At 40.4% G+C, this 72,089-nt stretch overlaps 3 long non-coding RNA genes across 3 annotated transcripts in view; 1 reads left to right on the forward strand and 2 right to left on the reverse strand.

Annotated features, from left to right (window-relative positions):
• LOC140705437 (uncharacterized) overlaps positions 1–1,020 on the reverse strand; it is a 10,537-nt gene extending 9,517 nt beyond the window's left edge. Inside the window, exon 1 of the long non-coding RNA XR_013543458.1 lies at positions 888–1,020. This is a non-coding gene — a long non-coding RNA (uncharacterized LOC140705437). The remainder of the gene's footprint in view (positions 1–887) is intronic.
• A 21,401-nt stretch (positions 1,021–22,421) lies between these two features.
• On the forward strand, positions 22,422–49,545 carry LOC144588110 (uncharacterized). Its single transcript, XR_013543459.1, has 2 exons — positions 22,422–30,876; positions 39,265–49,545. It is a non-coding gene; the product is annotated as an uncharacterized LOC144588110 (long non-coding RNA).
• Positions 49,546–60,435: 10,890 nt separating this feature from the next.
• On the reverse strand, positions 60,436–71,564 carry LOC144588111 (uncharacterized). The gene is made up of 2 exons (XR_013543460.1): positions 63,326–71,564; positions 60,436–62,642 (listed from the first exon to the last, which is right to left on the reverse strand). It is a non-coding gene; the product is annotated as an uncharacterized LOC144588111 (long non-coding RNA).
• Positions 71,565–72,089: the final 525 nt, after the last annotated feature.

A 72,089-nucleotide genomic window follows, 5' to 3' on the forward strand; every position in this document is an offset into this window, starting at 1 on the left:
TGGGTGCATTTTTGTCAGTCAATTTTTTATTTTCTTTAAAATGCAATGCAATTCCCCCTCCTCCTTCCCCCCCCCCAAAAAAAACAAATTCCAGCACTGCAAACCAGACTATAATTATATTTGGAAACCAAAGGACTACATTGAAGCCACAAAATGCCTTTAACAATCAAGCAGAAAGCCTAAAACAGGGTGTTGTCCTTTACTACTCTGTCTCAGGAGAAAGTCCCAAAACTGAGGGCACAGAAGTTGTAACTCAGTGCTTAGAAGCAATAAAGTGTGGGATTTCACCACTGTTCCTAAAACACAGAGAGAGGTTCAGAAAGGAAAAGATGCATCATATGTGCTTTGGACTGTTTTTAAAGCCTGCTCCACACAGTGTTTTTCTTTTTTGCCCACACATGCAGTCCCCATCATCTATGGATCCCAGCTCATGTAGATGAACATTACTATGTGAATCCTGATGATCGCAGTAGTATATGTTCCAGCTGGCACTGTGCTGGAAATTACATTTCACAAACTCCACGATCACCTGAGCCACATCTTCCTTTTTCCCAAAACAAAAGGATACAGGCTGATATATTATGTAAAGCAACTTCCAGATAAAAGAAGTACAATTTTGGGTAGTAGGGGACAGACTAAAACAAAACAAACCTAATGGTTTAGTTTGTTTCTCTCCCTATTCCTTCAGATACATATGAAAACAAGTGCAAAATACACAAAGCAGAAGAAATTTGTATTAGGGTTTCCATTGCTATTGAAATGGAACATAGAAACTATATTTTGCATAAAAATATAATGAAAAGCTGGATGAAGGGGCTAGAGAGGTGGGGAGAAACTGCTCTCTAAACTCTAAGGAGAGACTGTTCTCCAAATTAAATCTTACCTACCTCAAACCTGCCAGTTGCTGGCAGATTTCCACTGGCGATGCTTGAAACTTTAGTAAGGTCCCCCACCCCGTTTGCTTTTCACTGTCGATAGCATAGCACAAGCCAGCAACCCGCAGAAGAATAAAATGAAATTAAATCTGTGGGTACTTGAAGTATGCAATTTATAGCATTACTTTGTTACTCCCTAAGTCTTAAATATCAGAATGTGAATTTTTTAAAAAAAATAATTTGTTTGGACAAATGGATAACTGAGCATTTAGTTTTACTCTCCACATACTTTCTCCTGCTTCAAAGATGTGTTGGAATTTGTAACCAAGAAGATACATAATTTATTAGCTTTTGACATTATATATAGAGGGGGGGAGAGAGAGAGAGAGCACTTTTAAAGCAGCCTCTGGATGCTTCTTGATAAAGCTACAGCTCCATCTAGTGTCCCCACTAAAATGTTGAACATCTATCTGCAACTCTTATTTCAGCTCAAATTCTCCTCACACGCCTGTTTAAAAATATATCCTGCTACTTCTGGAAAATAAATTAGAATTTTTCTTTTTAAAAGTTGTTATTAAGAAAACTTCTCCAAACAATTAAAGGATATTTTGTTTCAGTTTTAATAAGAAGCATTTCCTTAAGCCTTTTGCAAACTGAGCATTTTTTCTGGCATGGTGGGTTTTGACATTCAATAATTTTATCAAAATTTTTCTAGCTTATCCTTTGTTTCTTTCTCTGTAGACCCATAAGTATCTCAGCAATTCAGTCTTGTACATTATATATTCCATATATGATTCTCTCAACAACTTTGTGAAATGAAAGTGCTGTTAATCACATTTTACTGTTGCATAAGTAAATCACTGCAAATCGTGCATTTGCTGAGGACAGAGGAAACTTCCTGTCTACCTTGAACTCTTTGTTCTCTACCATGAACCCATGTCTCTCTCTCCAAATCTCATCCAGGTATTTTCATCAGATGATAAGGACTAAACCTACAGTACATGTAACTCCCTAACTCACTTGTGCTACAGATTAATATAAAATCAAATGTTTCCGGTTCCATTAATTACAACTTCAACAGCAGCTCATGGATTTTTATAGAAATGTGGATATTCCTTCTTGTTGCTGTTGAGGTAAACACAGCAACAGAAGAAAGCAAAACATGCTGTGCCATCAAAATGCAAGGAAAGGCTTGGGACTTTCATTCCCTGAAGGAAAAGTTGGTTCTGGAATGAGCAGGAGCTCATTATATTGTTGTCTTCAGTCATCTAGAAATGGAGATAGGAAGTAACACCAGATGCTCCTCCCTCGGGGATATAGGAATTGGCTGTCTCTTGTGGTTCTTTTCCCATTGCCTGAAAGCCCCAAGGAGACTGGAGGTTGTTCCACCAATTCACCATTAGGCCTACGCCAAAGGTCTGGTTTGAAGCGGACTAACGGCTCCATTCCCTTACTTGAATATTCAGCTCATGACCAATCAAATCATGGCTGTCTTTAATACAAACAAAACCATGCATTTTTATAATATACAAGAGGAACCTGGCACAAATGTATTCTGTTCATAATGTATGTATTAATTCAAGCTATGGAATGTTTTGCACGTTGGAACTCAGTCCAGTGTCTCTGTAAGTGAAATATGGGAGCCAAGAGTTGTAGACCAAAAGTCCTTCACCTATTTTTGACTTTAAAAAAAAATAATAAGGGGACATCTCCTAACCTCTATAAATGAAATAAGTATGTGTTAATCTTTTCCATCATCAGAGAAGAAGGTTATCCAGTATATGTGTTGCTAATTAAATTAAATTTGTAAAAATAAAAATAAATTTAACTGATGGGAAACTATGGTAGTTGCAGAGGGCAAAAGAGTGTTCATGAATCTCATACTGTAATGTTGAATCCTTATGTGGAAAGCAGAGATCAGGAATATAATTAATTATTAACATAGAAACTCAGAGATAAAGGAGGTACATTGGGATCTGATTTTCTCTCTCTCTCTTTGCTTCAGACTTCAGCAAATCTAGATGCTCTCCCATTCAGTCATTTAAAGTACCGATTTATTATCATAAAATTGTCAGAAAAAATAGATATATGTGAATATTAATGAGAATGCCGTAATGAATGGTTGCCCTCAGCCGTCTTCCTTACATATCAGACTGGAGAATCCCAGACACACCTAGAATTTGTGGTGCCATTTATATTAATCATATATTCAGTTCAATCTGATGTCTATTCAGAACTTCTGGGACTTACTTTCAAGTGTGTATTAAATTGCAGCCTTAAAGTTAAAAAAAATACAGGCATGCATGGAGGAATATCATTTGAGTGAGTGTAAATATTAGACTATATCAGAGATCTATTCTTTAGTCAAGCTTCTGGGGTGCATTTCTCCATTTTAAGGCACCACATATCTTTGAAGGAGGAGGGCTGGAATCAACTCCCCCCCCCCACAACCCCAACTCCCATCAAACTGGCCTCCCAGGTTTTCAAAAGTGACCTTCCAGTCACTTCTGCAAAAGGGGCAAACATTGAGATTAGATTTCGGCACATCTTATTAAATATCAAATTTGGTTGTTGAGTGTGGAGCATCTCTCGCATTTTAGATAAGCATGAGGAGCAGGAAATCTAATGCTACTCTGCAGAAGATTACAGCTAGGCATGGGCAGGGGGAAAGCAACTTGCCCTCCAAAATGAATCAGATCTATTTCAGCATTCAGTGTAAATATTAAAATTCTTAGAAGGAACTGATATTGAAGTGAATGATAAATGGGACCCACCTTGCCTCCTGCTATCTTGTGGTGGTCAGTAAGATTAAAACCTGCTACCAGAACCCTAATATTTCTATATGTAGAGCCATAGTGTGAATTGCAGTAGCAAATTGCTGCTAGTGAAGGAGTCAATGCCTGTATTCATCGTCATGTGACAGTTGCATGATGTGGCCCCACAAGGAATGCAAGCATTGATCCTTAACTAGCAGCATTTGCCATTTCAATCTATAGTGTTGCAATTATGCCAGTGTACATAAGTAATAGGACCTCTACGGAAAATACCTGTAGTCCTAGTAGAAAAATGACATTGCACTAGATGGCCTGCTTAAAATGGTTTGTACATGCCTGTTCCAATTCTGCTCACAGATCTTGAGCAATGGGGTCAACTGCTCATGACCCTGCTAATTATTGGAGCCTCTACTGGCTCTGGCCCATTTGGCATCAGGCTTAAAAGCGAGACTGTACTGACATTGTAAATGCAAAGAGATGGCTGACAAACCATTCTTAATTGTTTTGCTAAATTTTATAAACCTAAATTATGGGTTTTCGTTGTTCCTATTTAAAATTAATTATTATTTTAATATATCACTGTCTCTACTTACTTGCTGTCACCTGTTTCGGAAAGGAAGGATTACTGTACTTCATTAAATGAGATGAGCACTGACGGCCTGATCTATATTGAATAGTTTACTCTGGAGATGCCTTCACATTTGCTACAGGTTCAATGCTTGGCTGAGATAATCTCGGAAGAAGTTCCACAGCAGAGGAAGGAATATGTAACTATACATAACGGTCAAGTGGACTATCAAAGAGAAGGCTACTGGTTCCTTTGCTGTCACTTTTCAAGCCACTTTGATAATGTCAAGGACTAAGATCTCAAGGTATAGGTTAATGGGGCTGAGGCAACTCTGAAATGGAATCAGAGCCTGGGGAAGTTATTTTTCACATCACAATTACCAGAATCCTGGCTATGCTGACTTGAGAGCACAGGAAGTTCAAAAAGTAGATCAAAAGAGTACTGTATTTTACCGTGTATATGGCCCCCCAATGTATAAAACGCCCCCCTAATTTTGACCCTTGATGGAGGCAGAGGAGCAGCTAATGGGCAACTGCTCCTCTACCTCCGTCTCTTGCTGTCTCCACTGCCCCCCCATTACCTCCTCTAGTGTGACTGCCTGGGCTCACCTCCAGCTCAAGTCGCTGCCTTGTCCCCTGCCCCAAGGAGATCATGGGAGGAGGTGATCTGGCAGCGGCGGCAGGAAGAGGCGCCCGAGTGGGCGTGAGTCCTTGTTTGCCTCCACCTCTGCCTCCTCCTGCCTCCACCACCGGAGGGCACAAGGCAGCGATGTGAGCTGAGCCCGTCAGTCCCAGTGGAGGGGAAGGCAGCAGGCAAGAGGCCCCCGTGTGCATGTGAATGCTCCTTCGCCTCCACTTCCTGCTGTTGCCGCCTTGGGGCCACCAGAGGGGACAAGCCGTGAGCTCTGGAAGAGGCAATTGGGCAGCGGCGGCGGCAGCAAGAGGCACCTGAGCACACACGCGACTGCTTCCTTCAGTGTATAAAACGACACTCAATTTTTCCTCTAATTATTTTAGGAAAAAACGTCACGGAAAAATACGGTAACTTGTTCAGGCTCTGAGTGGAATTTAGCTAGGAAGGTGCAAGGTTTCACACCTTCTGAGGCAGGAAGACATGTATCTCCCCAATCTGGTCTCTAGCACCTCAGTTCCTTAGAGTTCCTCACTGAAGTGACCAAAAAGATCTGACCTCCCCCTGCCCCTGCCTCTGGGTGCAATCAGACAGCAAGGTAACAGCAAAGGTAACTTAAAGCAGTCCTTCTGTCTATCCGGGAATCAATAAGGGCCAGCTTGGGCAGAGATTGGGGTTGGTGTGATCCCTAAACAGTACAAAATGTGAGCTATTGCCCATCTGATCACATCCTTCATCTGCCTCCTCAGTATCTTGCTTTGGAAGCGGGGAAGCAGAGATACAGTAGGTCCTTATAGTAAGCTAGACCTTTAATGTATCTGTCCCACTATTGCCAACTGTGACTTATAGCAGGAGTTCAGGGTTTCAGGCAGAACTCTTCTCTAGCTGTACCTGTAGAGCCCTGTCTGCCCTATATTGGTAGTCTCCCACACACATACTTGCTTGTTCTGACCCAACTTAGCTTCCATGATCAGAGATAACCAGGGGAGTTCAGGTGTCCTCAGGGAAGAATGCCCAAAGCATTGCAGCAGCTGGCCAGTCAATCCCGACAGCCTCACAGGCTGGTGTACGATTGTATCATTTACTACAGCATGGGAGAAGCCAGCAAAGCTTTCTGGAACCATTGCTCATTTGGTGCTTTGCTCTGAGCAAGAAGACCTCAGGCCAGCTGCTCCAGAAAGCATCAGGCAAGTTGCCCACCTTGATACCTTGTTTTATGGAGTTCTTATAGTAAGCCTAACTGATGATGGCTGAAGCTTGTTGACAAGGAACAGCTGGGGGGCTTTGCCAGTTGAGGGGTGCACAATGCATTGCATCTGTGAATCTGCCATCTGGGACCATCATTCTCACAGGAAGTTATACTTTCCAAAGTCTTAGGGAAGATGCATGTTGACACTCATGTTTAAGAAACACATTCTGAGCAGTATGTCCCAGGAAACACCAGGCTAACAGAACCCTTTGAGATGGTGTGGCCTAATTACAAACTCCTTTTTTCCACAATACATAAACCAGTTGCACCTATTTTCTGCTGCCAAATGTTGGAGGGTATGAATAATTAAGGTTCTCTGGAACGTGTGCTTGCAGATGCCACACAGCTTGAGCACAGCATGATGGGTCATGTGTATAACAAAGCCAGAAAGGGAAAGAGAGCATTAAATAGCTCTCCCACTCCTCTTCTCCAAAGGCAGCAAGAAAAAGAGCCAAAATAGTAAATGTTTGTTTACTTCCCAATAGATAAGCCATATATATTGGGAACCAGCTGAGATGAAAGATCATGTTTTTCAAATAGTACTTGGAATGTTTTAATTTTTTTTATTTGTTCCTCATTGTACATCTAGACTTCATGAACACTCACAGATTTGTTGGATCTGCTTTTCACTTGTTGAGTCATGTAGAAATCAACTTATAATTTGCTGCAGGAGCAGAACCCATCTTAATTTGATTAAGTATATTTATGGAGAATTTCTGCTATGCTACAGTCTGAAATAATTCATTTTGATTAGCGTCCTACCCCCACTGCCACCCGGTTCTTAGAACAATACTGACATTGCCTTGAAGTGAATGTGAAGCAGCTGATACAGTTAGATAAAAACTAAACACAGAGGGCAGGAGAAATCCAGAATCTAGCTATCTTTTTTCTGACCGTCACTAGACACACCTTTTTAATGGATAACTACACCGGGCCAATTTGGACCTACCCAGTTGTGGGCAAATTAAATATAAATCAGTCTGAATAATTTCCAGGTTGGAACCATCTGAGAACCCAGACAGTAGAAAGGAAAGGAAGGACAAACAGTGTATCTCCACAATGTTGCAAATCAGCACAATATAAGGAAAACACCATGGGAAGAAAGAGAAAGAAGCTAGACTGAATTTCAGCAGCACTGCTCAATCACAGTAATAGGAAGGAATGTATATATTCTTTTACTCTTCTGAGTGTACCTCCTGCTTTCCTTTTCTTCATCCTAGGTGGGCATGCGTGATGCTTCACTTGATTTTGATTTTACTCTGCTGAAAATGCAGAATACATGTTTGCAAAGTTATTTAAATATCCTGTATTAAAGGAAACCTTAAAGTGATAGCAGAATCTTCTGGAGACCTATCTATCTGAAATTTGGCAGGCTTAATACCCTCAGTAGGGAGTACTGCATCTCCAGAATTCATACACATACCTGAACAAAACACTTATGTATTTTTAATAATAATAAACTTGGAACTGCAGAGCTGGAAGGGACCCTATGGATCATCGAGTTCAGCCTCTGTCGAGAAGTCACAGTGGGGAATCGAATGCCCAATCCCTGGCAGCCAGAGACCTAAATCACTGAGCTGCAACAGCATATTTAAAAACTGGCTAGGAGAACTATCTTTCTATCAGAGATGTTGTAGATAGGATCCTCTCTGACTAGCATCTCCCAAGTTCAAACATGTATGTGAACAGATAGAAAAGTGATGGCCATTTTTTATTTCCCATTGCCAGTCAATGGGAGATAATAGACTTGGACTTCCAAGTTCTGATTTGGGTTCTAATTCGAATCAGGATGGGCCACATTCCAGATCCTCCCTTACTAAACTGTGGCTGAGCTGGAATCACCAAACCAGACCCCAAGCTACATTGGGGGTTCATTGGACAACCATCATGGAAACGAGTTCTCCATATCTTCATTGTGACACTTGCAACTATGTAAATGAGATGTCCAGGAAGTAGACTAAAACAGGCTGTGTGAATACTTTACTCCCTGTAGAGAATATGAATAATATGCCTCTCTTTAAAAAAAAAAAAGGCCAGATCTTCTTTGTGTTGTGCTTGTAGTCGATGTTGCATGGGAGGAATCCTTTCCCTTTTGTTTTTCCTAAATCTTTTGCAAACCTTTGTTCAAAGCACTGCATGTCTGACTCTGAAATCCTCCTGAAATTCGCAATTCTGCATTGGTGTACCTGGAAGAAATGTGCTTTGAGCTCAAGGGGAGTTGCCTCTCAGCTTTATTGATCTGCAGCAGTTGTTTTTCATTCTTCTACTTCCGACTAGACTTGTATTAGACTGTATTGTAAATTTAAATGGTGGCCACATATTTTTAATGTAGATTTATGCAGATTTATGATGTAGCAGCCATCTGGATAGCTCAGTGAGCTCAGTGGCCTTGGATAAATCGCACAGTCCCAGGGTGGGCCCAGAAAAAAGGATTAGTAAACAACTTCTGACTATTCTCTACAGTGGTACCTTGATTTACGAACTTAATCCGTCCCAGAAGATGTTTGCAAGTCGAAATGTTCATAAGTCGAATCAGCATTTCCCATTGAAATGCACTGAAACCTGATGAATCTGTTCCGGCTGTTTTTGTTGTACGTAGAGGCACCGGTTGTAAGTCAAAGCATTAGTTCCCATAGAAACTAATGCAAAATGAGTTAATCCATCCTCTACCACTAGGGGGAGAATATTTTTTAAAACCTAAGATGACTTAGGTGAAAAAAAGGTCAGGAAAGGAGGGAGGGAGGGAACAATGGGGAAAAGAGGAAAGAAAGAAGGTCATCACTGGTGCACACAGACCCCTCAGACAAAGGTTTGTGCTTTTAAGCACAAAAAGAGAGAAGACAGAGAGAGACAAGACAAGGGAGGGGAGTTTGGAGTCTAAAACACATTTTAAACCCGCACATGCTAAACCCACACATTTTATACCAACACATTTTAAACCAAACCAAACAACATTTTAGAGCCCACCAGCCAGCACAGACCTTTGCAAAAACATTTCTGATTTTAAAACGAAATGACTAAACTCCATTTTAGAGCAAAGCAGCCAGCACAGACACTTGCGGAAAGAGTTTGCAAGACCCATCAGAGCACAGAAACATAACCCCCCACTTAGTCCAAACCCAAACTGCAAAAACCCTGTACAGAAAACAAATGGAGCAGATCAGAAATGCACAGAGAACAAAGCAAAAGGCAAGGGAAGCATGCATGAACCATTGCAAAAGCATAGAAAACAAATGGAGCAGATCAGAAATGCAAAAAGAACAAAGCAAAAAGCAAGGGAAGCATGTAAGACATATCTAAAATGCGCAGAAAACTCAAATAGCAACCAACCCCCCCAAGACCCATCAGAAATAGGGGGGAATCAAGAAACCAACCCCCAAGACCCATCAGAAATGGGAAAAAACACTCCAAAAACCAACTAACCCACCATGATTGCTGTATTGATTGAATTTAACCACAGTCACTAAAAATTTGTCCTGCATCCAAATAGGCCCATTTTACTTGATCATTCTTTGATCTTCCAATTTTGCTTCTGACTAGACATTGCCAAGCCCTGACCCACAAAGTAAGCGAAAAAATAATAATAACTTCATGAGAAGGATTTTGACTGGAACAGTAGCGCAGAAGGATAGCTAAACAGCTTCATCCCAGTGACAATTCCTTAGATAACAAATCAATCACTTAGGAGTGCTAATTATTAAGTAACCCAGGAGATACCCCACATCTTCTCTAGCTTGGCCCTAAGATGTTCCTTTTTAACTTGTGGGTTCCATTATCTCTGGAAGACATTTGAATGTAGGAATATTCCCTTGTTGTGGCAACATAAGTCCAGATGCACATTTGATAAGTTTTGTCAGTAAGGAATCAGAGTAGAGTCAGAGTGTATATGATCCTGTCAATTAGGATTTAAAATACTTTTGAACATTACAAGGGCTCTTCTCCATACAAAATGAGTGGGAAGGACTTTTAAAAGTCTTGTTTTTCAGAGTTGTCAGAGCTTTAAGCAGCAATTTTGGCACCCTAGCAGCATTGCCTTCGACCCACTGCCCCTCCCAGGCTCCTCCTCCTTTGTTTGGAGGGAAGGGGGCGGGACTGACCCACCATGCTTGCTGGTGCATCATTCTTATCCCCTCCCCTTGGGTAAGAAGCGCAGGGTATGTACTCCATAGTCTTTATCATTGTGTCATAGCGGGAGAGATGGACATGGTGCCATGGTAGCCTCTTTCTACAAAAGTACAATATTTCTCTTTCTTTTGTGGCCTTGCCATAGTAGCATAATGTGATGGAGTGACACTGCTTCCTGCCTCAACCTGTGGAGAGCTCTCTTGTAAGTGATGTTGCTGTTTGTTTTCCTGTCATTCTTCAAGAAACTCACTTCAAATGGGGCACCTTCTAAATTTTGGTTCTCTGGAACAAAGTTGCAGTTGCCTTGTGCTAGTTACATTGCTGGTTGTTATTGAAGCGCTACAATTTATGCGACAAACGAATCAGCAAGAACACTAGAAAAAATACTGCAGGGAGTTGATAATTTATTTCCGTCCACAGTTTCAAGCCAACTGATGTAATTTCCACTCACCAGTCTAACCTGCATATCACAATTGTAGTTTGAAAGTGCTTTTGGCCTGTATTTCCCAGAATCCTCAGCTACTATGAACACTGTTCATGACAGCTGAGGGATTCTGGGATTTTTTCTGCAGTTCTGCAGTTTTTCCCAGCTTTGATTGGAAGGCATTTCTCCTCTGGACTGTAGGCATCTACAAGTTGTGCAATTCAGTTCTTGATTCAAGAACACTTCTCTTAGAGAAAATTGTATACCAAAAATGCATATATTAGGGGAAATGCATACAAAAGTGTATATTCAGAATAATGTGTTAATAAAATGAACATGTTTTCCTATTTGTTTTTAATTCACAGACTTAATAGTGAACAGTCAGAAGAAATATATGACTGGGTATATTCATTAATTAATTACTAATTAATTACATTTTTACTAATAAATTGCCCTCAAGGCAACTAACAAACATCATTAAGATAGGGAGAATAAAAACTAAATTAAAACCAATCAAAAATCAATTAAGAACAGGTTAAACAATAAAACAATTAAAATTACATAAGCAAAACAAATCTGCAGAACAACAAGCAAAATAAGTCCAGTTTGAAGAGACGTCTCTTCATACTTTTTCTAAAAGCAGTGAGAAAGCGAACGAATCACAACTCAGAAAAGTGCATTCCATGGTTTGGGAGCAACCCGGGAGAATGCAGTCGTCTGTGTGCTTTTTAAGCAGGAGAATACCTAAAGCTGCTGGTATTCTCAAGTGGGCCTTTTCTGAAGATCTTAACATCCATCCAGACATGTTCATAGTGAGATAGGCAATTCCCTTAGATAAACAACACTAAGCTGTTTAGGCTTTTAAAGGTTAAAACCAATACCTGGACCTGGACTGTGCAAGCAATTGACAACTGTTGCTGCACAAGTCAGTCAGCAGGATGGCTCACGCACCAGCTGAGCCTGGCCACTCCACCCTAGCAGCATACATTCAAAATCAAAACAATTGGCTGGAACATCTCAATAGTAAAACTGAAATATTAAAGATAGCAACCACTTCTCCTCTCCTGAGCCTTAAAGTGTGGTACAACTAGGTAATCTGGAGGAGAAAGTTGGTTGAGGCAATTTCCTCCCCACCACCTGATTAGTAGCTCTTCCAGATGGTCAAAAGCTCAACTCTCCAGTCTTGGTTGCAAATATCCGAACTACTCTTTTAAATTAAAGCTTCTTCTGTCCCCAGAAAATCTTGTGATACTTTAAAAATCATATTCAAGCTGGGGGAAAACCTTTTCTGCCTGAGCTTTGTGTGTATATGCTTTGTACCTGTTTGAAGCTTAACTGAAACTATCTAGAAGTTTCTGATGCGGGTCTCTTAGCACATAAATAAATTTTGCTGCTTCTCTGAAATACGTTTTGAAAAAACCCAATCCCCAGCTGGATCTTGTCTTTCAGAAGTTTTTTTTTAATAAAATATACTTTGAAATAATTGAAGGTTTATGACTGGGCTTTGACCTTGGAAATAAATTAGAAAGCACTAAACTCCACTCCTCAGATTCAACTGAGAAAAGAAATAAACCATTTGTTTCCAGAGGCGCAAAGAACATGGGAAATCTTGGTTTTTCTTACCGTTTATTACTGTACCTAAAAAGACAAGCCTTACGGTATGTGAAAGGTGAGAAAAGTACTGAGAGCTTTAGTGACTAATCAGGGATATTTAGAGAAATAAATATTTCATCTGAGAGATCACTAAGGTTTCACAATACAACTTGGAACGTAATCAATAATCAGATTCTGGATGACGATTGTTTTCCATTTGCAACCAATCTGGCATTAAAAGCCAAGTTTTCAGAGCTAAAAAGTCTGCCTTTATTGACTCTATAGCTTGATGAGACTGCAAGGAGGAAAGGGCAGAGGCTGCAAGCCCTCCATTTCCTATGTCTTGGTAACTGTCTCCCACCAAATCTCCCCCTCCAGAATTGCCTACATAATCTTGGCATGTCCAGTGGGAAAGAGTAAGAAAGCCCAATTCTTGATAGGGACCAGGGTGGGGCGAGCAGCGAAGCAGCAAGTCTCCTTGGGGTTCCGGGGAAGACTGGCTGTATACAGCGGATCAAGACCCCCTCGAAGGATTTTGAGGGCAGGGAGGTGTGGGAGAACATCTCCCTGTGTTATAGGGGATCGAGGGATCTCAAGAGGGGTGGGCTGTAACCCACTCCCTGGATGATTTCTCTTCCCCAGACAGAAGATCCAGCTCGGTGCTATGTTCTGGTGATTTAGCTGCGCCGCATGCCCGGATCAGGAGATTATGCCCTTGGAGGAAACATTGTTATCTCAAAGGAGGAAAGTGAGTAACTGAATTGAACCTTAGCCCCAGAGGACTATATACAGAGAGAAAACTCAATAACTTAGTAATTAAACAAACACGAAAGCCCAATTCTTTTCCTTGTCCTCCCCCCCTCCCCGCTGGAAGGCTTGGTTTATTTCTTTCCTCCAGTCATTCAAGGAAGAAGATTTTAGCTCTATGATGTCTTTCCAGTTCATTTCAAGGTCAAAGCCCAGTTCATGTCAAGGTCAAATTCCCCAAACATTTCCCCAAGTTTCCATTTTCTAGAGACATCTTCATGGATCACCAAAGAAACAAAAAAAATTACTCTCCAATATGGTACAGTTCAAATTCTCTGCCAAACGTCTACCAATAAAACAAAGAACAAGACAACAACAACAATAACGATGACACCAGAAAGTGATAAAGCATATAGCTGGCTCCAGCCAAAGCATCTAGCTTCTTTAGACATAAAGCCACTGTCCCACATGAACTTCCCTCTTGTTAAACCCTCCACTACTAGATACAGGAGAAATATGTTTCTGGCAAATATAGAAGTGCACCCCCCTCTGAACCATCAGAAAAGGTTGCCTCCTCCCAATATGCCTCCTCCCCAAACTCTTCTCCAGCACAGCATTCTCTTCAATTGAAATCTGGCTGAAGGGGAGGGAGGAAACTTTACTCTCCAACTACAGTGACATCCTTCTCAAGCCTCTGATGGCCCACCTCCAACAACTACCCACTCATCTTCTGTCTGAGAGATCTGCCTCACTGTAGTAGGACTAGCTCTTTTCTATGACACTTCTTATCTGTCTTACTGCATCTTATTTGAACTGAAATTCTGGATGCTGTGCTGAAAATTGATGTGGGGCCTGTAAGTGGCTTCTTATTGGAACGGGGGGGGGGGGGAGAGAGATTCTATCCCAGAATCATAGTGTGAGAACTTCCCCTTCCTAATTTGGATGAAGAACCTCGACCCATCAATCAGCTTATAAAAATATTAATGCCAAAGATTATATCTATCAATTCTGGAAGCTATATTTATGCTAGTGAAAACTGCAATTTTGAGTGATTTTTTTTTTGAAAATCATCTGATAGATATCTCTATTCAGCTATTTCAAAGGAAGGATGTGAAAGGATCAACAATCTGATGTGATGAGAGTTACATAACAGAACAGAAAATGAAGCAATAACATAGCTAGAACAAAATGGATACAGGTTATAATCTTTTCTTTCTTCATATCTTTGTTCCTCGATCTAATATTGGTTTGTTTTGTGCCATCAAGTCATTTTTTATTTATGGCAACCTATGGGTTAATTACTTCCAAAAGATTATGTCCTTAACAACCTTGATCAAGTCTTATAAACTCAAGGTCCTGGGTTTCTTTATTGAATGTGGCTTATTACAGAGCATTCTCTCAAGCGTGGCATTATAATTTTATTTTCTTATTCCTGGATGTTAAAAATCATATGATGAGAATCATCTATAAAGTCCTTATTGTTAAAATGATACTTTAAAATCTAAAACCAAATTGGTGCCAATTAGAGATGGTGATTTGTCATGATTCTTAATCCATCGAGATTGACAAATCATGAATTTACCATTTTTTTCCTGATAATTATTCACCAATTTATCTTGATCTTAAAACCCTATGAAATGAACCCCCAAGAACCTAGACCCCTATGAATTACAGAGAAGCTTCCCTTGACTCTCCTCTACAAGCCTGACAAGTTTGGTGAAGTTTGGGTTGTTGGACATCCGAGTTATCAATCCACAAAGCGGGCCCCACAGGAAAGTTTCCCCCAGGGACCTAGAGACACCAAACTGGCAGGGAAGCTTCCCCAGATTCTCCCTTACAATCCCCCCAAGTTTGGTGAAGATTGGGTTTTGGGCATTCAAGCTAGACACCCACAAATTGGGTCCCCCCAAGAAAGTGCCCTTTTAGCAGCTGGCTTACAGCAGTGCTGGAATTTCCCCAAGCCAGCTGTTAAAAGGGCACTTTCTCGGGAGAGACCCACTTTGTGGGTGTCTAACTCAAATGTCCAAAACCCAATCTTCACCAAACTTGCAGGGTTTGTAGAGGAGAGTTAGGGGAACCTTCTCTACAAATCTGGTTTCTCTAGGGGCCTGGGGTCAAGGCATTTTATAGCCTGATGAACTGATGGATCAAAAATCACTAAAAATTCATTGATTTGCATTCATTGGGGTGTCGCTTCTGATTAATATGAATGAACAAATTTGTGATTTTTGACAAATTTTGCAATTCTGTTTTCGATATGTGCCTATTTCTAGCACCAGTGTCCAGACAATTTGACATATACTAAGCATAACTTTGTATGGAACTGTTCCTGTCTATAGATTATTTCATAATGTGAATTCAGGATCTGATTGTTGTGGATTAATTGAATGAATGAATAAATAAAATATTAGCAAAAACAATACTTTCCAATGGAATCCATTCTCATAGTCAACTATTGGTCGGTCATCCTGTGATAATTCTGATTTTGTGTTTAACGTGTTTCCATATTTTTCTGAATTTGGTTGATCTTCAATGAACAACTTATGATTTGGGATTAATTTAGTACAGTTTGGCTTCTTTAAAAGTGACTTAAGTTACAAGTAAATCTAAAATTTTGTCCCTTGTTTCTGACAATGGCCCATTCTCAGTGTGCTAACACTGGCCTCTGGTGACCATATGTAGCACGTTCAGGCAGATGTGACACAAAAAGGATAAGTCAGAGCAAATTCTTGGAAGCTTAGAGTGTGATTGACACAGTGATGGAAATGTGAATTATATTACATCGTTTTGTTGTGAAGTCACACTGGGGCATTCATTTTCATCAGTATAAAAAGGCCCAACAAGCAAAGGACAAAAAGAAGCCTTCTAATTGCAGTTCCACGTGAAGTGTCTATAGGTGGTGCAGCTCAAGCAAGCTGCCTTAAGAAGGCTTTCCTTCCTCAAATACTCATTTCTGTGTCTTATCTTGCTGGCTTGAGAGGCAATAGGCAAGACAGAAGGTGCTCTCTCTGTGTGTGCGTGCATGCTCATATTTTCCTTTCTGTGTTGTTTCGAAGTGATCACAGACTTTGAACTGAAGCAATAAGATTCATTTAAAAAAAAAATCTAGAAGGGTCTCTACATACATAGGCATCCTTCAGTGTCAAGAGACTATGGTAACGTGCTCTGTATGGAGGACTTCAACGCTGTATGCGAAGCTGGAATGTCCTCTCCAGAGCACGAAGCCTGGGTAAAATAATATGGAGGATAGGCTGTTACCCAAGCAGCATATCCCCCCTCTCCATGTCACTGAAACAGTCCAATGGAAAGGCAAGAGCAATACAACTGGTTCCAGTGATGTCGCAGGAGTTGCCAGAACGACACAAACTGCCTCCGGGACTCCGGATCCGGATTTTGCCTCAAAGTTAACTCCTGAAGCCTTTTCCATCAGTGGATATAGCCACAAGGCAGTGGAGGTTTGGAATCTGAGTTTTCCTTCTCCTGCCTGGGCTGCCTTCCCAGGCTAACGAGCCCCACCTACCCGAGAAGGGTCTCTAGTAGGAGAAAAAAACTGCAGATTGATACTGTGGCACTCCAGGCTGATTCATATTTCTTGTTGCATATTCTGATAGAGGGAAAAATGTGAATCAGCCCACCCCAAACCCATAGTATTTATTCCCTGTGTAGTCAACTGCTTTCCAGGAGTAAATCTAATATTAGTCCTATATAGAATTACATCCATTGAAATCAATGAGAATTTAGTTGTTGTGAGTGCCAGGTTGCATTCATTCCAAAAAGCCCATTTTAAGCAGCACTAATATTGGATTTGGCTCATTAGAAAAAACATGAGTTGATTCCTTTTTATCCTCTGAAACTAAGAAGTATCACACGTATTCCAGGTGCACTTGTGCTTGTACAGGCTAAGATGTGTGTATGTGTGTACAGAATCCACAAGTTGGTGTGTACACCAACTTTAGGATTCTGTACAGACCATAATTAAACAATACAGAAAATAGCCTGATTCAGTTGGTCTCAAAATCTAAGTAGAAATCTTAATCTTTATGCCTCCCATAGATTACCTGAGAACATAAACCACCTTTAGAGGTTTCTAAACAAGGATGTTCTCACTCCCCATTTGTCTTCCTTTAAACTGTGACCAGCAACTATGAAAACAACAATTGGTATAGCAGTGTGACTCCAGTTAAGAAACTTGAAAGATATCAAAATAATAGTTTGGAAGAGGTTGTGGAAAACTCCTCAAATTTGAGGACAGAGGACAGATTAGCTTATCCTTACCCTCCTCCATGAATGTTTTTGCAATTGTTATCCCAATGGCATATATCAGAAAAGTGTCCATAGTCAGACATTTTTGTTTGTCTTTCGGGAGTCAGCTGGCCTAGAATTGATAAACAGCTTTTTTCATTCCAGCTAGAGAATAAAAAAAGTGGTGATGCATTTTGATCTGTTATTTGTCAATGTTAAAGAATCAGCGAATATGAATATACAAATATTCTTTGATGAATTGATCCACTGATTTGCCTGCACTTTAAATGGCTATAACACTGGTCCCTGATGACCTAGAGACACCAAATTTGCAGGGTAGTGGCCTCAGATGCATTTCTATAACTCTGGAAAGATTGGTAAACATTGGAACACAGACCCCCAAGTTATATAGTCACAGAGTGGAACCCCCCCAGGAAAGCTCCCCTTGGGTACTTATAGACTCCAGAATCACAACAGAGCTTCCTATGTCTTTCCCCAACATGTCTGCCAACTTTGGTGAAGACTGGATATCGGACCTCCAAGTTATTCACCCACAAATTGAATTCCCCCAGGAAAGTTTACCGCACAGCACAGAAACCCATGGCATTGAGGGAGTAATATTTAGCCCCAGCAGAATGAGAGGACCCTTTGGCAGAGGCATGCATGAGGCATCGAGTTTGTCTTCAGCTCAGCACAACATTACATTTGCCAGTGAAGTAGAGTTTGCCCTCAGGAGGACTGGAGGCAAGGGTGTATTTGGCAGCACAGCAGGCTTTTTGGCTCCGTTGCGCAATGAGGAACTTGGCAGCAGGAAAACAGGCTGTTTTGGCCCCATCGGGCACTGAGGAAAAAGGTCTCAGGAAAGCAGGCTTTTTTGGCTGCATCGGGCACTGAGGTAGTCGGCAGCAGCAAAGTGGTGTGTCTTGCCCCATTGGGGCACTGAGGCAAAAGGCAACAGAATAGACTGGTCTTCTCCAGCAATATCAGATTTACCTGCAAAGGAAAGGTTTTTGCCTCCAGGAGGTAACTGAGGTTGCTTGCAACTTCCCAAAGCATCAGCAGCACCATAAGATGAACAGGGTCAGTGCTACTAACTGTGGTTAATCCACAGGGCCATGGGGCTGTCAGAAACAGATCAGTTCTGCAATCTGAAGCTGGGCGATGGGGTGATGGAATGATAAATATGCTCATTTAGAACTGGAAAGCTGGGGATTGCTTGCAACTTGGCTGCTGAGACCACCCGGATATGATAAAGAGAGCCCTTGGAAGTTTGGTGGGGGGCTTAGACAGGCCGGCCCCCTTGGCACAGGTTGAAAACGAGATGAGCTCTGCCGTCTGAAGCCAGGTAATAGGGCGATAGGATGATGCCTGGACAGGTTTTGGATGGGGCTGAGCCCGGATTTGGATGTGCCAACATAGCCAGACAGCCCTCTGTCTTGGCACATTATGGGCGTCACCCAACACTTTGCCCTTGTACACTTTCGTTGTACAAGAGCAACTATTTATTCATTTTTTTTACTGCTCAGTCTGGGTCTGCCAAGAGAGCTGGACAGCCCACTTCGCTTGTTCGGGGGTACCGGGACCAGCTCTAGTTATGCCAGCCAAAAGGGTTAGATGGCCCTCTTGGCACGTTCGGGTAATGCACAGACAGGCTTTGGGTGGGTGGAGCAGAACCCGGCCACGCTGCTACTACAGTGGTTAATCCAAAGGGCCACTGGTGAGCTGAGCTAATTCGTTTGGGTAGTTTGTTCCATCTTCTGCCTACCTACTGAGTTGGCATGGGACTGAAAGCAGAGTGTGTTCCCCCACCAGGCACTGCGGTAGTGGGCAGCACCAAGATAGAGTGTGTTGCTGCATCAAACACTGAGGAAGCTGGCTCCAAAGTAGGCTGGTCTGACTTGTTCCAGCAGGCAGGCAGGAGTTAAACAGTTCTTGACCTGCTGGTCTGACTTAATGCAGCAAGCAGGCAGGCAGGCAGGCAGGCAGGTACGACTTGGTTGGAACTTGCCCAGAGGAGGCGACTGGAATTGGCAGCTGGAGTTCTGACTGAGGGGCAGGCTTACAGGCCGGCAGGCAAGTAGGTAGGTCTCTTTTTTTAGGAGGACTGGAGGGCAGACAGGTGGGCAGGCAGGCAGGCGGTGTGTTAAGGGAGAGACTGTCATTGGAACCCTACCTCTTTGGGTTCAGTGATGGGGAGCCCAACAAGAGAAGGTTCACCTTGATGAACAACAATCTCTTCACAGTAACGGGATCCAAACACAAGCAGCATGGTTGGAGTATTGTCTCCGAGATGGAAAAACATGCACTTGCTTTGGACGCTGGGGGGGGGGGAATGGAAAGGAGATCCATGGCCACATTGGACAACTCCGGCCATATGACTAGTTTTCTAGCCCAGTAATGAAAGAGATCAGACTGGTGGGGCTGAGGGGGCTTAGCCAGATATTCCCACACCATTGTCTCTGCCAAATCCTCCTCAGCCGGCTGTCTTTCCTCTAAGGCAAATGCCAGGGTCACCACAGAGCTCCAGTAATAATGTTGGTGAATGGAGCCTTCACCAAGTGAAGTCCTTCCCTGTGGTTCAGGCAAACCACCCAGGCCCCTCGTGGTCTGATGTTCCCATCACCCCATGCAAGTGTTGTGCCCCCAATGTCCTGTGGACCTCAATGGAGAGCTCCATTCTCTACTCCTCGAGGTCTGAGGTGCATGCTGCCAAGCCCCCCTTGATTTGAGGATCACACAGGCAGGCCATGTGGTAAGCTCTGTCGTTGTAGCCAGGATGGAGTTGCTTTTGCACGCCTGCCTGCAACCTCTTCACCAAAGCCCTAGTCCATGGAAGGAGCAAGGATCCTGGTGCCACAGCAGTCTCCAGGGACCGATCAAGGGCATGAATCAGGGGGATGACCTGCCCCAGGCTTGCTGTATAACCACACAAGAAGTCCACCAGCCAATCCATGTCACTGATGCTCACCTCCCCCCGGGCAGAATGGGCATGGAGGACATGATGTCCTCCAAAATGGCCTTCTGCTCCACCAGGCAGGACACCACTGTGTAGGTGGAGTTTCACCTGGTAAGCAGGTCTGTTAGGAGAACATGGGTCTCCTGAACCAACTCCTCCTGCCTCTCACACAGCCAGCAGGCAGCTTTCAGGCTGCGGGAGAAGTGCCCCACCAGTTGGCAGCATTGCTCCAGGAGTGCCTGTGCCTCCTGTGTGCCTGCGTCCCACTCAAGCTTGATGTGGCTGCCCAGGCCGAGGGCGTCACGCACCACAAGGTGTAATTTGTGTGCCATGTATATGATGTCCTCAAAGCCCACCACATTCAATGCTGCCAACATGTTCCGCCCAGCATCTGTGACCCTGTGGCCACAGGTCACCTCCCTCTCCGGTGCCCACTCCTGCAGTGCAGACAGGAACTCATCAGCAATATTCCTCCCCATCACCTGAGCTTCCATGTGCTGCACGTGCAGCAGAACGGACCTGTAGCCTGGGGGCAGGGCAAGGGCCTCCCCCTGTGGCCCTGTCGCCGATGCCCCGCCGCTACTCAAGTCCCCTGGCTGCCACCAGTGAGCTGTGAGTGAGAGGTAGCCCTGCTGACGTCCGCTCCAAAGGTCCGCTGTGAAGTGCACCTTGCATCCCTGTAGCCATGAAAAATGGTCACAGACCATCTCCCTCACAGAGTCATAGAGCGAGGGCAGCACTCTGGAACTGAGAGTTCTCCATGAGGGGGAGGTCGTACCAGGGGACAAAAAAAAAATGCAACAACCAGCGGAAGGCTTGGGATTCCATGATGGACAGTGGAAGTCCAAGCAGGCCAATCATCCTGGCGACAAGACAGGTGGCCACCTGCTGGGCCTTGCCCTTTGACTGCTGGCTGAGGGTCATGGTGGACCCAACGGTGCCACTTTGTGGAGCATGGCCTGCCTCATGCTCCCAGTCCCAGAAACCCCTGTGGCTGCCCTTTTGAAAGGTGGTGCCTCCTCCTGCTTCCCTTTTGCCTCCCCTGGAGCTGCTTTTTTCCCTCTCCCAGATGGTGCAGACAAAGTGCCTTCCCTGGACAGGAGCCTTGGGCAGTGCCTCTCCAGATGTTGGCGGAGGGCAGTGGAGGACAGATGCCTGGGGTCTGGCCCCCTCCAGACCACCACAAGGCAGGCATTGCAGCGTGCCAGCCATGGGTCATTGCTGAGCACCGTGAAATGATCCCACATGGCCCCTCTGCCATGTTTGCCCAAACAAGGACCCACTGCTTGCCCCTGACTGCTGGCCTGGGAAGAACTCTGTGTCTCAGGGGTGCTCCTGGTCTAGGAGGAGGGAACAGATGACTCTGGGGACGGGGGTGGGGGGGCTGTGAAGCCTGCCCTGTCATTACTGGTTCCAAATTAGACTGGGGAGCTTCAGAAACCAGTAACTCCTCAGATTCCTCTAGGAAAAGGAGCGGCAGTTCTTTCGGCACCTCTGGAAGCTTTGGTTTCTATGCCTGCCTGCAAGGCCACTGCAGGAGGGACAGTGGCACTGGTTATCGTAGACGTGGTTGTGCACGTGGTGGTCATGATGATGGTGCTGCTACCTAGCCTGTGTAGCTTCACAGCCTTCTTCCCCTTGGATTGCCCTGAAGAAATCCCGTCATTCTCTACTGCCTGCCTAACAAACCAACTAAACAAATAAAGCAATGGAGCTTGAGGAAGGAAACTAATCGAGGATCAGAGAGTGTGTATAAATTTTATTTTTAGAATTATGGTGGTATAATTATTTTATTAAAATATGACCTGCGTGCCTAAACAACCCCCCCCCCCCCAGTATAATGTAATTAGGAAAATCCCCCCCCCCAACTCACTGTGGCAGAGAAGCCAAAAAAAGTCCAAAAATTAAAGCCCTGCCAGCTAAGTCTTAGACAGACAGACATACAGACACAGACACAGACACACACACACACACACACACACACATGTTTTGGGAGGGAAAAGGAATGATGGATCCAGCCACCCACCCAATTCCCTGAGAGACACAAGCCTCCCTAAAATGAACTTTTGAAAACTGAATATAAAGGAAAAGAGATTCCACAGTCAAACAATGACAGTCCCCCCCGGACCACACACACACACACACACACACAGACACAGACACAGACACACACACACACACAGACACACACAGACACACACACACACACACACACACACACACACACACACACACACACACAAGCCTCCAGGAAAAAATTAGGTTTGATTGATTTGAATTTGAAATGAAATTAAGCCCTTCTGAAGAAGTAGCCTAAACTACCTCAAATCCCTCCCCAAATTCCCAGTAAAGTTGATGATGATTGGTAAATGATGATGAAAAAGAAAAATATAAGTCTTTGCTTTGCTGCCACAAAAGCGAATCCACAAGAGTACCAGCAAGCCAACGAGCAGCAACTGTTTTCACTCCGGTGAGCGTGAACAGAAGTGAGGAATGGCCAGATGGGAAAAGCTTAGGTGAAGTTTCTGTAAAAGTAGATACACCTTTCAGCAGTGCTATTGGCTGTCGAACATGCCAATCCAGGATCTCTGTCCAGATTTGCCAGAGCTTTGAATTGGCACCAGCAAGCTCAGAGAGGCCCCCAAAAGGGGTAATGAATATAGACGTATATGAACAGATCAACGAATAAAACCGAGGAAATATTTGTCAAGCCATATTCGTCCTGGTTTAAAATTTTACAAATACAGACCAATTACTATATGACAAACTGGCTATTTTCGTCAGAAAAACTGGTCTGGTTTTATATTCGTCCCCATCTCTAATTCCAGCCTATGTAAATAAGGACACAGTACTAACAAATGTACATAAGCAAAGAAATAAAATAAAAGCAGAATTTTAAAAAGTTTTGCCAATGAGGCAAAAAATAATTAATTGCTTTGACATTGTTGGTTCTTTATTGGTTCTTTATTGACTGACTAGAGGGGGCAACTGTCATTTTTCCAGAGGGTTTTGTGTTTGTTTTGGTTTTTTTGCCTACACCCCCATCAACCATATCCAGCATAGCTAATGGTGAGGAATCATGGATGTTGCAGAAAAATGAGCAAAATTGGGAGGGCCACATGAATGCTAATCTGGAGGGCTAGTCTTTGTTTTAAACTGCAGCTCCTATCTTCTGCATGATGGCAAACCAGGAATCCGCTACAGCCCAACTCATTTCTGGTTTATTTCTCCTCTCTGATGCCTCAAAGAGGAAAAGGAAAGAACAGGAGGCAAAGTTCTTGAGCTTAGTGCTCTGTGCTGGCTAACTCAGCTTGTGTAAGTAAGCCTGTTCTTCTACTGTGTGAAATACACTATGTAGTCATTCTACGAAAGATAGCAGATAAAGCCGCTAACGGTCTGAAAATATTATCATTGCAATGTTATTTTATTATTTTAGCAGAAGACTATTGAAATTCATTGGATTTACAGGATCGTGCACTTACATACATTGATTTCAACAGGTCTCTTGTAAAAATGATCAAGGCCTAGTTTTTTTTTTTAATTCTCTTATTTATAGGGCACCTTTCTCCCAATAAGGGGACTAAAATCCGTGTAGTAGATTTGAGTCACTGAATCAAGTGGTAAGTCGACAGTATAATATAAATCCCATTGCTTCAATTGGCCAGCTCTATTTAATATTAGAAATTGGATCCAGGTCTAAATACGGAACCAACCCATTGGCATTTAAGCAATCCCATGCATATCTACCACAGCCTAGAAATAATGCTGGCATTTAATGTATTAATATTAACATGATCACTTTCTTATTAAAGAGGAGGACAAGACAACTGAAAGCAATGTATTAGAAGCAGAGGTGGTACCAGCAGCATGGTACTTTCAAAATTCTAGTTTCTTGGCAACCCATTCCACCGGTTTAACACAAAGGTGATTTTTTAGATTGCTGTGTTAAATCTAACAGATACTTCCAGGCTCCAGTAAGCCCAACTACATCATCAAATACCTTGGGATTTGCCCCACTTATAAAACAGATGAATTTGAAGTATTTTTCCACAACCTAGGTGATGCAAAGGCTGAATCGAAACCATCTAGGGCATTTGGCTTTCAAAGTGGCTTTTTTCCTCTCCTGCCTTGAGCCTTCATCTTTTTTGTTGCCAGAAGGATTTGGAAGGTGTGTTGTTGTTTTTTTCCTGTGAGGACAGGGGTGGGGTTAGTGTCTGTAGAGGAGGAAGAGGGAGGAAGAGTGGAAGAAAACCCACCAGCAAGGAAAAAAGAAAAAAAAGAAAAGGAGTGAGAGAGCTGGGCAAGCAAAGAACGAGGGAAGAGTGGTATGTGTATGAACGGGGAGGGGAGTAGGGAGAAAGGAAAGAAACCACCACAGCAGTACCTGTGCCACCTGTTTGCATGGGGAGGGCCTGCAGGAAATCACCTGACTGACCTCTTGCTTGCTTGCACACACCTGTGTTATGAGTAGATAGTGTGTGCATGAGTGTTTCTGACTGAGGGGATGCATGTGAAAGGCAACAGAGCAGGGTTCATTAAGCACAGGAGTGAATTGGCAGAAGGAAGTCGGGGGGGGGGAGAGAGAGGGATGTGAAATGCTAAATTCGAAACAGTTTTTTTTCCCAGGGACTTCTCTCTTTTATCAGAGAAAAGGTGCTTCCATTCTAGACAGAGATCCGAGGTGAGAGGTGAGGGAGGGAATCCCAATAGTGTGTGTCCGTGCATCTCAAAGCCACGTCTGTTTTCTCTCTGCAAGAGCCAAGAAGGGAGAAGGGGGACTGGGGCTGAACCTTCCGTAGAAGTTGAGATGCAGAGAAAGAAAGGGAAGAGGAAGGGGATGGCATAGGATGTTGTACGTGTACACGCACATGCATTTTAATAAGATCACGGAGGGGGTCCCTTGTGCAGTTTTGATTGCCAGAAAAGGATTGGCAGGCAAGAAGGGGAGGTTGTGGGCTAGAATGCGAGTTGCATGGCATCCAGTGCAAACAGTGAACTCCCAAAACGTTCTACGGCCCCCGTGCGACCACTGACTGCGATTAAAAACATAACGCAAGCTTCAAATCAAATCGAACCCAAGCCAAATCATTCCAGTTCAGCTCTCCAATGTAGCCACGCCCAGTGTCCATCGCCAGAAAGTGCCTATATCCACTCAGTTTGGAGTACTTGCTTCTGGTACGTGAGTATAGAATTGCACCCTAATGGTACGGTCATTGTTTAACTTTATAAATGTGGGAATGCTTGTTTGCCCTGAGAAAATCTGTGGGAAACCTTCAATTACAAGTGGGCTGAATTTTCAAAGAATGTGTTTTCACTTTGCATACAGTTAATTGTCAATTAAGATAAAAGGTTAAAACAATAGCAGGCAGCAAGATTTATCTTTACTTAGTATGTCAGTTGTCTCTTAATTACAGGTTTTTCATAGGAGTTTCAGACATTTAGCAAGGTTGTTTAAAACATCCTCTGATACAAAATGAAAGGGAATATTAAGTGACACATAGAGTGTTCTTTTCGGAAGCGTTTCATTCCATCTTTGAGTCAAGGGCATGAGAGAGAAAGAGAGACCCAAGAGCTTTAAATAATTTGCCCCAAATTAATTATCAGTTATTGAATAATTAACGATCCTTGACAACTTTTTTAATGATTAACAAATCAATGGAACCAGTGGAGATTTCTTCACCCACCCACCCCCGATGTCGGTAATATAATTCTTCCTTGTAAAAATTGCAGATGAATTGACCAAGGGCAGTGGAGAGAAAAAAAATCTCTTCTTTATCAGCACTCAGTGAAAGATTTGTTGTAAAGTATTGTCAGCAGAAAATACTACAGTGTGTATTTATCTACACAATTCACATCTGAACATGTATTGCGTATTTTCCTATTAAAAGTACAGCTATAATTGTATTCTCCACATTTAAAGAAGAAAAACTAAGATTTTTTAAAAAGTCATTGTGTATATACCGAGTACTACCTTTCTAGGGCACAAGCAATAAAGACTTTAAAGACAGCCTGGTTTTATTTGGCACAAGTCTCTGTGGGCTGCAGTCCATGAAGTATCATCAAAATAGGCAGACATTTATACTCAAAGGTATGAATGGGTGGTTGCCTGGGCAGTAAAAATGCTAAAGATAACATGGGTGGTTGATGAGAGTCATTCAACAGTCTCTGATAGGTGGTAAATATATGCAAATATAGATTAGACTACATGTGGCATTCATTGCAGCCAGATTTACCTATAAGAGCTTTACTTACATTCCACCAGCAAAAACTGGTCCATGTATACAGAGGAGAAATTCAATTTATGCAGAGACCTTGGGAAAGTTAAGGTTTTTTGATTACAACAACAGGAATCCTCCAGCCAAAGTGGATCAGAGTAGCCAGGTCACTGCAGTAGCCTGGCTAGCTAGCCTCCAGGCAGGTGGGAGCACTCGTGTGTCATCACAAAACGGCATGGAATCAGAATACAACAGGCTATTCAATATATCATAGCACTTAGAAGGTTCAAGGGGAGGTGTTTTTAAAGCATTGCACTGTTATTTAGAGATAACATAGAATGCAGAAACAAATTATTTCTGGCACACACATTTTTTGTAAACATGAATCTAATGCTCAAGTACTTTTCTGAATGTCATTCTCTGGGGAGGCAGCAGTGTTAGTCTGTTACAACCATCACCACAAGAGTCTTGCAGCACTGCAGATACAAGCAAATTTATTATGGCATTAGCATTTGTGGAGTCTACAAAAAAAAATCCTCATACCACCATAAATTTGTTCACGTACTTGCCACCAGACTTGTGCTTTTCTACCTAATCACTATTTCAGTAATTGGAGAAAGACCTACTCTTAAAGCGTTCTTAATTCCCCAGTATCAAGCATCCTGCAATTAAATAACACTTTATTGGAAAGTAGCACACTTGTCACAGTTCTGTTCTACCATAAGTAACAATTCTAGCATGAAATCATGAACACATCCGATATTGTTTTTCTAGTAAACTAAGGCATCGGATAGAGTAAAATCATGGAACCATTAATAAAGCCTAAATCTCAGTGGAAAGCTCAAATGTTCAAATTTTATTTTATTTTTATTTCATTTTCATGCCCCATATGACATTTGAAGAGCTTTAGCAACAGTTCCCCACTTTTTTTTGGAAGAGTTTTCAGGTGTTGTCATTGGGCAGCTTGGTACCCTCGGTAATTTATCCTTGTGTCAGGAATGGAGAACCTTCAGGCAGAGAGGCACAGGTAGACTTCTAGCTCATCCCCACATTTCTTGTTTTCACTCACTAACCGTTAGAGGGAAAAAAGGATTTTTTAAGACTTTTAAATGATATGCACAGAACGGAGCTGTGCTTGCTAGCAGGAAAGTTGTTTCATGGAGCTGAACTGGACTTTGTCAGCAGGCAGGTTGTTGCATAGATGTGCTTTGCAGCCTGGTAACCTGTTGCATCAAATTCACCTGTGCTTTGTAGGCATAAAACTTGACATGATAAAGCTCACTGCTCTGTTGATGTGCGTAGAATTGAACAGTTTATCATGCCAATAGTTTAAAACCATATGCAACCAGAGATGAGGTCATTGCAGCACGTGAAGGTAAGGGAAAAGAGTAAAGGACAGGAAGGGTAGTGATCCCTGTTATGCAATCATTTTGACATGTGAATCATGATGTATTTTGCACAATAACTGTGCAAACTTTGATGTCCTGTGCTATTAAGTACCTTGCCATGTTGTCTATATAGAATATATTTTTTAGAAATGTAGTAGTCTGAAGCTTTAAATGAGAAAGTGGCATCACAGAAAACCATAAAAGGATCAGCAGAGGTGAGAGCAGAGGAAGGAAGGAAGGAAGGAAGGAAGGGAGAAAGGAAGGGGGCTATAAACTGGTATTAGACTTGTGTTGCATCCCAGTATAAATAGTGAATTCCCAAATCAATCCACAGCCCCTGTGTGAGCACTAACTGTGATTCAAATGTAATACAGGCTGAAAATCAAATCCAGTGTAGTCGCACTCTAGTTCCATTCATTCAAATGAACCCACTTTAGTAGTGACTTTCTTTAGTATAATCAATCATAACAAGAGTAGGCTTATTTGAACCAATGGAGGAGTTACCTCACCTTATCACCACCAATTCAATGAGCCTACTGTAGTACAATCTGCTAGGCTAAGCAACTAATTTCAGTGTGGTAGAAATCCTGTTGACTAGATACACCTGGATAATGCAAAGTTGTGCAAACCCTTGCAAAATTTGCACCAAAGCAGAAATCTTATAAAGGAAGCAGTTCTGCAGACACAGTTGCAGGTTATTTGTGTGGTTAGAAGCTTGGCCAATTGCACAGTCAGTTCTGCTATTAGTTGTGCAGTTAGTAGTGCAATCAGACTATGCCAAGTAAAATACTTTTCTAGCCAATGGTTAGAAGCGCATGTGCTTTGTGTGTGTATTTTGCTAACATACTACTATGCAGCTTTTCCCCTACTCTGAGACAAATTCTTGTGTATATCCATGGCTGCTGCTACATTTCTTTTCAATCTGTTTACAGTAATTTACAAGTTTAAAACATTTTTCTGTTGTTTTTTTTTGAGGGGGGTTATTTTTAATAGTGCCAGATATATAACCCAGAAAGTTTTGTTGTTTGCTTTCTTTGTTTTTATTAGGCATCTTTTTGATAAAGAGGTGGGTTAGACCTGGTTTTGCTACTTGAGAGTTTCAAAAATTACTTTTAAGACGTACTTCTTTACAGATACAGCTCCAAACGACAGAGTTGTTTTATTTGGTTCAAGTCTATGTGGGCTGCAGACCATTTCAGTTACATTTAAAAAACTAATTATTTTCTTTTTGTTCAAAGGGATCCAAAATTACTTCTAATTAAAATTTAAAAACGTCACATGATGCTGGCCTACGATGTAGAACATGTCTGTATGGTGAGGCCACACCACCCCCATAACTATAAAAATAAGTAAAACCAGAGAGTGAAGCTACAATGTAGCTGTTACATAACTGACTTAAATCTTAATTATTGAAAAAAAGAATGTGGCAAGTAACTCTGTACTTACTGTATACTGTAATGTGTTACTCACTGCATACTCTGTCATGAGTTACGTCCAAGCTCTGATTTTCAGGATAGCTACTTGCAAAGCTAGAAAATCACAGCATGTTTTATAGGGGATGTATAATAATTTGTAAGGCATACCACATGAGGAGAAAAAAAGGACGACAACAAATCTTCATTTTAAAATGTTATCTTTCACACACCCCAAATTCTGGAACATTATTCTATTACAAAAACAGGCCAAACTAAATTGGAGGGATTAGACAAAAGCAAACTCAGGCTGTGTTACCACAGGAGGCAATGTTTCATAATCATTGTTACACAGTGCAAGGATATTAAAACAAGACCAGGATGCAAATAGCACTGGGACAAATATCGCTGGCAAAGTCTATGCCAAATTACTCAGTTTTTCAAACAAAATAATCAGGAAAGACTAAGAGTACATTGAACCTTGTGCATGTCTACTGGGAGGGAAGCCTCATTGAGTTCAATTTAATTGCCAGGTAAATATGGATAGGATTACAACCAGTGACATTTTAAAAGTATAGCGTTCACTGCTTCTTCTTTGTAAACAGTGGGGCAGTTTTGATTTTATTTAGCAACGAAATACACTTAAAATAATAAGAGTAGTGATTTCAAATGGAAGAAGAGCTTCCCCGAATAATTGGGACAAGGGGCTGGAAACAGTTTCAATCCCCAGATACATGGAAATGGCTGTTAAAATATCTGGATTTTGCAGAAACGAGCAAGCTAATAAAAGATGTACCTGGGAGGGATCGATTTCCATAGCAAAAAATTGAAAACCATGTGACTGAAATGAATAGCTCTTGCGGTCATTTTTGGCTGGAAAGGATTTCATATTTATCAGTGTGTGAATACAGATTGAGGTAGTTAAATATTTCATTTATTTTTTTATGCAACTAATTGTTGTTGAACATGTGTGACATTTGAAAACAACAACACATTATTTTGGAAGTGTGCTGCGTTACTTTCAAGGTCACATACTGCATTACAAACTTCAGTGTTACACTTAAGATAGTATTTACAATTTATACAACAAAACAGCAAAGGGTGGGACAGTCAAGACAATATTTTACTAGAGGGGAAAAGAAAAGAAAAATAGAGCAGTAACCATCCACTACTAAGACTAGTTTACATCTGTCTTGATTTCCTCAAAAAGTTAGCAGCTTCATCGAAAGATGAAGCAGTTTACCAAGGAAAGCACACCATGGAGGCAATAAAAAGACCAAAACTGTTGATCTACCTATGCTTCTTTTGTATACAAAGAGAGGCAACCATACAGATAATTTCCAAGCCATTTTAATAAAGCAAGGCTGCAGACTGAAACCAATCCAATTGTGAGCAAATGACACTGAACTCAGTGGGACCTATATCTGGGGAAATATGTCCAGAACCAGGGTGGAAGCAAATTGGTGGGGGTGGGGTGGGGGCTGAGAGGGTGCTTGAAGGAGTCATTTGTTTGCTTGCTTTGCTCCACTATTACATTTCTGCTTTTTATTTTATGTGCCATAATACAGTGAGGTGGATCCAGGATCTGCGTTCGATGGACAGAAGTGCTGCACAGGTGGTATCTACACTCAATATTTAGAAGCCCTCCATTTCCCATCAGGCTTCATCATCCCACTAGGTATGAGTAATATTTTCAATGCTGCCATGAAAAGGAAGAGGCATACCAAAGTCAAGACTGTTGGGGAGGGTAATTTTTTCTTAACTACAATTCCCAGAATGCCCCAACCTGAGGAATTTAGGAAGCCAAAATTTAAAAAAAAATTCGGTGGTCTGTGGAGATTATGCTAAAATGGATGAGTCCCAGGCACTACACTGGGTATGCCCACAATATCAGATCCAAAGGGATTCAGTCACAATAGACATCTTCATGCATATATTTAATTTAGTCTGTCTCAAGGTCTTACACTGCAGATACATATAGTATGAAAAGGAGATTTTTACTTATCTGCTAGCCTTCAGTGTAACAAGTATATCAAATGAACAGTTCTTTTATTGTTGTTTTAAAATTTACAGATAAGTTTTAAAATACCATTTCTGGAAGAGGAAAAAATGGCTTTTAAAAGACACTGTCTAACAGACGCAATGTTTCAAAACCAGTTTTGTTTTCTTGAGTTTTGTTTTGTGTTTTATAAAACAAAATATTGTGTGCAGGGAAAGTAAATGTTTCCATGATGTTGTTATTTAAATTGTTCTTTGAAAAAGATGTTTGAAAAGCATAATACTTTCAGCATCATTTTTTCTACATCTTTTTTGTTCCCACAAGGATGACACTGTCTTTTAAAACTTTCAGTAAAATCCACAAAGGGAAATATTGTTGATCATTATCTGATATTGTGCTTTTTATTAAAGAAGACAGGGAGTGGAAATAATGGGAATAATCTGTTTGGGAGTGAGTTGAAATAAGTTTCAGAATAGAACTTTACCTCACATGAAAAGACAGGTGTGAGCTGTAGAAGGAGGGTGGACCAGCTATTTGCTCTTACCTATCACATACAATTATAACTTCTGGGTTCACACAGATGGCCGAGTTAACAAAACGGGGAAGAGGTGGGGAGAGGGGGAATTTGGTGAGGCATTTTTTCCCCGGCTATTGTTCCCATGCTGTGTATTCGTAGGATGTGCAAAAAAGAATTAAATCAAAACACTGATTAAAAATGCATAACATTAATGTCGCAACACTGAGTTTGTCAAATATTGAGAACCTCAAACAGCTTCCCTTCCTTTGCAAGGATGATTGCTGCTAAAGGCAATGCAATGCCAACCTTTCAGAGGTTTAAGAAGCCTTTTATTGTACTTTGGGAAAATAACTATTTTTTATGTTGTTGTTTTTTTAAAAAAAGATTTTTGTTTTGTTTTGTTTTGTTTGCTCAGATCAGATAAATGTTATGGGTCTTTTATTCATCATTTTTCAACTTATGTGTATTGACATTTTTCCACTTGAGTCTTCCAGGGCTCCAAGTTGGGATGTCAAAAACTGTGCTTGCAGAAATGAAAGTATCCTCATTATGCAAATTTGGGTTCCACTGATAGGCATGTTCTGTTTTATAAATTACATCCTCTTGTCAGAAGTCAAATTGTATTTGAATAACTTCACGGAAATTGTCACCAAGATTTTAAATTGTGCGCCTTGTGTGCCATTCTTGATTTAGTCAATGAGTAAAAAATGGACATATGTTGATTTTAAAATGTGTGCATGATTGTTTTGTCATAAGTGTTATTTAAATGAAGCCTAGATGCATATGTAATTTTTGTGTATATTTTTGTAAAGTTTAGCATCAAATATATGTTAATCTTTATATTTAGTAAAATATGATAAATGGTACCGCTTGCTGTATATTTTAGTCTTAACAAGTTTATTTTCTACAAACATACTTGAAAATATTTCCTGTAGGGTAAAATAAATATACATGTTGTGGTAAAAAATAATCAAATCTAAAAGTTAAAATGAAGTGAACTCAAATTATGAAAATCATTTTAATCTTCTATAAAAAGGTTACTTTCCTTATTTACATTCTCATGAAATTTACTAAAACACACACACACCACACAGCTGTACAACTGCTTCTCTTCTGGAGGATACTGGGCTCAAATATAAAATAATTTCTTATTGTGAACAAAAGCAATTTAATTAAAAATACAATTGAAACTCATTAAACAGAATCAATATGATTTCAGAAAAGAATGTATTTATATAACAGTACATACTGGCATGCCTTTTAATTTGGAAAGCACTATATTACTTTTTTAGAAAAAGATTCTGATGAGATATGTTATCACCAAGCTCTGTGCTTAGCAAAAAAAACACTGCTAAGGCAAGGTTTCAGAATGACTATTATTGCAGTTGGAATAATCTTTGATGTTAAGAAAAGTGGAAAAATCAAAGCGAAGTGCTAAATCTGGTCATTTTTCAAACATATTATTCTTGTCAAGACAATATATAAAATAAATCACTGGGTTTCTTTTTTTTTTTAATTTCCCCAGAAACCTTTTATTCATTTTTAGTCAAAGTATGAAAGCATTGAGGAGGATAAAGAAAATGTGGAAGACTTCCGAAAAAAAAAATTGTTATTATGTCTATTTTTATTAAACAGTGACACCAGTGATGTAAGGGGAGTCTGGCTCAGAAACATGAAATGTGTTTCTTTCAACCATTGGCATTCATCATATTTGTTCAACTCCTAAAATGAATATACAACAGATTCCTCATACTGCTTTCCAAAGCCATTTGACTGAGTTTTAAACCCTTGACAGTAACAAATACAAATTGCACCAGCCCCAAAAAATTGTTGGGGCTAATTTTAATATTAATGAATTCTTTACAACCTCAGTTCAGCAGTTTCGATTAAGCTTTAATTAGTAGCCAGAGGGGAATCCAAAACAAAAATAAGGAGTTGAATTGCTAATTAAGTTACTTTGATGAGGTAGAGTTTTAGTAAAAGACTCATTGTTGTTGCCTATGCAGGTTCTGACAAGCTAAAAATACTAAAGATTATCATTATTGTAACTAACATCATACGTTGCCACCCGATTTTCTGCAAGAAGACAGTTCATTAGAGTGCAACACTTTGGCCTGTCAGTACTAGAATTAAAGTCTCGTTAATAAGATAGCAGTCCTTGGGAACTAGAGGCCATAGTAAGCAACCATAGCTTTAACTCAGTGATAAATTAACTAATGTTTTCACATTTCTAAGTGTAAAGTCTTAACAACTTCTGTTTTTCCTATCCAGTACATGTTGTTTATCTGAGATATATGATGGTACTTTGATCCTGACTGTTTAATATGTTTCATACAGCTTATTTGACAAGAATATGAAATATATTTTCTCCCAACACTGGTATGAAATGTTGTGAAACCATAGACCCAGCATCCCTTTTACTTTTAATTTAAAATATCCTTGTATTTATTACACCATCTTTGATAACAAGTTAACATCTGAGTAGCCTGATATCTTATGTCAAATGTTTTATTAAACCTGAAAAAAATCAGATATGCATTTAATATGTATTTTATCTAACATATAAATGTAGTGTGGGTTCTACAAGGGTTCTAATTATAATCATTGAACTGTTTCAGTGATCAGAATTTGACCGAGCGTTCTTACTCCCCCCCCCCTTCTCTGTATGTGTGTATTTTGCATGCACTCATATAGTACCATCCGTTATCTTAGAAAGGATTGGGAAGCATAATGTGCTTTGTCTATACTTTGATGTTTTCTATAATTTGTATTTCATCCGTTTTGCTTAAGGTTTGAAAGCCCGCATACCCAGTAACTAAGGGATAAGAAGAGACAGAAAAATAAATGATATTGTTTCTGGGGTATTAAATATAAGCCGGGCTATCACAGCTACATAGCACTAGCGAATTGTAATCAGGTGCTTTGACTTAGCACAGTTTTGTTTCATAATCAGAGCAGTTGCCATACATTGGAAAACCTATCTGCCTATGTCTTAGGGGTTTCATACCTCTGTAACAAATCCAAAAACTCATTTTATAATACCTTAAATCTACCCATTGTAATGTAGCTCCACTAGTGTAAATCCACATCAAACTTTCCTCATGAATGTTGCCAGAAGATTACGTATATTATCACTGAAAGCAAAAAAGAAAGGAGCAATGAATTAGAATGCAGTTGATACTGCAAAAATAACTTTGGCTAAATCTTCTTTTAATGCATAGTTTTGCAATTTTCTTTCACTCAGCATGAAACTGATTAAAAGCTGCTCATAAGAAAGGCTTTGCACAAACAGATGTATTGTTTAATATATTTACATCTCTAAATGCTTGAAAATGTGAACTGTATTAGTGCAAGATGGTAGTAACTGAACAGAAGGACAGAATAGGATTCATCACAGTGTGGCTATTTAAATATACTGTACTTTCTCTTGTGGTATTATTCTTGCCCAGTTAATACATGAATCCACCCTGGTAATGCAAAACCTATTAGAATGAGTATTCTGCATTATAAGATCATTGTTAATGCCATTATATTTTGAACCAATATGTATTTGAAACCATAAGCAAGCAAACAAATAGGATGGACCTTTTTGAGGAACTTTGAGTTTAATATTCAAGCAACCTTCTTTCAGAAATATATACATGTCAGTAAACTTAATAATAATATATTTTCCCTACAGAATTGTGTTCATATTTCTTTGCTTTAATTCTGACTGTTGGGAATGTCCATAGGCAGTTCTTAAATATCTTTCATAGGAGGGCTGGAGGAATAGTAACTTATCTTTGAAGCAAGCAGAAACAAGGTAAGAGTTTTGAACGAATGTGATTAAGATGCCACAAATCTTCCAAACCAAAACATTCACTTAGTAAATTGCTGATTCGTTTGTGAAACCTAAGCTATTAACACCACCTTAATGTACAAGCTCTTGAACTTTAGCAGAATTTTCACTGATGGTTGGTGATGAGATTACTAATTTTTTCTATTTTTTTATTCTACAAGAGATAAACCAATAAGACAAGAATCCATCCTTGGCAAGGATTGCTTTTTAAAACAATATTTTAATTGCCTTTATTTTGAAAACATTTTGAATCGGTTAGAGAAAGGGCAAAACAGGAAATGCTTAGGTGCCTGAGTGGTTGATGGTGGGCAAACCATTTTTCTCTTAACTCCAGCAGCAACAGACAAAAATAAGCACTTGGAATAATCTATTTTGTAGAAAATGGACAAGTTGTAACAAAATGGTTGCTTCCTCTTGTAAGTCATGTCCTTTGGGAGCCTTTCTGGCACTGCTTTATCAAAGTTGATTTTTTTAAATACATTTTTTAAAAAATCCAGGTCCTTGTAGACAATAAATTGTGGATTATATTATTTTAAAGGATACCGAGGGATGCAGAAAATATTGTCGACAAGCCATCCCAATTTCAGCACTTTATGTACATAACTCTTTCATTGACACAATTGGAAATAAGATGACTGGATCTTATTTGGTTGGATCATGCCCCATGAGTTTTGAAATGCACCATTTCTTCTGTGTTCTAGAAAGTGCTTTTAGAAAGGATTAATGAAATACTATAACTTTAGAGAAGGGAAGTTGGGGCTGCTTATGTTTTTTATTTTAAGAAAACCAGGTTATTTGGTTGGTTGTTTCTAAAAGATACATGAAAGAAAGGGCCAATCACAGTTTCTTTTGCAATGAGATATATACAGGCCAATCACAGTTTCTCTTTCAACTATACACACACACACAAACACACACACACATGCATACATATATGCAGTTTTGACTACTCAGAAGTTACTTTATTTCTCACAAGATTAATAAGAAGGCAAGAGAAACTCACTTATTTACAGCAAACTGAGGATGACTCTTTAATTATATGAATTTGTCCAATAGTTTGGATCAGAAATGTAAAGTGGATGAGGACTAGAAACAGGGTCTTCTCATTTTCTTCACAACTCCCACTCCAAAGACACTCACCTCTGTTCGCCTTTGGGTGCCAGATGAAAATCTCATTTCTTTGAGGTGTTTAGATCTATTCATTTTAAGTTGGACTTGAACTGCAGGCATTCCCTCTGTTCTGCTGCATTGTTGCTTCCTTGTCATCTGATTCCATGCATTTCATCATTTTAATCTTTCCTCAGCTGCTTTTAAGCAACAACAAAAAACAAAAACAAAAACGGAGAATATGTGATCAACGTGAATACACTCTCCAAATCTGTGGCATCATTTATAGGAAGTATGAAACTGTCTCATATATTATAGAGTACTGGACTATTTATATCCATATGATCTCTCCTGGCTAGCAATGGCTTCTAAAGGCTTCAGGAACAGAGGTGCAAGAGAGTGAATATGTGACCCTGTACATAGAAAGCATAATCCTGCATTGAAATGGAAGCTCTCACATTTACCTCTGCAATTAAGCTGAGCAAGATGAAATCATGAAGCAGATATAACAACATGAAATACATTTGTTTCATGATTGCCTGATCAGCCGGATTCTGGCTTACCATTTAGAATCATGACCACTGCCACTTGGCTACTCCTGCCAGTGCAATAGGCTAAGTTGGCCAGCAGCTGAAACCTTAGTCTGAGGTTTGAACTGTGGGACCTATGGCTTGTTGCAGTCAAACAAGCCACGAATCATAAAGTAAAAACATCCCTGGCTTCGCAATTCTGCCTTGTAAAGGACAGAGTAAACTAGGAGCCCGATTTGAAGGTAAGAACTGGATCCCTGGTACAGTCAACTGTTCCAATTGAGGACAGTCGCCAAGCGGGAGAGACTGGGCTGTGCGCCCGAATGCTCAGCTCATGAAAGATAACCATGATTCTCTGACATTTAGGTTTATGGTTGTGTGAAAGCACAACAATTAATTCTTAAACAGTTAAAGAGCTCTAAATAGCCAATCATTTGACATAACAAAATCACTGCATGAGCAACATGTAACCTATTAGTCTGTAGGAGGACCAAAAAATGTGTAAAATACTGCCTTTCAATTAGAGTTCAGAATGTAATTATTTTATTTAAATACATACAAATATTTATCGTACATCCTTCTTTATAGATTGAGGAGAATAGGCACTGAACTCGTTAAGCCCAAGACAAACATTCAACCTTTGTCATAGAATATCAAAATGCACACACCAGAGTACTGAGACTCAGCGTGGGAGACTGACATGAAACCTTCTTTGCTTCAGAGAAGATGTGTTCAGAAGGCTGGAGACAAAACAAAACCCCAGGAGCACCAATGCCTTCAGACAAATTGTGCCCAACTTCACTTATGTGTAAAAGATTTTTTTTTCTTGAGATGTACTGTACGCTGCAACATTAATGTCATGCATTACTGGTATTATGGTCGGTGGAGCCCTTATAAGCAACCGTCTGCTTCTTTAATATTTTCCTATTTGCCTGCAGATTGTACCAAAGAAACATTGCAGTAAAGTTAGGTCATACGTATGCAACTTGCAAAGTTCTTTATGTTGCAGGATGATTTTGTTGCAGTGAATGTAACACTGGCAAAACCTTGTTTGCTGGAGTGAAAAGGGCCAAATTTATGATCTGGGAACAAGGAAGCTTGTAGGAGAGAGAGAGAGAGAGAGAGAGAAGGAGGGAGGGAGAGGGAGAAAGAGAGAGAATAATTACACAGTTATCTGCAATATTTACCTCTCTTCAAACAGTAAGACAGTCCATTTAATGGGAGAAAAAGAGAAAAAAATGTGGCCATATTTTAGTGCTTGGTGCCTAATGAGTTCTGCCATCCTTCCCCAGTAGATGGTTATTGTTTAGAGAAGACAAAAGAATTCCTCCTTTGTCTTTCATTGCCAACTATCAGAGCCTATTACTGAAAATTAAGGTTCAATCAAGTTCTTATTCAAAGATAATTAGTGGACAGCTTTGTGGTGCAAAGGATAATGTGACCAAAGTGCTGTATCACAGCAGTGTGTACTGAAGTGTGAAACAGCCCGTTCTCGATCCCTGCTCTTGGGGTCAGACCCCTTCTTCTCAGAGACAATGTGGCAGTCAAAATGCAGCTCTCATACCTGCTGTGATAAAAAAATACACTCCAGTAAATAAATTATTTCAATGCCCCCCTCAAAGTCTTTTTTTTTTTTTTTGGAGTGGAAAAAAATTAAGCCAGATCATTAGTAATAAACTATGACTTCATTAGAATGTCCCACCTAACAGGATTACAGAAGAATGTGTCAATAATTGGCAAAGGTTTGTCTTTCATTAATTAACACCTTTGTATGAATACAAACTTGTTATCCTCACATTTCATAGGTGAAGGATTAGCATAAAAAAAGAGTAACAGCATTTTTGTTTAAAAAGTTGCTTTCAGTGATTTGTGCAATTTATATTTTAAGAATTATTGTTCCCCTTTCCAAAGAATCAATTCTCTAGAGACACTGTTTAATTGGAACTATTGACATAGGGTGTTTTTTTTAAATGAAGATGTAAAGCAGTGGTTTGTTATCTATTTTTCTTTAAAAAATTTTAGCAGGGGGAATCATTTTTGGTTCTGTTTTCCATTCCCACTCCCCCCCCCCAAAGTCCAGGTTTCAGCCTCCTATGAGTTCATGGACCACAGACTAGGAACCCCTGTTTTAAAGGTCTCCATATTAAGAATGGAATCTGTGGAGTACCACCTTGCACAAAAGACTGTAAACCAACCATATTTTCTTTCAAAAATTACTTTCAAAAATATTGTCTATCTTTCATTCTGAACAGATATGTATCATAAATAAAAGTGACATGCCAATAAAGCAGAAATTATCAGATATTACCGCTGTTCCAGAAAGTTAGAGGTTGCTTTTTTCAAGCAGTAACTATAATTTTTATACATGTTTATAGATGTTTGTATTTGTTTCCACCAATACCAAACATTTTCCATTCAAAATTAAATGTGAATAAATTAAACATGAAGTGTTCGTATCCATAGATGTATTCACAAAAGTATACAGTACATAAACAGCCTCAATGCTCAGGTGTACAATTCAGTGAGCTTCAGCTATTTGAATATGATTTTTCAGGTTCTTCATAAAACTATAAATTTATGTGAAATTTCAAAGACCTCCTCCTTACACCAACACGTAGAGATTCCATCTTAAGATTTCTGCCTCAAAGAAGAAATCTACTGATTGTTCTCCAATTGTTGCGATTACGCAGTGCACATAAAATATAGGTCTGTTGATACATGGTTTCATATGAAAACGACGCCAGACAGTCGTCGCTCGAATAGCAGACCTCTGTTAACATGTACTTTCAGAAGAAGGTGTCCTGCCCATGGGGAGAGATCCCCAAATCATGTTGTGATGGTGTCTTGTCATTGACTGACTAGGCACGGAGAATTTTAACTGGTGTTTTTTTAAAAAATAGATACAAAAACCCCAGAATAGGTTTTTGTATATGATTATTTTCCAAACCCACAGAGCAAATAAAATCAAGTTGCTGTACTGCAAGGGTCACACAAACCCAACAGCTGTACAAAATGTATCATGTCCTTCACATTAAACTACCGTACATGTTCAGAAAAGCTGGCAATTATTCACCTGAGTTATCCATTGATATGAAGTTCTCAGTTCAATGCAGAGCAGACTTACAAATCACTGACAGTCACATCAACAAGGCTGAAAATGAGCACCCTGACTTAGAAAACCTGTTCCATATAAGGACCAGCAGCCTCCTCTGGGCCTCCAGAAGGTTGGTTCTCCCTCACTGGAATTGTGCCGCAGTGCTGCTCAGATTCCACACTGGCTCCTGCAAGCTTTTCAAATCAAGAAAAAGAAAAGAACACACATCTGTGTTTGTCCCAAGGTTATAAAAATTACTGCAATGTCTTTCTCAAATCAGATTCTTTAAAAAAAAAATTGTTTCAGAGTTTTTGTTCCAAAGAATTTGTTCTTTCACTCCAAATGTGTTTGTTTGAAGGGCATTTTCCAAAATTAAAAATTTTTAAAAGGTGGATTCTGCATAGCAAACTACTTTTAAAGTAATGTGGGACCAGCTGTAAAAACAAAAGTGGTGTCTGTCTGTCTGTCTGTCTGTCTGTGTTTGTGTTCCTGTGTTTTACATAGTTATGTGTAAAACACAGTTTTTAAATACTGTTTTTTAATTATGTGAGTCACCTCAGGTCCTTTTAAGGAGAAAGGCGGGATAAAAATATTTTAAATAAATAAATATATAATATGTAAGACTAAGTGGATCTTGGATTCCCAGGTCATTTCACTAATGAGAGCTACTATATAATTCTAAACTCTTTTATGTACCACTGAATTTAATAGAGATAAATTTGTATATCCCATGTATATGTGAGGATATGTGAATCTTCTAATGTCTTGAATTTTGGGAAGTGAATCCTGCGGTGTTTTTTTTTTTGTCCTTGACAAGGAATCATGCCATTCTTCTCACCTATGTGAACTGCTGGATATGTCATTGTCCTTTAGAAGTATTCCTTACCTTTGTGAAGACCTCCCTCCCCCTCAAAACACAGCAATGCCACAACAAGGAAAACTGGGATGACCACTGATTCGTTTCATGGACCCGTGCCAGTTTTCAACCTTAGATAAGTTGTCTGTGTCTTTCTTAAAAACCATCCAGTCTTTCTGTGCTTCCTCTGTACCAAGAGACTTGCAGAATGTCTCTTCTTTGAAGGTGAGAAACCTTGTGGCCCTGCCAGATCCCTCACTCAGATATTTTGTGCAATTGTGAAATCCAGAATTGTTGAGAATGAGGAATGTGATGAGTATTCTTCACATCTCTAATAGGACCACAGTCACCGTTACTCCCGGCAAGGATGGTCATTAGTAATCCAAAAGGTTTACTGAGGCTGCTGTATGACATCAGAAGGAGATCATTTTTATTAGCAAGATGTTTGAACGTAGAATGTTGGAAAATGTTGCTCAGCAAGTAAATAGAGAATATGATGGCTGTGGACACACCATTCCTTAGACAGCTATTTCTTGTATTTGTCTGTACCATTCAAGTATGAGAGTGATGTGCATGGCTACAAAAGGAAGTGTGTACATTTTCCTCTCCCAAGTTTTTTTTTTTTTGAAGGCTGTCGTACTAAAAATGTAATAAGTAACTGCTACATCCGTTTTCCTATCCCAGTGCCTCTTTACAACATCCAAAGCCTAAGATCAGTTAAGTAGATTCATGGGCGTTTTTATTCAAATTTGAATTTCAATGTTCCTGTGCTTGTTTTAATTGTTTTAATTCATTGCACCCCCTCTAAGTTATTTTTACAGGAAGGCAATATGAAAATATATATTTATGTCTAGCCACTTAAATACTTAAATGTTTATGTACCTAGTATAAATATACACTAAAATATTTACAATATAAATAAATACTATGTCCAGAACCAAGTTGGTAGTCCCTAACACAGAAGAGCCATTGAATCAATAGAATGTGTTAAACTATTGGCTCACTATTTAATAGCTGATTCAGGGGGGTCTACTATTTTTGAGACTGGCAATAAGATTTAGGGCTATAGAAGGAAATATTCCTAATAAATCATTTTCCATCAGGAAAAACAACAAAGATCTTACAAATTAACTCATTTAGTACTGTATACCATTTTGTGGATTGCAATCTGCTTATGATTACATTATGAAGCTAAATGGAGGGGGCACTTTTCCCACTAACACTTCATAATGTATTTGGTATTAGTATGTTCAAAGTTTAACTGGCACAAAAGTAGACAGCCTCCCAATGAAATAAATAAATCGATGTAATATTCATCAGACGAAACCCAGATATGAAGTTTTTCTATCCAAGATATCGGGCTTCTGATACAATACGGTAAACATTTCACCAGGCATGGTCTGATATTCTTTCCATGAGTCTAAAGGAGAAGTAGTTCTTGTGACATTGCAGAAAGGCTCAAGGAATCAGAAAGTGTTACTGTACAGAGCTTCACTGAGGTCAATGAAATTTCTTACTGCTATATGTAAAATCACAAATTACCTTTACCCTCCAACTGGGGAATGTAAATACAGGAAACCAGAACAGGAAACAGAAACCAGAGCTTGTGTAACACAGTGATTAAGGGGACAAGTTAAGGAGTTGGAGAGCCCTTCAGTCAGAAATGCAGTGGGTGGTCTTAAGCAAGCTGCTTTTAGCTTCAGCCCACATCTGTAATTTGGAGGTTGCCACAATGGCCTACCTTTGGGGCTTGTTGTCAACGCTACTGTGTTTCTGTATGTGAAGCCCTTCAAGCACTTAGGAAGAAATGCAAAAACAGTATTATCATAAGGGCATGCTGTACTAGTTTTAGAAAACAGCTGCATGATAGAAGAAAGCCACTGCTGGAGGCAATCGCAATAGGAACATAGACTTAATAGTTGTTACTAAACTTCCTGAGTGTACCAATTCTTACCTGCAGGTTCAAGCTTCCATTACAGTCTTTTGCTAAAACTGGCCCTGCTTATCATTATAGGCGGAATGACATGAAACGAGGGTTGGGCGGGTCAGGTTTTGCTTGCACAATGGGGCTTTTGTTTCTGTTCTCCCATCCTCACTGAGCTCAAGACCAGACTTGGGGCAGATTGCTTTTTAAAGCTACAAGTCCCAGTATTCTTATGCTTGCCTGTGTTAACTAAGGATTCTAAAGCTACTTTTCAATTTTCCCACTCCATAACAAATTTATCTCATTCACTCAAATCAATCTGCGAAATTTACTGCATGCCTTTTTGGGCCTCAAGTCTCACCATAGTGTTTCCAGAGCCTAAAAAGGCCCTTTACAATTTTCTTTGAAAAGGCAGCTCTGAATTTTTAATCCTAGTCACATCCTAACCATAGGTTCTGGGGAAAAAAACTGAACTGTATGTAATAAATCTTTTAGATGTCTGCTTGTTTTCAGGGTGTTTACAAGTCCGTGTCTGTAGAGTGCAGGAGATGCTCCTTTTTTCTTTCCTTCTTTCCTCCCTTCTTTCCTTTGTAGAAATTATAACATCTGAAAAAACTTGGGGAACCATAGCAAAACTCCTGTGAAGTTCTCCAGAAAGTTAAAGAAAATAGATGGGGAAATGCCTTGAGTTACTAAAATTTTAATTTACTACGAATTAATTAAAGATTAATTATGCCTGAATTGCTCTCAAAATTTTCACTTGCAGTTGAGTATTCAGGGAATTTCCTGAATGTGTGTTCACCAATGAACAAGATAAAGTTTTGAGAAAGAAATCAAGGTACCCCAGTGAGTAAATGCATTTCCTTTATTACTGAAAGAGAATGTTACCGCAACAAAATTGGGCTCTTCTTTGGATTTCCAAAAACGCTTCTTTGTAAAAGTTGATCGGAAAACATGAAAAGAAGAAAGAACTGATTATTTTGAGATACAATTTGCTATCGGTTGATGGACTGGAATCATCTTTCCATTAATGAGACTAAACACAAATCAATACTGAGCAAAATCTTCTTAATATAATTTGGAATATTATAAAAAGAGATTTCCTGGAGCTTTAAGGTATGAGACATCTTGGCTTTTCAGAAACAAGCAATGACTGCTATCTTTGCCATAGCAAACCTGTTTAAAAAGAAATTAATTGAAATTACAATGGTTTTTGATGCACACACAAGTTTTAGTTTGGCTTTTTCCCTCGAAACATCAAGGATATTATCTAATAAGCAATTTCTTTCCTATTTAAAATTTATTGCAAATTGACAGCTACCCATCTGTCTGGGACAAGGCCCTCCAAACCCATTGGGGATACCGGGGGCTCTTTGGGTTTCCTACTGAACTGACCACTAAGCCTAATAAAACTTTTTCCTTATGATGGAGTTTCCTTTTACTTATGGCAAGTAAAGATTAGTTACGCAGACAGAGTTCTGAGGAAAAAACATGATGCAGGTTTGGAACGTGCTGCAGGTGTTCCCTTTCCTAGCTCCTTCTTCCTCCCAACCTTACCAAGACCCAGAAATGAAGCAGAAAAAGGCTTCAACCTTCCCTCCCCCCCCAAAAAAAGATTCTACAAAGTAGAAAATATGGCAGGTAAAAGTATCATGACCTTTCATTCAGTCATTTTATTATTTACCCCCACCTCCCAAAAAGGACCCAAAGTGGATTACAATATCCAAATGGGCAATATTAACAGGTAAAAGCACAATAAATTATTACAATATTTAAAAGCAATTAAACTGAATCATATTAATAGCAGCTTAAACTTTTTAAAAATAATTAGAAAATGAAAATACTTTAAAAAAAACAACCTCATAGACAGTCAGTTACTGATACTGCTTTTTTAAAAAAAAAAACACACACAACCTCATAGACAGCCAGTTACTGAAGAAAAGGCCTGCCTGAAGGTCTTTGCTTGCAGAGGAAAGACAGCAAGGAAGGAACCAACCTGGTCTCCCATGGGAGGGAGTTCCATGGTTTGGGAGCAGTGCCAGAGAAGGCCCTCTCTTGCGGCCTCACCAAACGCACCAGTGAGGTTGGCAAGACTGAGAGAAAAGTCTCTCCTGGGCCTTAGCCCTTGGAATAAGAGAAAGGCTCATATATGGAGAGGCAATCTTTCAGATAGTATGGACTCAAGCGGTTTGGGGCTTTATAGGTCAAAACCAGCACTTTGAATTGAGATGGGAAATGAGCCAGCCACAAGCAGTGCTGTTGTAATAGGAAGGTTATGTGCTTCCCAAAACTAGTCTCAAATCCTTACTTATCTTTTATGGGAACTTTCAAATTAGGAATAAGCAACACTTTTCAAACTTGGTAATGTTAGGAAACATACACAGGAGAAACTGAATGACTGAGCTTCAGTCCTGTTTTGCAGTCATTTCTTTGCCTGGTAAAACAGAGAGCACTGTTGTTCCTCCATAAAGGTCATTACTAGCCCAAAGGCCTATGGAAACTCACAACAGCAAGCACTAATAATATTAGAATGGATTAATAAAGGAACCAAATGATGAAGAACATCTATGGAAAAGAATTCCCAAGTTCTCCATTTATTGTTTGCTTTTCAAATGCATATATCAAATGTATGGAGATTTCCAGCCAGTTTCTTTGGCCACATTTCATGAGGCCATGTGAAATTCTACTCCATTGTGGTGTGTCCAGGGCTCCATCCATTTCGTTTACGTTTTTCGGCATTCTTGCTCTGGTGCATTCCTGTGTCATTCTCTTTTGAAGACGTTGACCATATGATCATATTCAAATAGCCAGGCATCTACAATTTTCAGATCTGCCAAATAGCGAATCAACCTTTATAATTAAAGCTGACAAGCTGACAAGAAAAATGAATGTAAAATTGTATACGTATATGAATGTTTATGTCACATTGCCGTCTGTGCAGTTGTTTTCTCCTTGTCAATAGCCGAAGGCTCATTTCTCTGTACTAGAAGCACATTTTTATACCAAGGCCTTCAGACAGCTCCCCTTCGCCCTAGTGAATTTGCTGATTAATTTTGGATGCTCCTCTTAATTAACACCCCAAAGGAAGTCTAGATTTTCTAGCCTATATTCCATGTAAAACAAGTGAATCTGAAGAACAATGACCTAAGGAGACAAGCGCACTCTGTCCGAATGACATTACAAGAACATTGAATATCTCACAAGTCAAGACCTGGTCAGGCAGTGCCTAGGGAAAACGCAGGCCTTTAATCAGGGCAGAAGTGAAATTCATATTAGTCCGATTTCATTTTCTTTACTGCTGACAAAGAGGGAGTGGGATAGATGCCACCTGACAGTTGAAACATGGTGCCCCTATACCAGAGCGGGTGCCATTGGCCTTGATTAATAACTGGATCCATTTTGTCTTCCGGGCAGATACGCAGATGATGGATATGAGAAAATACAGTGATGTGATTTATAAGGAAATTAGGATAAAATAACAAACTGGGTAATTGCACACGCATCTCAAGAATGGAACTGTGCAGTCAGAAGCGGAGTGCCAGAAAGCTGCAGTCAGATTTTTAGGAGGAGGATCCAGCAAAATTTCAACCCCTGATACATTTTGAGCATAGAGTATCCAAGGGGGAAAACATCAACCATTCTCTGTCTTGAAGAAAGAGAGAATGGTAGGCTCTTAATGCAAATCCTCCATCTCAGGAAAAGAGAGGAAAACAATGATTATACTCAACCAACTGTTGCTTCATAGGCATTACTGGGAAAACAACCCAATTACTTAGTATCCCACAATTTATATTCATGCAGTTAGAACTTACAGGTAATGCTGCCTTTTTCACCACATTCAGAATGCTTCATATTTAATAGCACATGCAACTGCCTTAAGAACAAGGAGCTTTGCCTTAAACCACATCAGACAGTTGGTCTGTTCATTGCAGTGTTGTTGTACAGATTCCCAGGATTTCAGAGGGAAATCATTCCCAGATCTACCTAGAGATGACAGCCACCAAAGATGGGGTCTTAGGCATTTCAAGTATGGGCTCTCATACTTCCTTTTCAGGGTCACCCAATCAACAAGTTGATAAACCATTTCAGAAGTCAACCAGACCATGGAAGATGTTTCATTTGGGGACGACAACTTCCTGAATGTAGTCAGTACAACCATGTATCCTACACCAAATGAATCTTCTTTATTCATATTAGAAGAACCAAAATACAATTCACACAATGCAATATAAAATTAGGCTATAAACTGTCTATAAACACATATAACATACAAATTGGTTTGCAAAAATATACTTTCAAAACTGAGACATGTACGCCAGATAAATTTCTCCTAATAACGGGGAACATCAAAGGTATATGGGACAGCCGACATCAAATTTTCCAAAGTACATGTGGAGGGGGCATAGAATACACTGACATAGGTGTGTGATGTTGCCTGTTTCTCTCCACACTCACAAAGAACGTTGTTGGTGTGAACATACCAATTTCTTAGGTTCACCTTTTTTCTACCAACTCCAGTGTGTAGCCTATTACGTGACTCCCAAATAAGCCAGTTCTGTGAGTGACCAAGGATTAAACTTTCCTGAGGCTTCATCCATTTTAAGAGGTGGACAGCTCTTTCTTATAATGTACAGAACTTAAGCTAATGTACAGGTGATGTTGTGCCTGGAGTTCCTTTAATGCTGAGCTACACGAAATATAATGTCCTTTCAAAAGAACCTGAGAACAGAATCTCTGCAATGCCCTCTCAGCCATCAGCCCCATCACACTCTTGTTAATGGTACATCCGGGAAGATAACATATATTGCAGTCTTCTACAGCTTCAGATAAGTCTAAAGATTCCCTTTAGCTCTCGGTAACAGAGATCCGTTCCCAGCTTCAGGACCGACTGACTGGCTTTCTCTCTCTGCTTCTCAGAGGAGGAGAGAGGACCAGCATGTGCTGTCCTCCTGGCAGTACCTTTTGAACCTTGTTTTGTGTCAATGTAACATAAAGAAACAAGGGGCCTGCGTGTAATTTGGATTTTTCTGAGTATCTCCTTTCCATCTAATGTACTGTTGTGAAATGAAGCCAGTAAAACTATATGGCCGGTCCACCCGGGGGATCTCCTTTGCCATCTTTATTCAGTGACAAATTTGAGTTTCTATGGCTTGTTCCATGATGATAAGCTGCACAATTTACAGGTATAAGTTAACAAATGAGATCAATTAAAACGTCTCACAGTGGCACCTGTCGCCAGGTAAGGTTGCACTAAATGATTCCCACATCATTGTTTCCTGGATGCCATACCATTTGCAGCCTCTCCGCATGGGAGGCAACAATGAGAGGGTTGTTTTCTCATGGTCATGAACCACGAAAGGAGGCCTTATCGTATAGCCTAGGTATATGATTATCATCACTGGGGGGAGTGAGGGGGGCAATAGGAAAAGCAGCCGGAGCATTTTTCAACGCTTTCTGCACAAATGAATGATTGTCTTTCATACCACTCTTGACTGCAGCAGGATCTTGGATTGCTCAATTTGCTACCAATTTGTGTTGTCAGTGATCTTTGTTTGTGGCACTGATTTTTTTCTTTCTTTCTGTGGGATACCTGAATGCATTGCTTTGCTTTTGGCTGTTCACATAGCAATGAACGAATGAACGAATGACTGGAAGATACAGCTTTAGAGGCTTCTAAACTGAAGTTTATGTTGCTAAAAGTAGTAAGAAGAAAATAAAGTTTAGACCTGCAGCTGTCATATTGCACACATATTCCTTCTAGCACCCATACTGTATAATGAAACTTAACTATCGTTTTATGATTGGTCGTATTAATGAAGAAACACATTAAAACATTGTGCTTATCAAGAATTATGAATACTTACTAGAATGAAAAACCTTTAAAATGTACAAAGCAACTTAATCGTAGCACATCCCTTTTAGGTGACTAATTTTGTTGGAAAGCTTTTAAAAGAAGTGATTAAAACCCTCAATGAGGCATTTGCTGTGCATCAGTGGAGAGACCAACGATTTGGATAGAAGGGCAGAACTTTATCATACCTACAGTGGAACTAAAGTTTCTAATAAAATATTTTCCTAAGAGAATTTCTCTCAATTTCCTTTTTCTCATCCTCCAATCCACTTAAGGTCAATTTCTCAGAATGTTCTCCACCATTTTCGTGATGGCTGCCATTTCCAGGCTACAATGCTTAGGGTGCCATGAGGTATGTGTTACTGTCTGTCAGGAAATGGCAACCAAGCTGCCAGCATTGCTGCCTCCAGAGAAACTATTGGAATTTTTTTTTCCTTTCTTCCTGTAGAAATTCAGTCGGTTTCACTTTGCGCATCAGCATTACAGAGCATTTTGAGAGGCCATTTAAAGTAGAGTTCTATGTCCATGTCACACAGAGAGTGACTTTCTACATTACAAAATGCCTTGACCAAAGGGTCTTTATAAAAAAGATGCTCAGATTTTGGGAGACTTTGGGAATTTCTATTTTACCCTGGGAATCCACAAACAGGACTTCTGTTAGCACAACCACATCCATCTTAAATAAAATGAAATGTAATCAGGGGTCTTAAAGACCAATGCATGATATTACTTTCATGCATCTTATGTACTAACAGCAAAAGCAATCTCTGAGTACTAACTAGAGATGGGGACGAACTGTTTGCAAAGACTGGGGAGATTCCCTTCAGGCAGGCTTACCCTGTCTGTCTATTTCCTGTGGATCAGCTGATCCACAGGGGCATAGACAGAGACTAGGGAAGCTAGCTGACAAATGGACAAATATAAAACTATAAAAGGGGTATATCTGTCCCTTTAGTATTCATTGGGGTCTCCAGAACTCATGAATACAAAGTGATGGATTCTTGATGAATCAGCGATATTCAACAAATGTCATGATTCATTTTTATGTTCATCCCGCTCAGAGTGGTATAGATTTACCAGATGAGCGGGATATAAATCAAATAAATAAATAAATAAATAAATAAATAAATAAATAAATAAATAAATAAATAAATAAATAAATAAATAAATACCCAAAACAGCACCATCTATGCATAAGTGCATTGTTCATGCTAACTGGGGATTCTCAGAGTTGTTCTCTCTCTCACTCACTCACTCAAAAAAAGATATTTTGCATGCTGTTGCAGATGGGAAATCAGAGGCCACTTTTTTCCCCTAGCTTTTCCAGGGAAAAACCTGAACCCATTGCTGCACTGTGGTAATGCCTGGTTAAAAGTGAGTTTCCAGGGCTGTAATATATGAGGGTTGCACTTCCTCCCATGCCTCTCCAAGAGTGAAACCTTAAAGTAGTGAATGGATACTCTATCTTCAGGGCCAATGCATACATACATAGGAACAGTAGGCAAGCTGCAGCATTCATTTCACTAGGATGGCCAGGCCTTTATTTGAGTCTCTCCTCTGACAGACATGATACATTATCTCAAGGGTGGCCTGGTCCCTGTAAGGAGATGCAAAAAAGTGAGACAGGGGCTTTGAAGTTGCCAATCAGCAGTTAACACACTAAAGTTTCTAGGTTACATTTTGATTTTTAAATGTATTATAGAATAATTGTGGTTTTAACATGACAGGCAATTGAAGAGTGGATAGTTATAGCATCAAGAAGCTAATACAGAAGCTTCCGGAATGTGTAACAATAGATGAAAATATCTCAAAGCAGTGATTTCTTAGTGCAATAACTGGGGTGTAATAAGAATCTCTCCATATTTATCTGTCAGATGTTGGAATATCCATGCTGGAAAGGAAGGTGGCAGAAGAGAGAGATGGAGGCCTTTGGGTTCTCATAAATGCCCACAGATTCCTCCTAGCCTGTTTGCTTCTTTTGCTTTGTTTTCAGAGTCAGTGTATACAGTTTCTTCACTGTGAAAGACCCCTTCAGACTCCACCATCCAGACCACCACCACCACCACCAAGAAGAACAGCTAGCAGAAAGAACAAGAGTATCTGCAAGGAACAGTCCAAAGGCATCTATGAATACATCCGTGAGCAGTCTGGGTCAAATTGGAGCTGAGGTGTCTTGGAGGACTCCAAACTGACCACTCATTCAGATAACATCTGAAGCCCAACACTGCCTCTGTCATCCTTTCACATGACTAGCAACACAACACGATTGGAATGGTTCCAAATGTTTAAAGTGGTGGCATTATGCTGGAAGTACTGAAGCCCGTAGCTCCTTGGTGGTATCAAACCTGGTTCACTGACATTTTTTTCCTTAAGCGGTAGTCCTTAGGGAGCACCAGAGTGGGAGTGCTGGGAGGTCATTAAAAATTTGGCAGGCCCTGAAAGAGCATAGCAGAGCTTTCACTGTATTCAATTCTGGTTTGTGGGGGAAACTGCTTTCAGCTTTTAATAGTTATGCCTATTGTAGAATTGAGTATATAATTATGCAGTCATGTAAGTTTCTGTGCCAGAATCATCCATAGGTTATGCTACTAGCATCTATGCCCTGGTCTTTCCTCAAAGCTGGGTCCATGACAAAACCCACAAGCTTTGTGATGCATTGGGATGATGTAACGCCTTATTTCTCATTTCCAAACAAAATGAAGCCCAATTACACATCAGGTTGATCCTTTGCTGCCTCGGTCTCTGCTTCCTTCCTTCCATCTTCCTTCACTTAAGCACTGTGTTTGTTAGACACTTAATTCATCTCTAACCACATAATTCATTGTTCTCACCCTTTCTTCTGCCCGTCCTCTAACCATGGCAAAGTTGGCATATCTCAGTTCAAATACCCAAATAGTTTTAGGAGACAGGTTTTGATAGCATCCACCTTTGAAGCACTGGCACGAGGCGCAGAGAAATCACCACTGTCCGACTTTGCCCGCAGGGTGGGAAGAGGGTCAGGGGGGAGCAACCTGTTTGAAATGTCAGTCTGCAGAAATAAACTCCAGGAATGTGTTTGGGCTGAGATTGTAGGGTTGTGAATAAAGTACTCATTTTCCTGTGAGCACAGTTCGCAGTTAGGGATTTCACATAAGTGTGGTGCTGATATTTTTAAGAGATAAGAGTTTCAACAAGCAAACATCAGACTTTGACCACTTACTGTGAGTTAAAGTAACTGGGCACCCCTTTACCCTTTGTGATTCTGTTTCAATTCCATAGATTAATGCTGCTTGGTACCTTTCTATTCAGGCTGGAAAGGATTGTTTATCATACAGTTGTAATCAGCCTGCCTTCGTAACACCCTATTACATGTAATAACAGGGAAAGATGCCATTTCGGACTGAAAAAAACCTCCCACCAATGGATTCCCCGGTGCTTTTGTCCTACAGCCGCCCACCCAGTTATCTTCATCTGTCGCTTGTTTTCAAGAACCATGATTTGCATTTCAGTTGGATTACACCTTTTAATGCCACACAAAGGTAAAGTGGCTGCTGTGGAAACTCATATCCTTGCTAGATTTCAAAAGATGCATTTGAGGCTTCAGTAGAGAGGATTACAATTACAATTAAAATCAAAAGCTCCCTGATTCATTTAATGATGTACACTAACTCTTTGTAGCCCATCGTGCTACAGTATAATAATAATAAAAAATCATTTAGTGATGTGAAATAGCACCTGCCTTTTACCTTATCGTCTTCTACAACCAAGCATCATACTGCCGAGAAAGACAACTTATTGCGTAAAAAGAGTTCAGAGGCACAAATTACTGGGGGGGGGGGGCGGTCAGAGCGGGGATCATCTCTGAAGACAGCAGTTGAACGATATGTTCAACAGTCAGGCTCATACACCCACAGATCAGTTCTGCTTTTTCTTCAGGTCTGTGTGTTTAGTTTTCAGAATAGTACCTACTTATAGCTGAGACTAATTTCACTTTAACTCTTAGGTAGCTCAATGGCTTTGGCAGAGCCAGAGGCCGAGAGTTCAATTCCCCACTGGGTCCCTTCCAGCTTTGCAATTCCAAGAATATGATAATAATATATATTACAAAATGAGTCTGGGCAATTAAGGTAGAGCCTACTACTTTTCGGGAGACCCTGTGTGGTGTAATGGATAGAGGGACAGACTAGGACTCTGGAGGCCAGGCTTCAAATCCCTGATCAACCATAGAAATTCACTGGGGCATTGGAACTGGTAAAGCCCCTCAAATATCTCACTTATCTCACGGTCACTATAAGTTGATTATGACTTGAGGGCACCTAACAACAACTACCACTATTAAATACTAGAGGGAACAAAAGACAAAACAAAACAAAACATCTTTTGCTTCTTAGGTTCCTCAACAGAATGGGATTAAATCTTTAAAAATCATATCAAAATGTCTGTAAAATGCCTTACAGTGCCGTTGCAATAATTGTTGAAAGTAATTAGCTGCTACTTATTGCACCTAAACATTACTTTGCAACAGCTAGTTACATTACAAATTACCTAAAAGTAAAAGGGATAACTATGTTACTGATAATTAGTTATTTCCAAGGCCTAAGGTAAACTTGTTTTCAAATATTCACTTTTTTTGAAGCATGATTTAAAGACCATGCTTTTTAATTGTTTTTACCCATTGTAGTCTACCAACATATCCCTCTGCAACTGGGAGATAAATATCGTTACTGAACATCAAAGTTTTTCCTTATTATTATTTTGAACACATCTTGTTAAATATCCATCATTAACCAGCGGCTATTTTCATCCTCTTTCCTTTTTATATATTCTTTAAAAGTTAAATTTCTAACAGTCCATACATATATATTTTACATATATTTTATATATCTATATATGCACACACAGATGGAAATGAAATTTAAGTTCCTTGTACTGTATATATATTTTAGGTGTGTTTTTTAATCCTGAAGTGAAAGGGTTCACGTTTGCCAGAATACTTCTCTTCTGCTTCATTTTAAATGTATTGGGCTAAATCTAATAATTTCAGGGCTGCTGAAAAAAATGGGACATGTTCAGTCAACACTTATTATTATTATTTATTTTATTTAAATCCCACCTATCTGGTCAGTTAAGACCACTCTAAGTAAGTCCCAGTGATATAGTGGGTCTATTTCAGCGGAGACTACCTCTCAGATTTAGCCCTTTTTACTTCCTGCAAATGTGTTAAGAGATGTATGGTACAATACAGTACATACTGTATGCACATACAATCGAGGCAGTGCATGTGAGGATAGAAAAAGGAATACAAAACCCAACATATTCTGAATGCCACCCTAAAGGCCATTCTATAGCTCAGTAGTTCCTAACCTTGGGTCCCCAGGTTTTCTTGGACTACAACTCTGGAAATCCTGGCCATCACAGCTAGTGGTGAAGAGCTCTGGGAGTTTTAGTCCAAGAACATCTGGGGACCCAAGGTTAGGAACCACTCATTGAAATAGTTTTCCCTTCCCTATCCCTTTCTCTAGATACTTTTAGTCTCCTTCTCTTCATTGTCCCAGACGTTTCCCTTTACGGCTGGCCCACAACATTTTGTTGGTTGAGGCAGAGAAGCAAATCATGCTCTCCCCATCTCCTCCAGTCAAGGTATATAGCATGTTATAGCAAGGTGTATAGGCATGTTATCTTGGTACATGACGCAGACAATCCAGAAACCGCATCTCCCCATTTTTGGTGGTAAAATATTATAAGAAAATAGACTGACCTGTTACAACTCTGAAATCTGCTGCCCGAAGTGGCCTCCTTATTTTGTCTAATATTAGCAGCTGCCCTGCTTTCCCTTAGCCCAGTGGTTCCCAACGTTGGTTAACCCAGATGTTCTTGGAGTACAACTCTCAGAAACCCTGAGCAACACAGCTGGGGGTGAAGGTTTCTGGGACTTGCAGTCTAGGTACACTTGGGTTAACCTACGTTGGGAACCACTGTTGTAGCCCATCACTGCAGCCTACCCTCTTAAAGGTATCTCTTCACCAGACATAGGAAATGTTAATTTCTTTAGATTCCTAGAATCTCCCATTCCTGGCTGGGTATTCCTGGAGTTGTAATCCAAGAAAACTTCCTCATTATTAACCTCAACAAAGGAAGAGAGGGTGTACAAGAAGATCAGGGAAGAACTTGAGTATACGTGTATAAAATGTGTCCTATATAAAAAGAGATGTCCTGTCTTTTGCTTTGCCCTGGAGAGTCTCTATCTTTAGAAGTCATTTTGCCCTTCAGTTGTCTGACCAACCAATTCTTATACCCTGTTTCCCCTAAAGTAAGACCTAACCTGAAAATAAGCCCTAGTATGATTTTACAGGATGCTCGTAATATAAGCCCTACCCCAAAAATAAGCCCTAGTAAAGTGAAACCCCGCCCGCCACCATTGTGCAGCAGCCAGAAGAAGATGACGTGACTGTATTTGAATAAACATAGATTGCTGTAAATGAAAAAAATAAAACATCCCCTGAAAATAAGCCCTAATACATTTTGGAGCAAAAATTAATATAAGACCCTGTCTTATTTTCGGGGAAACTGGGTAGTCAGATTTCATGTAAAAATGTACTTGATATGTTAAACAAACCTCTTTCTTGACTTCTCAGGAATTTTTACAATAAATAAGAAGACTTAAATGATAAGACTCTAATAAATTATCCATTGCTGCTATTGCTGTTCCTAAATTGAGGAATCTGTAAAACAAACGATCAACAAGAGATTAGAGGTAAAAATTGAGATAACTGCATTTTTCTGAGACTAAATGAAATCTGTGCTACTTTTAAAAATAGGAATGTGTTAAATGCTATGCACTGGCCAAAATCCAGTTGCGTAGTTACACCTATAGAAGGCAAGAGGCATAACTTGCAGCAGCTTCTCATTGGTAACTAACACATGCCAGCTTGACTATTCAGACACAAGAATGGCCACTGGAACATATTTCAGAGCTAGGAATTGCATACTCCTGAGCCATTTTACTCAGTTCATAACTGGGTGGGGTTCTGCAACAGAGTAGATGAAATGGATCTGTGAGGCTCAGAGTACTGTGCAGATGCAAGGATGTTACTGGAACAAGAACTAGAACAAGGATTCTGGGTTAAGCAGGCTGCAGTAGTCAAAGGCAGTGTCAGGACCACAGTGTCCACTATTAACAAGCTCACTGTGCAGGCCAGAAGGAAACGGGGTATGCCTATATAGTGAGGAATCCGTCCCTAAGCACAACGGGGAGCCATTTTAAGCACCCGGTGGCCATTTTGAAAACCCGACGACCAGCTGTTTGTGATTGTCATAAAGTGAAAATTGGTTCCCAAAGCAGGGAACCAATCATCGCTAAGCGAAATTCCCCCATTTAGACCACCGTTTTGCGATCGCAATTGCAACTGCAAAAACATCGTAAAGCGGATTCGTCGTAATGCGGGGTAATCGTTAAGCGGGACACGACTGTACTAGCAAACATTACATCTTTCCATCCCCAACTACTGTTCATAGCTGTAAAGAGGAGCATTAAAAAACATATGTGTATATGCATATATTTATGTATGCTTCCTTAAACAAGCATAAGGAATGTGTCTCACAGACTGATTCTTAAAACAATGCTGTGACATGAGGCCCAAGGTCACCCAGTAAGTTTTATAGATGAATAGAAACTTGAACCTGGCTCTTGCAAATCCCAGCCTCACTGCTTCACTGTCTGCTTTCTGCACATAAAATGAATGCAAAGAAGAGCACAATGAAGGCACAGCAGCATTGCATAAAATGACCAGAATAATAAAGGATGATGATAAGTATGTGACCTTTTTTAATCTGCTTATTTAGCATATTTCTTCCAGCCAAAGACATAAACTTCCTTGACATGATTTGACTTTATGAAGAATAGCTAACACAAATTAGGATTAAATGAAAAATCAAGAATTCATACAAACGTTTGCCTTTTATGTACAACCTAAACTATTAAGTGAACTAGGACACAGATGCAATAGATGTGTATAGGAAGCAAACGTACATACAGTACATACAAAGATGTGTATAAGGAAACAGCCACAGAATAAATCACTATAATCCAGTAATGTTACCTGTTAATGTAGGGATTAGGAACCTTTCTAACCACTACACCCTGCAGACTATAATGCTATAATCCCAGAATGCTGCTTCAAACATCTCCAGGCTGAATCCTTGCTGCATCTCAACCGAGTCATGATCCTTACCTAGATTAGAAGATGTGATGTTCAAATATTGGGCATTGGCTAGAAATCAGAAATCAGATCACTGAACACAGTTCCCCAGGCTAGTAGCACCCTATATACTGTGATTTCAAGGCCAAAATCTGAAAGCAGGAAATGGGCCCTTGTTATGTTACAGAAGTGGGCACAGAGGAGATGTGGGAAAGTTTTCCCAGGTCTAGAATTACTGCTGGGACTTGTGGAAGGCTGACTGTCAGCTCACAAGATTTGAGCCACTGCTTATCAGGGCTTGTGTAGCAAGAAGGCTCATATGTCGTGGTGGTGGTACTACCCTCAGCCTGGTTCCAAAAGGCACAATAGGCCCAAGTGCACCCACCTACCCATCGACTCTCTTTCTTGTCTCCTCTCCTTCCTTGAGACTTCCTGGTTTTTTACAAGACATTGCGCAAGCCCACTACACAGAAAAAATGTTGAGTCAGGGAGCCCTGATGCCAGCTAGAAATGGAGGGAGATGGGTGCCTACAGTTAAAAGCCACCTTACACACATATGTCAGACTTTCTACCATTTTTATGTGCCATGTACCCTGAGATGTGCTGTTCAGCCCAGAGAATGAGGGACATCTTGCAATTTCCTGTGACTTCGGCCAGTTTGCAGACCTGTCACCCTGTCTGCAAACCATTCAGCCGGTGTTGTGAGAATTCCAGGTTTGAAAGACAGATGAAGATTTCCAACAGCACAAATCTATAAGAAATTCCAGAAGATTAGGATCTTTTGGTCACACTGACCGCTGGCTGAAATCCTGTTGCACTTCTATGTAGAGGTGTGATATCTGGAGGTGAATTGCTTCTGTAGACATTGTCTCTTGCACACTGAGTCATCGCCATACAAAATAGAAAAAGAAGAAAGAAAGAAATTAGAAAACCAAAATGTTTGGGCACTATAAAAGATTGTGGTATTTCAATATGAGCTTTTGTTTATTTCTTTAGAAATATGGCTGAAAAACACCTGCAGTTTACAGTGCAGACCCACACATGTCTTTTGAGAAGCATGACCCAATGTGTTCAGTGTGGCTTACTTGTAGGGAAGTATGTATAGGACTGTAGCCTTAATTTTTTTTTGGGGGGGGGAATTAGATATAATCTGAAAATTAATTTATAAAAGCCCAAAGAACTTGTTTATTTGCATTTTATTATTTTTATTCTTTCTTCTGTTGATTACATTTTTGTTGTTGTTTAGTCGTTAAGTCGTGTCCGACTCTTCATGACCCCATGGACCAGGTCCTCCTGTCTTCCACTGCCTCCTAGAAATCTAGAATTATCCAGACATAAAAGGAACTTGCACTGTGGTAGACTCCCTTATATTTTGGGGGATACAATTTAAATAGTTAATAAAGTTGTGGTCCAAGTTTTAATCCAACAATCTATGTCTCGCCTCATTATTTCTGGGCTGGGAGGGCAAGGCAGCAACCCATGAAGGGGGTGATTGTGTTTTAGACATTTTCTATATGTTGTAAACCACCCAGAGTGGCCTTCATCGAGATAGGCTGTAGAAAAATGAAGCAAACAGACAAACTTTGTCCTAGATCCATTTCTGTGACCATTCCAGAAGCTCTCTACTATAATGTTTTTCTCATCAATGCTGATATGAATTGCATTATTGAATATGGGCCGGGCTTTGTTTGGTTTTTTTACAGTTAGACCTAACTAACCTTTAGATCATAGGTTGGAGAACCGGGGTAAATTACCCCAAATGGGGTAAAAGTGAAAATCCTGGGGGTAATGAGCAGGCTGCTACCCCCCTCCCTCCCACCCACCCCCACCCTCTGGAGCCAAAGCTTTAATTGTAAAACACCTCGTCCTGTTACTTCCTTCCTTGCAGCAGGGCACTCCTAAATGCTCTGTTCTGTTAGAGAGATCGGAGAGATAAACCTAATTGGTTACAGGTGGGGATTAGCCCGGGCAATCAGCCAATCCGGGGCTTCTGAATGGCTGCTTCCTCCGGAAATGACTGCAAACAAGCAGGAGGAGGGAAAGGAGCAAGCAAGGGAAGGAGGGAAGAAAGAAAGGTGCGAGAGACCTAGGACTTCATCAGGCTTATTTAAATGTATGTAATTGTAGAAAATGGAGGGAGTGTGTGTGTGTGTGAGTGTGTGTGAGAGAGAGACAGACTGACTCAAAACTGAAAATGAACAGGCAGTCAAGCAAAAGAGAAACTGAATTAAGGCGGGGGGGGGGGATAGGGTGGCTTTTTAAGGTGCTGTCTAGGTTTATTATTGCTTTCCTTCCAAGAAGCAGGCATCTTTGAATTTTGTGGCTGCTTTCACCATCTGCAGTGATCATGGAGCCCAAGAATGTAAAATCTGTCACTGCCTCCATATCTTCCCCTTCAATTTCCCAGGAGGTGATGGGACCAGTGGCCATGATCTTAGGGGTTTTTTTGATGTTGAGCTTCAGACCATTTTTGCACTCTCCTCTTTCACCCTCATTAAGAGGTTCTTTAATTCCTCCTCACTTTCTGCCATCAGAGTGGTATCATCTGCATATCGGAGGTTGTTGATGTTTTTTCTGGCAATCTTAATTGTGTCTTGGGCTTTCTCTAGTCCGGCCTTTCACATGATGTATTCTGCATTTAAATTAAATAAGCAGGGGGACAATATACAGCCTTGTTGTACTCCTTTCCCAATTTTGAATCAATCAGTTGTTCCATATCCAGTTCTAACTGTTGCTTCCTGTCCCACATATAATTTTCTCAGGAGATAGATAAGGTGGTCAGGCACTTATCTGCCACTTATCTGTGGTCCACACAGTCAAAGGCTTTTGCGTAGTCAATGAAGCAGAAGTAGATGTTTTTCTGGAACTCTCTGGCTTTCTCCATAATCCAGTGCATGTTAGCAACTTGGTCTCGAGTTCCTCTGCCCCTTCGAAATCCAGCTTGTACTTCTGGGAGTTCTTGGTCCACGTACTGCTGAAGCCTGCCTTGTAGGATTTTGAGCATAACCTTGCTAGCATGTGAAATGAGTGCAATTGTATGGTAGGTGGAGCATTCTTTGGCACTGCCCTTCTTTGGGATTGGGATGTAGACTGATCTTTTCCAATCCTCTGGCCACTGCTGAGTTTTCCATTGATGATGATAAAAAAAGCACACTGGTCCTTTGATATTGGGCTGTGGCACCAGGGTGGGTGACATGACCTTTAGCCTGGTTTGTTCCTTTTTGCACACCACACATAGAACGATTAAAGTGGTAGGGAACCCCCCCCCCCCCAATTCTGTGTTGCCTGTCTCTAGCAAGCATGTCATTGCTCGAACCACTCTGGCAGCCACCTCTGCGAGCTAGCAAAAATTTAATGCAACTTGCTAGGCACGTTGGACACCTTACTACTCCCTATACCACACCATGGCTGGAGTGCAATGTGTTCCAGCAAAAATAGTGCACATCTTTATCAAATTTGGTGCATCCTGCTAGTTCGGTACACAGCCTCTGTAGATTCAATAATATTTTTAATTCAAATAATGTATGATTTCCTTCCTTTTGAATCAAGGGGGTAATGTCGGTGTATACAATTTTTTTGCAGGGTAAAAGGTAAAAAAGTTCCCTGACCCCTGCTTTAGATTGTTGAGCAGATACTATGATCTCAGATTCAGAGTTATTTCTTACTAGATCATATTCTCCCAATAATGAATTAATGGTGTATCTGACATGAAAATACCAAAAGTAAGGTTACCTGTATGTGTCCAACGATATATCATTAAACTATTTTCTTTCTTCCAGAGTCATCATTTCAGCAAATCTTTGCTTCTTGCCAATTCCCATGCTGAGTATTACCTAGAAATATACTATTATTGAAAAATCTGGAGATATTTTTCTTTTAACCACTGGACATATTGTATATTGTGCGAGTTTTTGTTTGTCTGTTTTCTTTACAATAATACCACATTCCATTTTTTAAATAAATGTTTATTTCCTGTTGCTTTAAAATTAGCCTTTGATCCTGCATCAACATCTGCATGAACATGACTGCATATTAATTACTTTTAATAATAGAAAATGCAAAGATATGTATGAGTGAAGCTTTAATATTTTGCTGTATATAACTTACATGTGGTAAACTGTATATTTATTTTCCTGGTGAGAACAATGGGAATTCTTTTTAATATGTAGTATGTGATTGCCTATTTAAAACTCAATCTATTTTCCTCAAAAAAAGACTTTTGTTTGTAGTTTTATTGGGGGGCGGGACCTAAACATTCAAATGGATAAACAAGCCTCTCTCTGTAATCTGAATGAAATGTTAAAAGGCATGTGCAATAAAAGAAAGAAGAAACATCGGAACTGAATAGAATTAAGATTCTATTTAAGATACTTTCATTTTTAATGAGAAACAATCTCTTACTTGATGTTGTAAATATTTGAGTAATGTTTTGGTTTACTCTTTTTATTTATTTATAAGCGGAACTATAATAATTTTAAGAGGGTATTTGTTGCAGCTGGAATAAATACACTACACACAACTTCATCAGTTGACGTCTGTTCTATTAATTTTTAAACAGAAGCCAAAACCTAGGGGACAGTTCAATACAACTCATTAGTGTTGCTGACTAAAAAGCTAGTGGGCAGTTAACCTAATATGTACTAAGTGACTCTGCCAATTAGGGGATAATTTAGTCAAGACCACAGCATTTTTTTTCAAGCACGTGCAACTTCCTCAGCGTATTTATTCAGAAGCCCCAAAGTATTCGAAGGGGTTGATGCCTAGCTTAAGGACCCACCAGGCCAACTTAGATTTTTCTTTGACTTATAACATGCAGCTATTACAGAGCACTGAAATCTACATTTAAAAATAAATAAATAGTTATAGTCCCAATGCCTCCAAAGTAGTTAGCTACTTACAGTTACAATTTGTACAGTAACTACATTCTTGTTTCTCAAAGGTCACTGCTTGTATTAATTTCAGTGAAACTGTTGTAGATAAGGCTAACATTTAATTTAGCAGCTGCTTTTTTAGCTACTTTTCTTTTTTAAAAGCACTTGAATGCTGTGAGCTACTAGCCTGCGGTTCGAAAGGCATTGTCTTCTCATCCCCTTCATCATTGCCTCACAACGCACAAAACAGGATTGAGACATAGCACTTGATAATGCCTCATCCACATAATATTTTCCTCCACCACTGAGTGAGGCCACAACCCTTTTACTATAAAAGAAAGTTTATTACAGTTAGACCATGCAGTGGATAAAATTATCTGCTAGCATTCTTTGAGATGAGAGCAGTGAGTTCCCCTCCACTTCTTCCTGGTTCCTCTCTGGGCATCACGAAGCAAACAGGACTGGCCGGCTTGCCAGGATTCCTCAGCACACTGTATTTTTAAAAGCATCCTCTTTTAAAACTGTTCTTCTCTGCTTCTTTCCCAAGAAAATGTAGAAACACCTTTGAAAAATACTCCTTCACATGAATTTCTGTTTGGAATCACTTCTATGTGGGCGTCTATGTGTGTTTTCTATGCCAATCGATTGCCAACTGAAAGATTCAAGCCAGGAAGCAGTAACTGCAAAAGTAAATGCAACGGGAAGTGTCATAATGCAAAACTGTAAAGACACACACACACACACACACACACACACACACACACACACACACACACACACACACACACACACACACACACACACACACACACACACACACACACACACACACACCGTACAACAAACAGTACCTAAAAAAAAAAAACTAGCCATCAGGACGGAACAAAAAAACCTTAGAGAATCCCAGAATTTGTCACCAACTGTCACTTTTTACTAAGAAAAGCTTTATGTCATGTGAAGGGGGGGAGGATACACATACTGTCAATGCTAAACCAAATACATTTCAGTGCGCAAATGCTCTATCAGGATAAGCCCTTAGCTATACCTTGGTTTGGAAGTATATAAACATAAGAGCCATTTTGGATAAGATGGCCTATGTAGTCATTCTGCTCGAACAATGGAAAAGGAACAAATTGTTATCTGTTAGTTGCTTCCAAGTACTGGTTATATGTTGGTATTTTCCTCATATAATCATAGGCACATGGTGTGTTTGAAAGATGTGCAGAGAGAGATTGACTCTCACAGGCTTATCGGTTACATTCTCAGCACAATTAGAGCCAAAATTGTGACCCAACCATCCCTTGAGGTAACCAAAATGCTGAGGGAAAAGTTCTAATTGGCATGCAGTTCTAGACATACTTACCTGTGAGTATGTCCTGAGGCACTTAGTGGGATTTAGGATCTGTATAGATAGGACTGAACAGTTAGGGATCTTCCTTCCCATCTGAAAGTAAAGCTTCAAGTTGATGCTGAGCAAGCTTACTTAGAAAATAAGATGTGCTGCAGTCTGTGGGACGCTTGCTTCTGAGTCAATGCTGTTAGGCTCAAGAAAACTATAAGCTCCACTAAAGATGGATCAATTGCTTTTAGTAAGCTCTTCTATTCCAGCGCCTGATATTTCTCACAATAAAAGGTTAGGAAAAGAAGATTATCATAAAGATGTGCTCATTTTCATTGGAAAGATGGCCATGCATAGGCTGCTGTATTATTTGAATATAAAAGGACAGTAATTAAGATTGGAAGGCAGTTGTGCGTTCTCTGGATCATTGTATTCTGAGCAGAGGCAGAAGGTGTCCAGGATTTGGAAGTTCCTATGGCTTCCTTTGAACATCAGCAAAAACAAGGAACTGAGGAAATCATGGTTCTGTGGGAACAAAAAGAATCAGTGTATCCGACAGTCACCAGGCTATTTTTTCCCCTGACAGTTTCCCAGAAGGGAGGCCTTTTTGAAAGCAAAAGAGGTAACAACATGGAGGAAGCCACCATTTCTCTGTAACTCCAGGCCTGATTCTCAACCTTTTCACAAGGAGAATATTAGGAAGAAGCTTTTTTTAAAAAAAAAAAATTATACACCTTCAGACATCTTAGGTGATAGAATGGAGCTTCACATTGTTCCAAGAAAAAGCTATGCTTCCATCTAGAAAAGAAGACACCAGCAAGAAGGTGTATTCCAACCTTCCTAACATGGTCATTGTCAGGGTGTGGTTGTTCTTTCTTAGCCATCTGTTTTGAAGCTCTTCCTTACCTATAGAATCCTAGAATAAAAGAGTTGGAAGGGGCTGTAAGGCCAATAAATCTAATCACTTGCTCAATGCAGGGACCCAAGTTAACATATAAACATAGATATGTGTAGGTTTTGCTTACAGAAGGGCAAGCGTAGAGAAGCACGGGCCATTCAAACAATGTTGAAATCTAACTTCAGGGTTCTCTAATCATTGTCTTAATCTCTGGGATGATGGCAGTTGTTTTTCAAGAACAGTTGGATAGCTAACATATTTCCTACCCCAGTCTATGTTGACAGGTAATATGTTGCATCAACAACATTGATTTGCTTGTGTACATTTTTTTAAATACACTTCCTTCCTCCCTGAGGTGGGAATGCTCTGTGTCATTGTGTATTCAGCACCTGACTTTCCAGTGCTGTCAGAGAAGGTCTAAAAGAGGATTGTACCTGTATTCATCTCAACGAGACTGCAGAAACTCCTATCAGTCGCGTTGAACACTCCCAGTACATCCGCTTGGATGTAATTGCACTTCCTTTTCTGTCCTTACTGGGCCACATGAGGCAGCACACACACCCTCAATTACCTTTATAAATGTATAATAAATCGTGGTAGAATAGGGCTATTGATTTTGAATATAATGAGGATTCTACCACACAGGGAAATAGTCCTTTTCCCAAAGTGCTGTTGATCAAGTGGCCAGTTCCTTGAGAAACTGCTTTTAGCTTACTATGCTCAATTCTGTGTCTTCCCCACAAAAATTGGTGAGCAATATGACCATAATTTCTTTGAGTTGTACACAGGGAAGTGACCCTCGTGTTCTCACTTAAGTCCTATCAATTTCAGGGAGAAAATTCACCCAGCGATTTCCCAAGATATAGTGATTTAACTGAGGCCATTATACACAGGATATGATAGAACTGACTAATTGAGGCAGGTGACCTTCTGCTATTCCTGTCCTTCAACCAGTTCTTCTTTCTTTCAGCAGGTGTGTCTTTTTGTATTTTTTCTTCAAGGACAATAACTCATGGAGCCTCAGGAAAGGCATCTTCTCTTTGGTGTATGATCAGCTCTTTTCCTTAATGATGGCAAAATGTGACAACTGGAAGATGACACAATCAAGTCTAAAAGTCTATGGACGACTGTTTTTCATTCTCTTTTTAAGGAGAACGGTGGGATAAAAATATTTTAAATAAATAAATAAAATAATGATAGGCAAGTATCTCTCCACCCCACCCCCGCCACCACAGCAAGAGCAGCAGGAAAGAAGATGCAATGAGAGCCTTAAAATTATATTTAAAGCTACTCAGGTTCATATATTTCAATCCAGATTACTGAGTCAACTGTGTCTTCCATTGGTAGTGACCCAAGCATTAAACCTCTTAATTTCCCTGCTAATGAAGCCGGTAAAACTCACATGCAAAATACATATTTCTGTTCAGCAGTACAAGGAGAAACTTGACAGAGCTATTATCAGAAAGGACACCTTTCCTGACTGAAATAATCACCCAGCTAATCTGCCACCATAAATCATGCCATATTACTCTTCCTTAGTCTTTCCAAGAGGTCATCTGTAAATGACTAAGGCACTATATCATGTAATGGACACGCTGGGCATGGTTGTAACAAGTGGGACCATCATAAACTCTTATCTTTGCTTTCTGTCTTGAATTGAGCTTATTTTATCCCCCCTACAACCCCCTAAAAATCATTTTATGTAAAAAGCATTCAAATGATAGACAATACACCCTGCTCGCTCCAGCCTGTTCATAGGCTGCTGTATTAACAAGCCATTGTGCATGCTGAATGGGGTGATTGGTTGGTAGTTTAATCTAAGTGGAAGACGATTAAACACAATAGATTTCTCTTTTTGTAGCCAATGGTGTTATCCACAGGACCATTTTGTTCAGTTGTGTGTGTCTCTTCATTTGAGCACTCTATTGTGTTTAGCTCAGATGTGCCCAGTTTTCTATGACAGCATTAATATGAACTTATGAAAGTGACATTTATGCTGTTCTGCTGATTAAATGCAGTATCCTCTTCCCATCCAAGGCTCTTCTGGTGTGTGTGTGTGTGTGTGTGTGTGTGTGTGTGTGTGTGTGTGTGTGTGTGTGTGTGTGTGTGTGTGTGTGTGTGTGCGTGTGTGTGCGTGTGTGTGTGTGTGTGAGAGAGAGAGAGAGAGAGAGTGCATGTGTGTGTGTGTGTGTGTGTGTGTGTAATATTATAGTATTATTTTTGGGGCAGAGTATGTGAGGAATTGAGTGTGGCTTAATTAAAAAAAATAAACTTCATCTAATTATGCAGTAAATAAAAAGTTTCAGTCAGGAACCTACAGACCACATTGGTTCCAAGTTTTCTTCAGTAGACCACCTTTTATTTGTTAGTTTACCACATCTGGCACTTATTGTCTCAATATTCAGAGACTCTGGTAATGAGAAATAATAAAATGTTTCTGTTTGCTTAGAGTTCTTCATAGATTAAAAAAAACAAAGATGTTGTGTAAAATATTAATTTCTTACATCACTGAGCTTAGCTGGTTAACTAGCAAAAACACCCAGAACAGTTTTTTAAAAACAGAAACAGCACCTTACCTTACCAGGCAGCCTTCTCCGATCGCACACTCTTTAACTGCTGGGGCAAAAGAACTACAAAGAAGCAGCCTGGTTGCCACCTACAGTTAGAAATGTGAATTTTCCTGCCCTTTTCCCCTGCCTTTTTCTGTTCGTAAGTGGAAGCTCCGATCGCAAGTAGAAGCAAAATTTTGCAGCCGGAGCTAGTCGTAACTTGAAATGGTCGTAGGGACATTTGTAAGTCAAGGCATCACTGTACATTACTCTCTTTCTTCTTTTGACAGACTCTATTGTTAACATTGTCAGAACCCTGACTGGAAAAAAAGTAGGAGAAAAGAATCTGAGGCAGAGAGAGAACTATTGGCTGCTACTGTATTGATTGACATTCAGCCCGGTCTAGAAAAGTTCTTCCCAGCTAAAAACTCCTTAAAGACATCATATGCAACTTGCAACATATCCAACATTAGGTGCACTGTCTTTAGTCAAATGTGTAAAAATTGAAAAAAAAAACTGGGGGTCTTTGTGCATATCAGAAGCCACCACAGGGCAGAGCAAGGAGTCCAGAAGCATTAAATTGGGGGGGGGGCATCCACAGATCCCGCATATTAAATGCAGCATTAATACGTTGTGATTAAAAGTAAGGGGAAAGAAAGAAAATCATTGATTGTGACTTCACAGAATTGTGGCTGCAGCACCACTGTCAGATCCAGGGAATAGGAAAGATGGGGGCAGAGATGAATCTCTGTCCATTACCCTTTCAAGAAAGAACTGAAGAGAAGACTCATTATTATTTTAAAGTCCTTCACTCACTCTCTTCCTAGTGACTACCTTCAGAACCCACTGGAGCTTTCTTCTAACAGCAGGGAGAGGGAAGGAATGGCCAGCATGGGATCAGAGGGTCCAGCTCTGCCACTGCTATAACCCTGACTAGAAAGCTTCCTGCCCTGCCTAAAACCATTCAGTCTGTGACCTTGTCTAGCCATCTTTATTTTTCCACTGTCCAGAATGCAGTCTTCATGGAGAATCAAAAAAATATGCAAACACCCTTGTGGATCCAGATGTGCCCACAATGGAGTGATCATGTTCCACACAGATCTCTAGAAACAGAAGTTACTGACCATAAGACCCACTCTGTCTGAAAATTGTCCCTTGTTTCATAAAATCAACCATTCAGGCCGATAATCTTTTAGGGAGCGAAACAATACGGACCCAAATGATACATGGGAATACAATTGGACCTAAATATTTTTTTAAAAAAGGAACGAATTAAAAGAACATTTTGAGGTGTGCTCATTGCTGAAGGGAGTGCAAACCAGCTGTTCTTAGTCACCTGTTTTTCTCCACATTCCACATTCTGCCCATAAAAAAGGAAATAGGCTAACGCCACTCTTAATGAGCGGTCAGTGGCCAGCCACCAGTGTATTGCTTCATATTGCTATTCGAAACTAGTATTAAATCAGGCTTTTAGAGTTGTTCTTGATGTGCCTTTAATGAACATCTATTGAGGCAGAAGAAGCCCACCCTAAGAGAGTTACAGGAGACAGTGGGCCAGTTGAAATTTGCATGTAGGGCAGTTGTCCCAGGTAGGGCCTTTTTGCACAGACTCTGTGTATATGAGGTGGTCTCTGCAAACTCTTCCATAGGACTAGGATTACAGCAGGCATGAGACAAGATCTGAAAACGTGGCAACAATTTTTGGACAATTTTAATGGAGTTTCATTCTGGAGAGCGGAATTATGCCTCCAGGATGATTTCCAAGTTCATACAGATGTTGTAGGGTCATTAGGTTTTGGCATCTATTTCCAGGGTCGCTGGTGTGCAGGGACTTGGCCTGAGGAGTGGCAAAGGTCAGGCCTGACCAGGGACTTGACATTCCTGGAGTTTTATCCCATTCTTGGCGCCACTTAGTTATGGGCTGGGGAATGGGCCAATTCCATAGTCAGATTCTGGTGCGATAATATGGCAGTGGTTCATGTCATTAATAACATGTCATCCAGATCTGAACAGGTCATGAGGCTTGTGAGGGTGCCTGCATTACGCACCTTACAATTTAATATAATATTTCATGCAAGGCACATCCCCGGCATAGGCAAAAATATAGCTGATGCTCTGCCCCGTCAACAGATGTAGTGGTTCAGGGCATTGGCTCCAGGAGCTTGCAGGTGGCCAGAAGCCCACAAGAGGTAGTGCACAAGAAGTAATGCAGATTGGAGATGGGAAGCACTCCAGGCAACAGGACTGGCTCTTGCCCCAAGTACTCAGTGGGGTTACTTTGCAGTTTGCGAAGAGTTTAGACAACTTAGAGTTCACAAGCAGTTGGATCAGGTGTGGCCCATATCAGCTGATCACTTACAACAATTCTGCGTTTTTCTTTTTCTAAAGGGCATGGCACCTAGCTCTATTCAAGGCAAGATGTTGGTGTTGGCATTCCAGGCTGAGGTCCCCCTTTTCTCCAGCTGTACTGATGAGGTTTGGTAAATCATGGGGCAGTATTTGTAGTGATAGGTACGAGGCTTCCCTCTTTCAAGCAGCAACACTTTTGACATTTTGGAGCATTTCGTATTAGTGAGGTTGTGGCAGCTGGCAAGCAGGACACATCATGAATGGCGTTACAACTTGCAGATGTCACAATGGGCAAAGATAGGTTGCAATTGCATCTCCAGAGATCTAAAACAGATCAGTTAGGGAAAGGAGTCTCTCACTAGGGACTTGCTCCATTTTAGAAATATGCCTAGTTAAGGCACTAGAGGATTACCTTAAGAAAAGGGGGGGGGAGATCAGGGCTACTTATTTTGTCATAGTGACGGCACCCCAATGACAAAATACCAATCTTGGAAGGTAAGTGGAGCTGCTTTGGAATGAGTCGGTTTGGCTGGATGGTACTTTGGAACCCACTCATTTCACACTGGGGCAGCGTCAACTGCCGCCATGCTAGGGTATGGCCCAGAGGAGATCAGGAAAGTGGGGAGATGGTCCTCCCATAGATACAAACTTTACGTACGGGACTTGCCACAGCTGGACACTGGTTCTTTGTCTCTTTCTTTCATATGCAGAGCGACCCAAAGGGCAATTGAGGATCCTGTTGCTGGGTCATAGTTTCGTTCACTGGGCGGCAGATTATGTTGCCAGGATGGCATGGGGCCGAGATTTGGGACTGCACCCAACAGGAGATTGAAATGGCTTGGCCGGAGGGACATGCTTTGGGCCAATTTTTCCGGCATGGCAGATGTAGCGGCAGCTGGTGTATCCCCAGATGTTTTGTTGGTTCATCTGAGTGATAATGGCTTGGCCATGAGAAGTGGCAAGTCCCTTGTGCTGGGCATTCTGGATGATTTGAGGAGCTGGAAGTTCCCGTTTTCTCCACAATTATTCCTTGGCATAGTTGGAGAGCGACTGCAATGCTAGTTGCATAAATAGAGTGTGTAGGAAAGTTAATAAGGAAGTATGCAGAGCAATGGTTAATGGCTTAGGATCAGTAATCCGATTGGACCAACCGGCGCTTTATAGAGCTGAGAGGGTTCATTTATCTGAGGCTGGTTTAGAGATTTTCTTGAGGGATCTCTGTAGGGGCCTGCGTGCTGAAATTTTTAGCTGGATGGTGGGAATGGATCATAGAAAGCTTGCCCATTCCGTGACGGGTAGTGTGGAAGGAAACTGAAATGGTGAGTGACCATGGAGTTCAAGCAGTGCATAATGAGTCTGAATTTTTGGCGCTGTGGATCATGAGGTTACAGTGCTGGGAGGAAAGACCTGCTGGGGCCCTCCCTGAGCTGAGGGCCACCAAAGGCTGGGGTTTTGCATGCCGGGGGGGCTTGATATTTCGCCAGCTGGGGTCATGCTGATTTAGGGACAGCACGACAACAGGGCATGGGACTCGCCCGTATAGGTTGGTGAGGGGGTCCTGTGAATTTAGCACCAAACCTGATACAGTGGTGCCTCACTTGACAACGTTAATTCATTCCAGCAAAATCACTGTAGAGCGAAATCGTCGTCCAACGAAATAAAAAGACCCATTGAAACGCATTAAAAACCAGTTAATGCATTCATTTGGGCAAAATACCTAATCGTCCAGCGAAGATGCTCCATAGGGTGGCCATTTTCTGGTGCCTGTAGAGCGAAAAATCAGTCCTAAAAACAGCGGGGGGGGGCATTTTGCACAGTAGCAGCCATTTTGAAACCCGACGATCAGCTGTTGGAAAATTGTCATAAAGTGAAAAATCAGTTCCCGAAGCAGGGAACCGACTGGCGCTAAGCGAAAAAAAACCCATTCAAACATCGTCGTGAAGCGGATTCATCATTAAACGGGTTAATCGTTAAGCGGGGCACCACTGTACTGTACTACCACAGGCACCTGGTTTTTAAGCAATAAGTTATGGCAGTGATTCTTAACCTTTGTTACTCGGATGCTTTTGAACTGCAACTCCCAGAAACCCCAGTCAGGACAGCTGGTGGTGAAGGCTTCTGGGAGTTGCAGTCCAAAACCCCTGAGTAACCCAAGGTTAAGAACCAGTGAGTTATGGCATGTTGATTTAATGAAGTGTGGCCCTATTTATGCCCATCACCTGTGTCTCACCTCCTTATTCCGGAGTGGGCAGGCAAAGTCATTTCTATATTGAAATCATCTATCCCCACCTCTGTAGATGGAATGACATGTTATGGGGTAGTTCTCAACGTTGTCCAAGATAACTGCAGAATGCCACCTTCTCCGTAATACTCAGGGATACTCATTCCAAGTTACAATGCCATGACTTCATTCAATCTCTTGTCAGCCTTCCTCAGAAACAATGCCAGAGCTGACTCTTTTTCTTGGCACTCTTTCCAGCCTGAAGTCAGTCAGGTGGGTTGTAGTCTGTTGTGGGTGCCATTGTTCAGAAGGTGAAATCTAACTGCACTGAGAGCAGATCCTTTTCCATGGTTGCAGCCAATTTCTTGAATGCTCTGCACAGAGAGGTCCTAAAAGGTCTCTTTCTTTATAAGGCTTTTTTGTCCCATATTGTTATTCTGTGACATCAAGCTGGAACTGACTTATAACAACCCTAATAAGACTTCCAAGGTAAATGGCATATTTAAGGAGGGGTGTTAACAATTTCACACCCCCAGTGACTTTCCATGGCTGAGCAGGGATTCAGATCCAGACCTCCAGAGTCTTAGTCTGTCACTTTACCCACTACACCTCTTTATCTAGGCATCAGGAAAAAAAATTATTTTATTTGAATAAGCATTTTCAGGCAGGTATAGGAGGATAAATGTTACCTGTATGCCCTTTCCCTGCCAACATTCATCTGCAGAGGATTTTCTGTAGATGCCTCTATTATCTTGACTGAGTGGATGATAA

This window comes from Pogona vitticeps, chromosome 3, assembly GCF_051106095.1.
Source record: "Pogona vitticeps strain Pit_001003342236 chromosome 3, PviZW2.1, whole genome shotgun sequence".
Taxonomy (NCBI): Eukaryota; Metazoa; Chordata; class Lepidosauria; order Squamata; family Agamidae; genus Pogona; species Pogona vitticeps.